Raw genomic sequence first — 72,089 nt, forward strand, 5'->3', positions numbered from 1 at the left:
CCACTCTAATTATCCACATTTATTGTGAGCAGAGATAATGCTGCTTGTTTGGAAGGCCAAGAATGGGGTTTCTCAAATTGCCAGTGGTTGAGGGTAATGTTAGAAAGAGGAATTAAATCTGCCATAGAATTTGGGGTGGGCTGATGGGAAATATTGCAGTGTAAAGAGAAGGGGCCAGCTGGGGGCCAGCTGGGGAAGGAGAGAAGATGGACAAGGGCCAATGAGGAGACCTCTCAGTGGGCCAGAGACCTCAGATCACCCTGCTGAGCTACCCCACTACACTGTAGGGAAAGACAATTTCTATCAAAGCAAACTCTCCAAATCCATAGGCCAAGGAAGTTGGGCTTGTTCAGAAACAAGTTCAACTTTATTCTTCCATGAAAAATTGCACCTTGCTTAGACCAGAGAGCATTCTTGAAAATTGCAAAGAGTTACCAAGTTTTTTTTTTTTATCCTGCATAGTAATTTCTAAAACTTTTGTATTTTTAATTTGAGGACATGATAGATGTATATATTTATGGGGTACATGAAATGTTTTGATATAGGCAAGCAATGCATAATAATCACATTATAGAGAATGGGTTATTCGTTCCCTCAAACATTTATATTTTATGTTACAAACAATCCAATTATACTCTTTTAGTTTTTATTTTTATTTTATTTTATTTTAAACAGGGCCTGGCTCTGTCACCCAGGCTGGAGTGCAGTGGCATGATCTTGGCTCACTCCAACCTCTGCCTCCCAAGTTCAAGCTCACCTCCCACCTCAGCCTCTGGAGTAGCTGGGACTACAGGTGCACCACCACGCCCATTTAAGTTTTGTATTTTTTGTAGAGATGGGGTTTCACCATGTTGCCTATGTTGGTCTCCAACTACTGGGCTCAAGTGATCTGCCTGCCTTGGTCTACCAAAGTGCTGGGATTACAGGTATGAACCACCATGCCTGGCCTCTTTTAATTATTTTAAAATATACAATTAAATTATTATTGACTATAATCACCCTGTTGTACTATCAATTAGTAGGTCTTATTCATTCTTTCTAGTTTTTTTTTGTATCCATAGTCATTTTCTTTGAGATGGAGTTTCGCTCTTGTTGTGTAGGCTAGAGTGCAATGGCATGATCTTGGCCCACTGCAACCTCCGCCTCCTGGGTTCAAGCGATTCTCCTGCCTCAGCCTCCCAAGTAGCTGGGATTATAGGCACCCGCCACCACACCTGGCTAATTTTTGTATTTTTAGTATAGATGAAATTTCACCATGTTAGCCAGGCTGGTCTTGAACTCCTGAACTCAGGTGATCCACCTGCCTCAGCCTCCCAGAATGCTGGGATTTTACAGGCATGAGCCACCACCCCCAGACTCTATAGTAATTCTTGACCTCAGATTCACAGAATTGAATTGATCACAGTCCTCAGTTTACAATACAATATTAACATCAATCCATGCAATAATTCTCTTTTATTTTATTCTGTTATTTTTTGCTGCTGTTTCCTCTCTTCACTCTGTATCCCTCCATCTATCGGCACCACCACTTGACTGTTTCTTGTATATCCTGGATGACCGGATTGGTTTTCTAGGCCTGCCTTAATGAGTTACCAAGAACATAGCAGCTTTAAGCAACGAACATCTATTATCTCACAGGTCTGTGGGACAGAAGCACAGCAGACTCTGCTAAGGGCCTCTCAAGGTTGAAATCAAGGTGTTGGCTAGCCTTGGCTGTTTTCTGGAGGTTGTGGGAAGAGTCTACTTTCCAGTTTATTTGAGTTGTTGGCTGCATACAATTCCTTGCTGGCTGTTAGTAGGAGTCATTCTCAGCATCCAGAAGCTAATGTATCTCTTGACTTGTACCCCCTCTACCTTCAGAGCTTGCAGAGGTGTGCTGGATCCTTCTTGTGCTTAGTCTCCCCAGCTTCTGCTTCTGCCTTCCTCTCTGCTTTTAAGGGGCCATTTACCAATCCCAATAATACAGGATAACCTTCTTATTTTAAGGTCAGTTAGTGACCTTGATTACATCTACAATTAAGTCATATAAATTAATATAGTTACAGTTCTGGGGATTAGGGTGTGGAATCTTCATGGAGGCTATAATTTGGTATAGCATAATGACTCAACTTTCATTTGCCTATTTTATTTGCTTATTTACAAAAATAGCCTTAAAATTTGTGTTGTTTGTACTAAAAAATTACAGAAACAGTTTTGTGCTCTCATTATTTTTTGCTTTCCCTTACTTATATATTTTAAAATTTATCCTGTTCATTATTTTTGACAAGTATGTAGCATCTTGTCATATATGTATATTCAATAGATCATATACATGTATTAAATATATTTCATTCAATTTATCCATTTCCCTATCTGTGAATACCTACAAACAGAGCTGCAGTAAATATATGTATCTATATATCCTTATGGACTTGTGTGCTGTTTCTCTGGGATATACATCTCGGAGGATTGGGATTGCTATAGGTAGTAGGGTGAAGCATATCTACTTCCACTAAGCATTTCCAGATTTCCACCTTGAATGGTTGTACCAGTCTGATCTCCCAATAGCAGAGCACGAATGTCTCATTTCCCCACATCCTTGTGAGTGCTTTGTATTAAACCTTGTTTCTGCCATTTTCCTGCTATGTGATCTTGGGTTAAGATCCTTAACATCTCTTTCCCTCAGTTTTCTCAACTGTAAAAATGGAATGATACTAGCATCTTCTTCATAATGTGAGGAGTAAATGTGTCAATGTATGTTTTACTCAGAACATAGTCTGGCCCATAGATGTTATTATTGCTTTTCTGTTATTTTATTTTCAAATGTTTACCACGTACCATGGACAGAAGGTAGCATTTTTTTTTTGTTTTAATTTACCCATTTTAATTGTTAGGGAGGTAGAGCATAACTTCATATACCTCTTAGCTATCCAGATTTTCCTTTATCTTCTTGTGATGTGTTTGTTCTATTTTTAATGAACAATATTTTCTAGTGTTTCATGTCCTGTACTCATCCCCACAAATATTAAAGCCAAATCCCCAAATCTAACAGATGTTTAAATTTGTTTGTGTGCTGTGAACTGTGCAGGATGATTTTGCCCATGAAAGAGTGTTACTGACAAATATTAGCTCTTGCTTCATGCTGGTATGTCTAACAAGCACCCTCACTAGGAAATCGTACCCAACCTAGCTCTCTTTTTGTTCACTCCTAATGGGTGTTTAACCCCAAGGCTTAGACACTATCACTATCATTAAGATTGTGGATTTGGTTCTGGTCTGGTACATCCCAATTTCCCTCAATCTGTGCTTCAGGGGTACAAGTCTATACCCTCACCATCTATTGGTCCCAAAGGGGAAAGTATTAGAGAGGTGAAAGTCTGACCCCCTGTAACTCCATCTAGGCCACCATAAAAACAACCGAAGGCATAGGTGAGCAACAGAAGTCATTTATGTACAGGGGGCAAGGATCATTATAGATGGGCTAGTCCATCTGCTGAATGACAAATGGAACTTTATTATGGGTAGAGGAAGCATACTTCATGACTTAAAAACAAAATAAATTTAATTTAGTAAAGCATTTTATGGAGTTGGAAATCAGTGATTTCAAACACCAAAATAATAAAAGAGTCTCTATTTAAACTCTACTGAATTGTTATTTTTCATTTCTTATGAAATGAAAATGCCTTGTTAATTATAAACGCAGTTGAAATACTATTTTTGAAAAGTTGCAAAGGGGCTATAGTCTCTGTGTGGTATTTGACATACCCAAGGGACAGTGTATTCTTACTGTTATTCAGCATTCTTTTTTGTACAGTTTCTATAGTTAATGTTTCCTGCTTTGGAAATCTTTAATTAAAAATGACCACATGGCATTAGAGGCAAACTCCCTAGAGACTAAGCCCTGCAGGTGAGATTGGATGATACTGGAGTAGATGGCAAGATGTTTTCTGCTGGGATGGGAAATCAGGTTTGTGGATTGAAAAAGCCAGAGGAAAAAAAACAAAAGAAAGAAAGAAAGATCTTCTGTCTTCAAGAGTAAAGAGAGCCCTGCTAGACCAATTGGTGTTTAGAGCAGGAGTTTTAGCTGATTCTGAGTAATTGATAAAGAGGCTCTCTCCTCATCAGGTATGGGCAGTGCAACACTCTGCTTGGGGTTTGAGTGGTTTTCATGGAACAGCTTCTGACTTGAAGGTGAAAAGCAGAATCATTTTGAATCACATCGTTTTCTAAGCCCATAAGAGGAGTTTTTCTCCCAGGCTTTAGTGTCTGGCAAAAAAGTCTGCATCTATAGATTATGTACATATCATCTATAAAAATAGATATAGGTAATAACCAAACACCATGGAGTGATACATTTTTCTTCCCTTCTCTTCCCAAATGTCACAGTGAATTATGAAAAGGTTAGTCTGTTTGACCTAAACAGAGGGGAAAGGCATCTGTAGCAGGCCCTGTCTCAGGCTTCCCCTGAAGACATCTACCTGTGAACAGCTGGGTGGGTTGGTGAGTTGTCTCAATGCTTAACACATTTACAATACCAATGACAGTGGGTCTTATAATCCATGTGATGGCTTTCCAGTCACTGGGACAACAACCTGAATTCAGGAGCCCTGTCCTGAACAGAAACACTGGATAATTTCTACTCTGGTCAGGCATGTGCCTGACTGCCGTGTCTTGGAGGATTTCCATATATCATAATTTTGCTCAAATTTTCCAGAGACATTCTTCTGGCCAAATGTATCACAATATGGTAACAGGAAATTTCTACTTTTATTTTCCATAAATCCAGCCCTAGGTACAATAATTTCCTGAGTGGAGTCACTGATGTGCCCCAGAATGCTCCATCAAGGTAAAAGGAGCGTGGGTGGCAGGCTGCAAAGCAACAAAGGGAGTGTCCGTAAATTACCATCAAGCACGATAATAACACTTACTGAGTGTTACACATATTTTTGAACATTGTGCTAAGCCCTTCATATGCATTATCTCAGTGACTTCTCAGTGACCCTGTGAAGTACATATTATGATCATTATTTCCACTTTGCAATGAGAAAATTGAAATATGTAGAGGAACACCGACGTACTCAAGCTAGTAATTAAAAGGGTAGTGGTTGAACTGGATTTTGTATGATTTCTGAGCCCAAGCTGTTAACCACCACTACAGTAACTGCTGCCCTAGCTGAGAGAGTTTAGGTTTTGATCACTTACTATGTATAAAGTGCTGTAAGAGGTACAAGAAGCATAACACATGTTTACAATGTGGGCTAAGAGAGTAGTAGTTCAGATCATGAGTACTCAGTGTTTGGAAAAAGGGAAGTATCTGTGGGCTGGAGTTGCCAGGGGAAGTCATTATGGGGTAGGTGGACCTAGAAAACTGGGAGAGGGTTTGGGCCTGACTCTAGGGTAGAGAATACTTTCCAGATAGCAAGGAAAGCTAAATAAAGTCCCTGGACCTTTCTGAAAACATAAAAAGGACAAGAGTCATGTAATAGAAAATCTTCTGACCTGTGACTAGAGTGATGTAATGAAGTCCTGTGACAATCCTTGCTTTCTCCAGAAAGGCTGTTATTACTATCAGTTATTCCGAGAAACAGGTAAAGACCTGTCTCTGAAAGACTTCCCCAAAGACCTCATTCTAAAGTCTAGTGTAATGAAGCTAGTTGTATTCTAAGGTTTGTTTTGCTTCTAATACTTGGGAGGATTCCAAAATGGCAGCTACTTTGACAAACTCATGAAGCATTGATGAAATTATGTCTAGAAGGGAATAATCTGGCATAGGCATAACCAACTTAGCAAGGATCAAGGGGATTTGGGGCCCATGATAGGAACATAGGTCCCCTTCTAAATGAATAGGCAATATCATGGAAAGATGAGATTTCCCTTTGATAATAGGTTGTATCCTCTGGTCCATTACATGATCTTCTCCTTCTTGAATTATTGGGTGACATAACTTGCACTCCAGCAGAACACATGATTATTATTCAGGAGTGAGTGACTTGAAATTGAAATGCTTGCATGATTGTGAACTCCAACAGCGTTAAAAATAAATCTTTTTATCTGCTCTACATTCCTGGGCTGGTACTCTTTGCTGTTAGAGCCCCCTTTAAAAGATGTGTGGACTGCACGTTGAACAAGATCGAATGAGACTTTGCAAAAATAGAATACCTGGTCTCTCCTCTTTTCCTCTCCACTCCACAATGCAAGATAAATTCACTCCACGGGAACCTTTTGTGGGTTGTACTGCTCAGGCAATTTTCAGTTTTCTGGGGGAAAGTCAGCTCACGCTACATTTATCACCCCCTGCCGCCGGCTACAATTCAACCCACTTCGAACCACTGAGCAGAGGTGCTGATGGGGGCTCTGGCATTCGAATTTCACATCATAATGGAAGTGCAGGGAAGCAAAAGACAAATGTATCAGGGTCGCTCCAGGTGTCCGCTAAAAAAAGAGGTCAAAAAGTATGACACTGGGTGATGGGGACTAAATATGAGTATGTTTGCAATAATAAAAATATACAGTTGCTCCCCCAGCAACTTTTATATTTTTTGCCTCTGGTAAGCCTGGCTCAAATAGTGAGTTTCCTATTGTGATGTGAGGATGATCAACTCTTATCAAGACTGGTAGCCTCGATTTCAGTTTGTAATCCATGCACAACTCAACATAGTCAAAACAAATTAATAATAAAAGGACGCAACATGCCTTTCCTTTCTTCCTGTACCCAAAGGCGTATTCTCTAAAGAAACCAACAACATAACCACAAGATTAAGGTATTGGATAATTGAAATTAACATATTAGTCAATGTAAGTTAGGTTATGCTGCTAAAATGAACAGCCCCTAAATCTCCCAAAACAAAAGCATATTCCCCATAGCAGTCAGTGAAGGACTCTGCTTCACAGGCCACTCACGGACCCACGCTGCTGGTGTGCTACTTCCTCGCTGCACCATCTGGAACATGTGGACTTCTGGATAGTTCTGGCGGGAGACAATGCTGCAGGGTCTCCCACTGCACAATGCAGTTCTTTGACTCAGAAGTGAAGCACATCCTTTCCATTCTCAATGTGTTAGCCTGAACCAGTCACATGGGTCCTAACTGCAAGGAGCCAAGGGAGCACAATCTGTGTGTGCCTGGAGGGAGAGGAGGCTGGGTTAGAGGCGAGCCCTGGATATTTTACTTCTGTTGTATGAATTCTCTACTACAGGTTGGCTTCTTGAAGTAGATCTGAATGGAATAGTAGTGACTTTTTGAATTTAAACAAACCCAATGTATTTATCATTTCTTTTTATTTCCATGTTCAGCGATGGTGACAGATGGTCACAAGTCACAGGTTTTCAATACTGAAAGAATTAAATCAATCTTTAATTGAAAGGATAAAAAAACTGAGACCTGGAGAGTTTGTGAGTTGTCCACAATCTCCTCATTGTCAGCAGAGACAGGTTGATTCCCAAGCCAGTGCTCATTTCCCTACATTGAGTTGTCTTTGTTATTTCCCTTGGATGACATCAGAAGTAATGTCTGACCAACAACAAAAGTGAAAGCTATGAGAATCCATGACAAAGTAGACAGCATATGAATTATTTTCAGTATTAACACCCAAGGTATTTATGCTGTGTTTAGAGCTGATATGGTTTTACATTATTCATCCATTTCTCTACCTGATATTATTCTTTTTGACTTGTTAATCATAACATTAATGACAATTTTTTTCCTTCTAATTCAACTCAAGGTTTGTGTTTGGTTCCAGGGCCATATGTTTGTGTTGATCCATGGCACTGTTTCCTAATGTTTTTATGCCATGGCAAACACAGAATATATTAATATTGGATGGTATATTGGAGTAAGACCACCGAGGCTGCTCAGTCCCAGAGACAATAACTCACAAGTTCTGGCTGCCTTAGGTCCCAAGCCTGGCCAACTCAGGAATTGGAGATCAGTGCCTTGGCACACCAGTAACCTTGTGATGCATAGATGGGAAGCCCTGGCTTTCAGAGAAGAGCACTGAGCTGAGCTGGGCATAGATTTCTCTTTCAAGCTGGTAGAATTTGGGGGAAGAATTATGTCCGTATTTACCTCTGCTGATTTGAGTACTTGGAGAGATGTGGGTTGAAAAGAGTATTAAAAGGAAAAAGTCACCTCACTTGGACCCCACTTGATCAGGGAAGCCTTCTTGGAAGAGTCAGATTTTTAGCAGCGTTTAGGGAGTGGGAATGAATACCCATACCAATTTCGATAAGTTTGTAACCCTGGAGTGCTATTTAAAGACACTCTAGAGGCATAATGAAGCCATTTTAAATAAGGGGTATTTTCAGCATAAAATGCTTAACAGATCAAATACCTCTAGGCTTCTGCAGGTTTCAGAGGAGGCAGAATGGAAAGCCACACTGATGAAACACTGCTAACAGGCAAATGTTCTCTTTTGCCACGAGGTGAGCAGCTCACAGGGTTTAACTTAAGGGAAAACTCTTTGGTGGCTGGCTTGGGTAATGAGCATCTGCTGGGAAGACCTTGTGAGCATTATTTGTGCCCATGTCTGTGCAAAAAATGTCTGTTCCCTTTATGGTGTGAGGTTTGAAAGGAAAATGGATTGCATCCCATTGGAAGAAAATAGTTTGATCACTGTCTGGCCCTAGCTTTTAGGTCCTTTATAATTCTTTTCTGTGTCACTGTTTGACATCTATCATCACAATGCTGCCAGACCATTTTCTCCCCTACTTTATACCATGTGGAGATCTCTTTGTGAAAAACGAGGATGCTAATGTTGTTTCCATTGTGTGCATGTACGTGTGCGTGTGTGTGTGTGTGCGCGTGTGCATGTGTGCACATGCGCATACTGAGCATGGACATATTTGTCTATGGAACATGGACAGGAGGCAGAAATTTCGTTCTAACATGTTTACTGACTCTGCCCAGCAATCCAAGTGCTGTGGAATAGACAGAAGTAGGTCAGGATGGGAATTGTCCTATCTCAGCCTATTACAAGGTGAGTATGACAAGTAAGTGAGCTGTCAGTTCTGAGACAAAAGGAGGAAAACGCAGAGATGGGTAGGGTGATCATATAATTTATCATCCACACTGGAACACTTATAAGAATAAAAGGGGGTGCTATTAATAATTACACTGGGACAACATGTGTTAATTGGGACTGTCCCAGGCAATCTGAGATGAATAGTGAACCTGGGGATGGGCTAGGTGTCAAAATGCCGGGAGAAGAACAGCCATATACTAAAAAGGGGTCTTTCCATTGGAATGAAGTCAGGAGCATGGCCAAGGTTACATGCTGGAATAATATAATGAAAAATGTAAAAACTGAATGGGGCAGGTGTGAGAACTAAGGTCTTGCATGATTGATGGAGACTCTTAAGCAAATAAGAGCTAACAAGGATCCTGCCTGGGGAGATGTGGGGCATGCGGACCTGGAGTAATCTAGGGCAGTAGGTTGTTTGCTCCTTTTGAAGGCCAGCAATGGTCTCCCTTCCCCTTGGAAATCTCTTTATCTATCTAAAAGGCAAAGTTCCACCAGGCATGGTGGCTCACACCTGTAATCACAGCACCTTGGAAGCCTAAAGGAGAAGGATCACTGAGCCCAGGAGTTTGAGACTAGCCTGGGCAACACAAAGAGACCATGTCTCTCCAAAAAAATATAAAAATTAGCTGGGTATGGTGGTGCTCACCTGTTGTTCTAGCTACATGGGAGGCCGAGGTAGGAGGATCGCTTGAGCCCAAAAGGTCGAGGCTGTAGTGAGCTGTGATTACACAACTGTACTCTAACCTGGGTAACAGAGCAAGACCCTGTCTCAAGTGAAGTAAAATAAAATGAAATAAAATAAAAGGCAATCTTCCCCACACTTGACAGCTGTCAGAAATGGGCAATTCAGGTTAAACAGAAGCAGTCTAGTACTGCCATGTTTAAAGTTGAAAGGCTAAGGGTACAAAAACATTTCTGGTGGATGACTGTCAGTAATGGAGAGGGGCATTCCATTTGAGGGATACCCCCATATATTTCCTTCTGATTTGTATTCTACACACAAGACTGCAATAAAGGGAAAAGATAAAAGTCCAAGGATGTCTATATGTGAGATGTTTTTCTTTAAGATGATACATTAGGTGAGGGAAGGGTATTGCTAAGAATCCTAGGAGCACTGAGCTTTTAGAGGAAAGCATCTGATACTCAGCAGACCTTCATCCATCCATCTATCCATTCATTCATTCAATTATTTACTTTTATATTAAATGAGTACCTACTAATATCTATGTGCTATATTTGGAACAAGGGCTATAGAAATAATGAGGCACAGTCCTTAACTTGAAGAAGCACTCAGTCTACCAGAAAAATCCTAAGAAATTACACTATAATACTAAAGTACTGAATCAGGAAGAGATAATGTGTTAAGGAGTCAAGGAAGTGACCTTTTGAGTTCAACTTCAAAGGTATGTAGAGTTTGACAAGTATATAAGGTTAAGAAAGAATTTTCAGGCAGAGGAAGCAGGATGAAGAAAGGAACTAAGATATTAAAAAGGGCATGGAATGCTTGGGAAAGCAATAAATGCTTAGCTGGACTGAGGGTACCAGTGCAGGGAGGAAAGGAGTGAGTGGCAAAAATTTCAACCTGGGCCTCTGCTGGGCTGCTGGGTCCAGATGCTGAAGTAAGTGATGGCAAAGGAGGAGAGAGACTAAAGAGCTGAAAGGAGAAAGGAAGGGCATGGGGAATTAACAATCCAACAAGAAAAGAGAAAACGTATACAGGAAATGAACAGATACAGACACTGGCGGGAAGAGGAGCAAAATTCTCAAAAGAACCATTACAAGGTCTAATAGACACGCGCAGCCTGACTTCCCTTAACTGCTTTTCTGGGCCTTGGAGCAGTGGCTGAGCCTCATGGTTATTGGGCCGCCGGGACTCAGCACAGATGTCAGGGTAATGACACCACAAAGCCTTCCATAGAGGGACAAACCCAGCCCACATCTTGCGTCTAGTATGCATCTATGGGTAAACAAAGCAGTGGGTTTTTTTGGTTGGTTTTTTAAACTGTACTCTTCAAAGCAAAGACAGGGACTCAGTGCATGGGGTGGGCAAATTGGGCTCTGCAGTCTGAGGCTTTGCTAGGAGCTCAGAGTCTACCCCCTGGCAAAGTCTGTGGCCAGGACTTGAGGAGGCAACATAGGAAAACACTTTACTAAAATGCCAAGCTACCTGCTGGCTCAGATAAACCTGAAATAAGTCTGTCTTTATGTCAGAAAAACATGAGCCCCTAGATCCTGAGCTGTGTATTCAGTAAGAGGCACTCATTCCTACTGCGGTTCTACTCACTAATTGTCCCTCCAGACTGGCTCCCAGGCGATCCAGATGAAGAGGGGAACTTGGCTCCAAAGCCTAGCTCACCCCTGTCATTATGGCAATGAAATATACAAACCCAAATCATCAAACAAACACACAGACACCGGGGTGTATTTCTTATTTATTCATTTTGCAATCCTGCTTGTTTTGGGAAAGTGAGGGCTGCTGTCTTCAGCTCAGGAGCGCATGACTCTGCCGAATCCCACAGGGAACACACCAATCAGCTCTTTCAAGCCCTGCCCATGCCAGCAGGGGTTGCGTGCAAGCAAGGAGGTGAGGTGGGTTAGCACCAGAACCCTGCAGCCTTGTTTTTTTCCTTACTTCTCCATTGAGACAAAAGAATGAGGTGGTCACAGGTATACGCCTCCTACCAGGAGCCTTGTGCCCAGTCTTCATTAGAGGGGTCAGAACAAATGTCCCATTCATTTGTTCAATAAATATTTAAATATTTGTAAATCTTAAATTTTAATTTACATATAAATATTTAAGTTTGAAATATTTAAATTTTTGTAAATAGTTATTGAACAGTGATTGTGTGCCAGGGACTGTACCAGGTACCCTGCATAGAGTGACAAAGAAGATGGCCAAGATCCATCTAGGGGCTTCCATTCCACTGTGGGGCATAAACAATGAATGAATAAAATAAGTAGGTGGTTCATGCCTATAATCTCAGCACTTTGGGAGGCCAAGGCAAGCAGATCACTTGAGGCTAGGAATTTGTGGATGCAGTGAGTTAATTGCACCACTGTGTTTTAGCCTGGGCCACAGAGTGAGACCCCATCTCTAAAAAAATTTTTTAAATGATTACAGATTGATTTATAATACCTCTATGTACTGCTTACTAGTCCACATCTAAGACCTCACATATATTTCAGGCTGATCCATATGAAATTGTTGACAAATGACCATTTTTGACTTCCCAAAATGGCAGTTTCATAGATTCAACCTAATGTTTAGCTAGTAAGTCTTCACAACAATCCTAGAGATAAGTTCTATAATGACCACTTAATCAATGGAAAGTGGACAAATAAATATTAATAAGTTGCCAAAATTCATAGAGCATATTTGTGACCGAATCTGGACTTAAATCCAGACAATTTGACCTCAGGATTCATGGTCTCATCTGTTAAGTTCTAGACAGGCAATGAGGAGTCACAGAGAAAGTAGAAAATCTACTTGAGAAGAGGTAGTGAGGAAGGGCCTCTCAGAGGAAGATATTAGAGCTGAGACCTGAGGGATGAGAATGATTTAGCTGTGAACTAAAGAAATCTCGCTATAATTTGTGATACACTGCCAAACATACAAGGATACCTGAATTTCTTTTCTTTTTTTTCTTTTCTTTTCTTTTTTTTTTTTTTTTTTTTTTTTTTTTTTAACTGAGATGGAGTCTTGCTCTGTCACCCAGGCTGGAGTGCAGTGGCAGGCACGATCTCGGCTCATTGCAACTTCCGCCTTCCAGGTTCAAGCAATTCTCTTGCCTCAGCCTCCCGAGTAGCTGGGATTATAGGTATGCACCACCATTCTTGGCTAATTTTTGTATTTTTAGTGGAGATGGGGTTTCACCATGCTGGCCAGGCTGGTTTTGAACTCCTGGCCTGATGATCTGCCAGACTTACCCTCCCAAAGTGCTGGGATTCCAGGCAAGAGCCACCGTGCCTGGCCACCTGAATTTCTTATTCGAGAGGGGTAGAGGACATCTCCCACAGTGTTGCTTCCTACTGACCACCCTTGGGGTGGGCCTTTCCTGCAGGCCTCCATACCATTTCCTGGAAAGAGTGTGGCCTGGGAGCTGACTTAACTTATGATCTATCACTGCTGGTCTCTGTGGATGCAGCAGCTCTAAAGGTCCTTTCTCACCCATGACCTTCACGTCCTAGGCTCGAGTCAGAAAAACCCCGTAGCAACATAGACTTTTCAGTCCTCTTTCAGTTGAACCTATCCTCCATACAAAGCAATCGCCTCCTCAAATGCTCATAGCCTTGTGAGCATAAGTTTGAACTTATGATCACCACCCTATGAACTGAGCCATTCTCAATGCCTGATTCTCTCTAACTAATGCAAATGTCCCCACTGAGGTTTGTAAAGTGACTATGACAGGGCATCTGGGGCAAAGAAGTCCTTAAGATCTTCATTTCTACTTTTCCACAGCTGGTCTACTATTTCTGTTCCCGTTATTCCAGGCCTGCCCAGGCTCTGAGATCCTGATCTTAAGCCATCCTAGACTGTCATATTGTGGGCTTAGCACTGAGTCATTGTCCCTGTTATTCTGGCTGGGGATATCTTGCCCAGTACTCACACCTGGACTTCATTTTTCTCTTCCATCCACCACCTCCTTAACAATGGCACACCTGTTCTAGAAACAGGCTCTTACCTTCATCTTATCCCCAAATTACAACTTATATTAAAAAACTATACTTTTATTTGAAACTTATATTAGAAAACCATAAATCTATTTTGATCCCTGTCCAAGTTTTTCTTCTGCCTTTAAATCTTACCACGTTTTTCCCGTAATGGAAAATCTGCCCTTGGATGGCTGTCCTGTGGCTTGAAGCCTGGCTTTCTATTGAAGATCACTAGATAGGACCACCAGGTAGCACTTGCTAGATCCCCATTTCCAACTTTAACTTCCTCACTGGGATCTGGAACTGCATATTCACATCCTCTTCTTTCACCACCCATGTTCACTACTGAATGGACCAGGATTGAAGAAGTAACTGAGTGCCTGAGTGTGTTCAGAAGTGGACCTCAAGTGAGGATGACTTGGGGTTGGTCATGGGCTAGGTAAGCCCACCTGTAAGTGTTAGGAGGGTGTCACAAACCTAGAGAGGCAAGTCTGATGATAACTCCGAGCACGGACTCTGGCCTCACATAGATCTAGGTGTGAATCCTGGACAGCTCACTTAATCTCTCTGTCCTTCAAATTATCTTTCCAGAAAGTAAGCATAATTTTAATATGAATTTAGTGCTTACAGAGTGGTTGTGAAATTTGAAAGATGATGTAGTTAGAGGCTTTTACCTCTGGACAAGATGGAGTAAGAGGGTCTGGGTTCACCATCCTGTATGATGCAAAGAAAGGATAAACAGACAAAATGTATAAAACAATAGTTTCAAGAGACTGGACATCAAGCAACAAAGGGCTGTGATCCCTGAGAGAGAGAAAATAAATGAGGGGAGCCCAGCTTACTCCGTTGAGGGGATTTTAGTCTGTGATGTAAGCAGAGGAAACTCAGGCAGAGCTTGGCAAATTTCACGACTTGAGGAGACAGAGGGGAGGGTGCGAGGAGTCCAGTGTGGCTGGAGTTTGTGAGACCAGAGACCAAATACTATGAAGGAGAGCTACCCAGAGAGAACCTCAGGATCCACAAAGGGTCTGTCTCAAGAATCTGACAGAGTACTGATCAACCACCTGAATGTTAGAAAAATAATCGAGGCCTGAGAAATAGTCATCTAGAAGGACTACAGAGAATAGTGTTGTGGGTTATGACAGTGCTACAGATAGTGCCTGTTCCACCACCAAGACTGGACAAACCAATAATAAGTGAGGCACAGGGTGGCATACTCAGGAAGGTCTGGCCCCAGTAGTGGAGAACACTTGGCCCTAGTCTGAACACTGCTCTAGTCCAATATAACACATCTAAAAGCAAGACTCACAAGGGTCACACTGTTTCCAAGTAACTTAACTATGTCCAAGAACAAAGCTTGAGAATATTTCTGGGAATGCAAAAATATGCAGCACCCAATAAGGTAAAATTCATAATGTCTGGAACGCAATAATGATTATGAGAACACAAAGAAGCAGAAAAATATGAGGAAAAGAATAGAAAATGATCAAGAAATGATGTACATGTTGGAATTAGACAAAGACTAAACAGTTATTATAACTGTATTTGCATGTTCAAAAAATTAAATAGAGCCATGAAGATATAGAAAACACCTGAACAGACTTCTAGAGAGAAAAAGCAATCAAACAAAGTCTGATATAAAAAATGCACTGGATAGGATTAATGGCAGAGTAGACAGACATTGCATAGGAAAAGATTAGTAAATTGTAAGATATAGCAATAGAAACTCCCCAAAATGAAAAACACAGAGGAAGAAAAAAGAACGAAAAAAAATGGGAACAGCCATGTGACAACTTCAAGCAGCCTGGTATACATGTGATTGAAGTTTCTGAAAAAAAGAGTAGGAGGAGTCAGAAAAAATATTTGAAGGTACAATGGAAAAAATTTTTTCTGAAGTTGATGAAAACTATAAATCCATAGACTCCAGACAGACAATCAGCAAGGATATAGACTTGAACAACACTATCAACTAACTTGGCCTGATGACATTTATAGAACAGCCTCACCCAATAACAGTGAAATGTATACCTTTTTAAGTGCACATGGAACATTAAATTTTTGTCAGGGATAGAAGCCTGCCTTTGAATGGCTGTCCTGTGACTGGGAACCTGCTTTTTATTGCAGGTTGCCAGATGGTTCCATGAGCAAGATAGACCATATCCTGGGCCATAAAACAAGTCTTAATAAATTTAAAAGGATTCCAATACTAGAAAATGTGTTCTCTGGCTGCAATGAAATTAAATTAGAAATCAATAACATAAAGATATCTAGAAAATAACCAAGCATTTAGAAACTAAAATACACTTCTGAATAATCCATCAGGTGAAGGAAAAATATCAAAAGTATTTTGAATTGAAAACAAGTGTAACATATTAGACTTTATGAGATGCTGCTATGGCAGTATTTAGGGGGAAAATTATAGCACTAAACATATTTATTAATAAAAAAAATCTCAAATCAGTGATGTCACCTTTTATGTTAATAAACTAGGAAAGTAAGGGCCCCTAAACCTAAAGTAAAAAGAAAGAAAATAATAACTATTAAAGCAAAAATCAACAAAATAGAAAAGAGTCTGGCTAGAGATTTGTCAATTTTATTTATCTCTAAGAACAAACAACACTGATCAGGAATCAAAGAGAGAAGAAACAAGCTACCAATATCAGGAACGAGAAGTGACATCACTACAGATCCACTGATATTAAAAAGACAATGAGGAAATATTGCGAGCAACTTGATAAATTTCAATCTCAGAAGAAGCTGACAAGTTTCTTGAAAGGTATAAACTACTGATGCTTACTTAAGAAGATATAAATAACCTGAATAGTCCTATAGCACATAAAGACCTTGAATTTGTAGTTAAAACATCTACAGAGAAAACTTTGGACGGGCACGGTGGCTCACTCCTGTAATCCCAGCACCTTGGGAGGCTGAGGGGGGCAGATCATGAGGTCAGGAGTTTGAGACCAGCCTGGCCAATATGGTGAAACCCCATCTCTACTAAAAATACAAAAGTTAGCTGGGTGTGGTAGCGCATGCCTGTAGTCCCAGCTACTTGGGAGACTGAGGCAGGAGTATCTCTTGAACACAGGAGGCAGAGGTTGCAGTGAGCCGAGATCGCATCACTGCACTCCAGCCTGGAAGACAGAGAGAGAGAAATTCCGTCTTTAAAAAAAAAAAAAAAAGTTAATATCAATTCCACATAAACTGATCCAGAAAATTGAAGATGAAGAAACAATTTTCATCTCATCCTTTCAGTCTGACATTACCAAAATCAGGTAGCAAAACCAGACAACATTAGAAATAAATAAAACTACAGACCATCTTGTGAACATAGATACAAAAGTTTTCAAAAACTTTGTCAAATCCAATCCAATCTTACATAAAAATCAAAACACATCTTGAACCAGAGGGATTTATCATAAAAAAGCACACGTTTAATATTTAAAATCAATCCATTGAATTTATCGTATTAGTAAAATAAAAAAGAAAAACCATATGATCATCTCAATAGAGACAGAAAAAGCGTGTGACAAAATCTAACATCCGTTCCTGAAAAAACTCTTAGCAAACTAGGAATAGAAAGGACATTTTTCAACCTGATAAAGGGCATCTGCAAAATTATCTACAACTAACATCATACTTCCTAGTGAAAGACTGAATTCTTTCCCTCTAATATCAAGAATAAGGGAAATGCATCTGCTTTCCCCTCTTCTATTAAACATTAGAAATTCTGATTAGTGTAACCAGGCAAGAAAAAGAAGTAAAAAAAATTGGAAAGGCGGAAGTAAAATTGTCTTTATTTGTAGAGTACATGATTGTCTATGTAGAATGGTCTTTTTCAACTTCTGCTGGACATTTTGGTCCTGATAATCCTTTGTTGTGGGGGGGCTGTCCTGTGTATTGTAAGATGTTTAGCAGAATCTCTGGCCTCTGCCCACTGCACTGCCTCTCCTGCCTACAAGAGATGACAAACAAAAATGTATCCAAACATTGTTTTATGTCTCCACAGAGGGGTAAAAACCACTCCCAGTTGATAACTTCCGATAACAGAAAATCTGATGGAATCTACAAAAAAGCTATAATACTAAAACTAACAAGTGAGTTTATTAAGATATGATACAAGATCAATATAAAGAAATCAATTGTATTTTTATACACTAGCAATAACAAATAGATATGGAAATTAAATAGCAGTACCATTTACAATAGCATCAAAAGTATGACAAATGTGACAAAAGATGTTAAAAACTACACACTAAAAACTATAAGATATTGTTGAGAAACATTAAACAAGACTGAAATAGATATACCCTATCATGGGCTGGGAGAGTTAATATTTGTAAGATGTCGACTGTCCCTAAATTAAGTTATAAAATTAATGTAATCACAATCAAAATTTCAGCAGGCTTTCTTGTAGAAATTGACAAGCTAATTCTAAAATTCACTGGAAATGCAAAAACAAAAAAACAAACAAACAAACAAACAAAACCCTAGAATAGCCAAAACAATTTTAAAAAAAGAGGAACAAAGCTGAGACGAAACACTACCTGATTTCAAGACTAATAAAAGGTACAGCAGTCAAGACAGTGTGGTTTTGATATAACGACAGACAGAAGTATCATTGGAAAATAGTAGAGTCCAGAGATCTGCAGATACATGGAAAACAAGTTTTTGACAAAGACGTAAAAGCAATTCAGTGGAGAAAGGATGGTCTTTTCAACGAATGGTTCTAAACAATTGGATATTCTTATGCCAACAAAACAAAGCAAAAGGAAGTTCAATTTGCATAATTTTGCAAAATTAACTCACATTGATTATAGTTCCAAATGTAAAATACTTTTAGAAGAAAATATAGGATAAAATGTTTATAATCTTGGATTAGGTAAAATTTTCTGAGATAATTTTATACCAAAAGCATAATCTAAGAAAAGTATTGTTAAACTTCATGAAAATTAAAAACTTCTGCTTTTCAAAAGTTACTTTGGAGAGAATGAAAGGACAAATTAGACTGGGAGAAAATATTTTCAGAGCACATATTTAATAAAAAACTTGAATCTAGAATATGCACAGAACTCTTAAATCTCACCAGTAAGAAGACATCAACAAAATTAAAACTTTGAGCTTTAAAGGATATCAACAAGAAAATGAAAAGATAACCCACAAAATGAAATGGAATTTTTGCAGATCACATATTTGATAAGAGGCTTGTATCTAGAATATATAAAAAACATTTAACAACTCAATAATAAGACAAGTAAACCAATTTTAAAATGGGCAAAGAATCTGAATAGGCATTTCTCCAAAGAAGGTATAAAAATGGCCAATAAACCCATGAAAAGGTGCTCAACATCATTAGCCATCAGAGGAATCCAAATCAAAACTACAGTGTATTGCCACATCATACTCACTAGGATGGCTATAATAAAAAAGACAGATCATGACAAATATCTAAGGAATGTGGAGGCATCAGAGCCCTTATACAGTGCCGGTGGGAATATGAAATGGTACAACTCAGGAAAATAACACATCCATGTCTTGAAAGATTAAGTCTAGAAGTACCATATGACCTAGCAATTCTACTCCTAGGTATACACTCAAAATAAATGAAAGCATATATCTATACAAACACTTATACACAAATGTTCATAACAGCATTATTCATAAAAGCCAAAAAATGGAAACACAAATGTCCATCAACTGATGAATGAATAAATAAAATGTGTGTGCTAGTCATACAATGGAATGTTATTTGTCAATACAAATAAATGAAGCACTAATATGTACTATAACACGAATGGACCTTGAAATCATTATGCTACATGAAGGAAGACAGCCACAAAGGATTACTTATTGTATTATTACATTTATATGAAATGTCCAGAATAGGCAAATCTCTAGAGACAGAAAGCAGATTAGCGGTTGTGTAGTGCTTGTTAGGTGATGGATGGGAAATGGGGAGTGACTGCTAATGTGTATAAGGAGATGAAATGTTCTAAAATTGATTATGGTGATGATTTGAAATCTGTTAATATGCTAAAAAGCACTGACTTGCATACTTTAAATGGGTAAATTTTGTGATATCTAAATTATATCTCAATAAAGCTCTTATTAAATACACCCCCCCCACACACACACACAAAAGAATGGGCCTTCTAAAAGAAGGCAGGACTTTATGAAGTGATGGAAATCTTCTGTATCTTGACTGTGGTGGTAGTTACCTAGGTGAATACATTTGTCGAAACTCATTGAGATATATGTAAATTAATTCTCAATAAAGTTGATCTTTAAAAGTTTCAATAATAAGGAAAAAATAAATTTGAAATGGGCAAAAGATTTGAACTCACCACAGATGGCAAATAAGCACATGAAATGATATGCAACATCATTAGTCCTTAGAAAAGTGCAAATTAAAACCACAGTGGTATACCACTACCTGTTAGATTAGCTAAAATTGAAATGACTAAGTGTCAGCAAAGATATATTGGATTCGGAATGCTCATGCTCTGGTGGTGTTAATGTAACATGGTATAACCACTTTGCAGAATGGTTGACAGTTTCTTAAACATTCAGCAGACGTCTACCACATGATCTAGGCGTTCCACTCTTAGGTATTTACCCAACAGAATTAAAAACACATGTTCATATAAAGACTTGTATACAAGTGTTCATAGCAGTTTTATTTGTAATTGTGCAAAGCAGAAAATAATCCAAATGCCTATCAACAGGTGAATAAATAAACAAATTGTAGTATATACTACTCTGTAATATAATAGAATGACCTGCTGAGTACAAACTGTATGAATCCATTTATTTTAAGACATTAGAAAATGCAAATAAATCCACAGCAACAGAAAGCAGATCAATAGTTGTCTGGGAAGGAGAGTGAGGAGGTGCAGGAGGGAGAGTACAAGGAAATTTTGGAGGCTGATAAATAAGTTCACTGTATTGATCATGGTGAAAATGTTATTGGTGTATAGATGTCAAACTTTATCAAATTGTGTATTTTAAATATATGTGGTTTATTTTATGTCAATTATACCTCCATAAAGCTGTTAAAACAAAGATAATCCATTTAAAGTGCCTGGCTTGCAGTAAGAGCCTGTTTTCTCTAATTGTTCCCTGGCTTCAGACACTGAAATTCTAGGAAGGAGAAGTTTCCCACTCTGGCCTGGACAGGCCCCTAGGACACGGGACTGACTTGCCCTCAGTTCTGCCCAGTCCCTTCCCAAAAAACTTTTCTCAGGGAAAGGAAGTCATCAATGGCTTCTCTATCCTCTCCAAGAAGAGCTGGCTTACTTAGTCTGTCATATTTCTTTACTCACACTAGGCCTTCTTGGGGTCTTGGCTTTAATAATTATTTCTGTATTATTTATTTTGTTGTAAATTTCCATATAGCCAATCAATGTAGATCAAACCATCGCAATCAAATCAACTGTACCAATATTTTTTCAATATAAGTTTCTGTAAGAAACATGGTAAGTCTACAGGAAGATAAAGAAACAAAGATGAGTGAGAAAGTGGTGATGTCTACAAGGACACCACAGCGGAGCAGGATTTAGGGGCTAAAGTGGGAATACTAGTGACTGCATCCAGCGGGCAGAATGAGATTGGAATATGGGAAGCTGCAGATGCACCAACACGGAGGTGTACCAACACCAGAGCATCGTCTGCGTCTTCCTCTGTGAGCTTTGTGGGCTCATCCTAACACCACAGATGCCCTCTTTTTCTTCCACTGCCTGGGAGACCACGTATCACCCAGTAGAAGGCGGGAACGTCTCTCCCTGCTGATTGCCTGCTCTCTGTGCCTGCACCCAGAGGAATGGAAAGATTCTGAGCTATCAGATAATTGGGGGAGTCTGGCACTTTCTGTCTTTGCCTGTGCTGCTATCTGCCACCTCCCAGAGATGTGCTAGCTGAGCTTGTAGATCTGATTTATGGAAGGCTTCTAAAGACAACTTTCAGCTGTGCATTTGTATGCAGCTCTCTGTATGGGCTACTTGACAGGCATTCAGATTTAGGGGGAGAAGCATATGCATGTCGCAAGGAGGCAGATGCTGTATAATCAAAAGTAATTTCGAAGGAAAGGAGATAGTGAGAAAAGGACAGACCCCACACCCAGTGTCAGGAGGTTTTGTGCCACTGCTGTACTCTTTCTGAGGCTCCTCGGGGCTCTTTGTGTTCCAAGCAGCTGCATCAAAAGCTGTGGGAACCCTTCTGATGGCTTGGTGTACAGCTATAAAAGAAGCAGCCACAAGAGATGGGAGTTATGGGCCCCCAGATGCCTCAGAACCCAGCCAGTGCCATCACAGGGTTCAGATTGTTAGAGGATGAGGCAGCTAGGCCTTCAAAGAGAAGTTACCAAACCCAGAGCCAATAAATGAATGCAGTCAAGTGAAATGTGAAGATCATGGTCTTTGAAGTCTGCGGACTCTAAACGTCACTCGGGCTGAGATTCTACTCCATCCTTTTCTGGTCTTGGGTGATCTTGGAAATGTTATTTGTTCACTCACAGCCTCATTTTATCAGCTGTAAAATGGGGTGATGATAATAATAACGCCTGTCTTTTCAGGGTTGTTTTAAGTACTAAGTGGAATGCTATTTAAGTGCTAAACAGGGGAGTACACTAACATACAAAAAGATAAATTTTTAGGTGGTTTTATGTATTTTAAAATCTTTTTTATTTTAAATAAAGAGGAGGTCTTGCTATGTTGCCCAGGCTGGTCTCAAACTCCTGGGTTTAAGCCATCCTGCCACTTCAGCCTTTCAAAGTGCTGGGATTACCAGCATGAACCACTATGCCTAGACTTGGAGGTTTTAAATATAAGAGGCATTGTATTTGGCTGATAAAAGGAATCTTTAACTGTCAAAGATGTTTCCTTGGACTACAGAAGCCTGAGGGTCAAGTCAGGGTGCTAAATGATTGAAACGAAGATCATGCCCACACTGAACGGGACATCCTTTCAGACTTAAACCACAGCCCACTGTCAGCCCTGGGCTCCCGCGGCCTACAGCCAGGACATCAGTGAATGCTGCCTCTCTTTCCTTCTTGTTTTAGCGAACATGAAATGTTTGCTGGCTCAGAAAGAAGGACTTGACCTCAAGCAAAATAAAAAGGCACAACTTCCAGGTATCAAAATGACTTGTGTTCACAAACTATCCTCAAAAGTGGATATCTCACACACAAAAAAGAAAAGTGGAGATCTCTGGGTACAATGGTTTCTTTAGTCGGGGATAGGGGAAATAAAAAATTGAATATCACTAGAATACCATGTTGCCCTTGTTGGGCAGTAAAACATTTTCCTTCAGTGCCAAAGAATTTTCTTTGTCTCTTTACAGGACCCTGATGGTCCTATCTGTAGGTCATGTATCTTTGTATATAAGGAAACAACAGTTACTTAATCATTCTCTTACCATTCAAAGAATCATGGGAAGATTCAGTCCCCGAAGATCTCTACCTGAGTACAAAAGGGAAATTCCCTATGGTGTCTTGTGAACCTGGTATCTTCTCCAACTTCCTCTGGGGCTGCTAACTCCACATTTGCAGAGAAGTTTCCCCTTGTTCCATAGTTGCTGACTGGCTCTGTCCTTGAAAGCCATAGAATCTGCAGTGTGAACCTCCCAGCCTCAGCCACTATCCCTTGTCCTCTTGTTTACTTAATTAATATGATGTGTTCATTTTCACTGCTTCTGGTAGTGCTCTTCTTAGGTACTATCTGGACTCTTGCCCACTTTGGACATATACTTTTGTTCCCCTTTCATTGAAAATCAAAAAACATAGAGAACCATGGAAATAGTAAAAAAAAAAAAAAAAAAAAAAAAGCCAGGTGATGGTGGGGCTTGGTAGACCCCTCTGTGCAATGCTACTCATATTTATCTTCACTTTCAGTTTCTGTTAATTGGTGAATGAACGTTAAAGTATTTAGAGTAGTCCTGGCACATACCAAGCATTGTACATACATGCCCACTATCATCATCATCATTTTTATAATATAAAAAATAGGACCATGACACATGCTTCACAATTTACAAAAGTGATTTCACAGACTCTGTGTTTCATGCTGTAATACATTTCCGAAGGTTACCACGTTTTCCTTACGGAATATAGAGATCTTACATTGGGACACTGTGAAGCAGAGACAGGTGCTCTAGCATAGATGAGACAGCTTGGGCTGGGAGGGGAGCGTAGACTTTCCCATCCTTTCTGGATGCATTGCTGATGAAAGCATCCTCAGGAATCACCCTAAGCACAGTGACTGGCACATTGTAAGTAAGTACCTAAGGTACATTAACAGACTATCTCCTTGAGGTTCCCTCTGCACGGAAGAGCTATGCTTTTTGCAGTAGTACTTGAAAGCAGACCCAGGCCTCATCAAGCAGCCCTGTGTAGGGGCCCAATAAAGTCCTTTATCACAACCATGCTGGGGTGTCTTGTCTTTAGCTTCCATTCCTGGAGGAAGGCAGTGTACTTGCCCTCAAAACAGCAAAGAGACTGTGCTTTTCTTCTCCAGTTTCTTATCCTGTGCCCAATCTGAGTGATTATTGTTTTGCTCCATCATCTGCCTTTCTGTCCGCTGGATAAGCAGTTTGTGCTAATACTCTTTTCCTTTCCAAATCTTTTGTTCTACAGATAATGATCATGATAATAACAATCTTTCTCTTTTGTACAGTGCTTCATAGTTTTCAAAGCACTTCCTCTGCCATTTTCTTATTTTTCCCTCAAAACAACCAGGATGGGTAGGCAGGGATGTGCCACCATCATTCTCATTTTATAGGTGAGATTATGACACTCAGAGAGGCACACACATTTTTAAGGTCACACAGCTAGTAAGGGATAGAACCTAAAATAGAATTCAAGGCCTTTCTTTCAGGCCCTCAGAGTTTTCACTGGTGCATATAATTTCCTGTGGGTGAGTGGCAGGTGTGGAAGCTCAGAGATGGGAATGAGTGAGCTTTAGGATCATGAACAACAGTAATGGCTGTGGTGGTGGTGATGGTGTGAGAAACAGCTAAGGAGATGTAGGAAAAAGCCAGCATTATCAGGCTTAAAAATGGATAGAGTTAAGGATTCCAAAATGAGAATTTAAATAACCAAGAATTGTAGCCAACATCCAGTAAGAACTCTATTAGTTGAATTAACGAAGGAATGAATAGTATCAAAGAGAAATACATTCTTTAACTCCTCTCTGAGGACATGCATGTGTGCTTACAATCAATTTGCTCACCTTAGGTAGAAGGAATTGGAACCTCGTAAGACAATGGTTCTCAATCTTGATCCCTAGGGCACATTGGGGAATGCCTGGGGAAATGCCATTTGTTGTCACAACTGGGGAGGGGTTCTATGGCATCAGGGAATAAAGGCCAGAGATGCTTCTGTGCATCCTACAAGGCACAGGACAGCCCCCACAACAATTATCCAGCCCAAAATATCAGTAATGCCACTCACCCTCAAGGAATAAACATTCCACACTTGCTCTGTTTTCAGAACACCCTTGGCATTACCCTTTTTTATGGGTCTATACATATGGCTATTGGATGATGGAGTTCTTAAGAGAAAAAGAAGGACTTCAAGAATTAAATTTAATTCTAAAATCAAATAATGGCTCAACTCAAAATTTGTTCCCTCTTTAAAAAATTGACCATACCCTACTGTGTGGAGAATAAGGAAGTGCTTAAATAAGTGCCAAGTGACGCTTTACAGGGCTGTGTTCCCATATGTTGGCAAAGTTAGATCTGAAACACTGATAATGAATCTGTACAGATCTTGAGACTAGGGTTCTCCGTTGGGAGTTCAGCAGGACAGGACTGATTGGGGAAAAAAGAAACTGTGAAAGGATGAGAAGTCCATGGAATGTCAGAGCTGGAAGAAGACTTAGGGATTATGTAATACTGTTCTTTTACACGTGGAAACTGAGGCCCCACAAAGTTTGCGCTGATAATGGTATGATGAGACCCAAACCCAAGATTCCGAGTTGTTGAGGTAAAACAATGCCCCAAAATATACTTTAGTGTCATTCCACATTACACTGGGCCAGCTCTGGTAAGGGTATTTCCTTGAGTTTACTATGGCATTGTTAATTCCAACACGGAAACATCTGTGGAATGTTCCCTTGGAAGATATGGGTTCTTTGGTACAATATTGACCAAATGATACTTACACTCCTACTGAACACTTACACAACATCTGATTCTTTCTGAAAATTTTTTTGCGTGTGCTCTTTCTCACCTTCCAGCCCCTGTACTTGCTGTTTTAAGGATGTGTGTGGGGTGTTCTTCTTTTCTTCTTTCCATTTTCCTAATCATTCTTTCTTTAGCCACTCATCCCCCACTTTTGTAAATCTTCCCCTGACTCTGTGCACACACACACACACACACACCATATAGAATAAATCTGTCCATGCTGCCTACAATTTCTCTGCCTTGCACATACTTCTGCTGTACAGTAACCTGTATCATGTTGGATTTTGCGGAAACCAATAAATAACACCCCCTTTCTTCCCCTATTGAATTCAGAATCAATTGAGAAATAAGACACAGTTGTCAAACAGATGGAAATAAAAATACCAAGTTTATTGGTAAAATTTATTACAGAACATGGCTTAGTTCTGCAGCCAAGTGTGGCTCCCTAATAATTTCCTCCAGAGTGAAACTCACCCATCCAGCCACAGGCAGAATTAGAAACGTGCTGTGGGGAGTGAGTGAGATGATGGAAAGAAAAGAGGCCCTACAGTTTTTCCTTCCTGGAGATTGCTAACATTTTCCTTTCTTTAGGACTAAATATTTCAGAGTTGACATCAAAATACACAGTCTGTCTCCTCTCTTAGATTGTGGGCGACTTGGGGGCAGGGATAGCATATGGTCTATCTTTGTTTTCTCAACTCTAAGTGTCTGGTGCATAGCAGGTCTGTTAAATGGATGATGTTAAACACACTTCATACCTCTTTCTTCTGCCTCATTTCATTCCTTTCAAACAAAAATTTGATGCTTCCTTAGCCAAGCCCCACCCCACTCCATACATGTACCAGCTAATCTCCCAAAGCCCCTGTGAGGTAGTTTTGCTTCCCCTTTTGCAAAAGAGAAAAATGAAACTTGGAGCTGTTTAGTAACCTGCTCAGTTGTCAAAGCCATCCAGCAAGCAATGGGTAAAGCCATGTTCAATATGCCACCTCCATAGCCTTCACATAGGGTGCTGTGGGGCTTCTTGCTCACTAGCTTAGAGCTCTCCTCTTTCTGCATCCTCGCCCAAATTCTTAGCTGGTACTGACCAAGGCAGGACTTTGGATAGACTTGATTCTCAATCTAGTGAGTTTGTAGGCTTAAGACTTAACTATGTTCAGTCACCCAACTACCATTAGAATTGCTCCTGCCAAAACATCATGAGATATCTCTACTCAGGGAAACTACTGGACCCTGTGTAGTCCCCAAGCCATAGCTCATCCTCCTGTCTGCCGAGGTCTCTTTTTCAAGGTTTTCACCCATCTAATGGTCACCTTCAAGTCAGGAGGCCTGCCCTGAGTTCAGCCCTGCTGGACCACTATGTCCCAAGGATATATTTCAGAGTAATGACTGCCTGTTTGGTGTCACTATTATTCTCTAGAAATGTGTTCTGCCTAGCTGGTCAGGCTCTCAGTACCCTCTCCTGGAAGACCCATGTGCTTGTGAAGACCTTAGACACTGTAGCCATCCAAGGTGTCACCCAGAGTTGGCCCCTGGTATAGTGTCCCCAACTTTTATCTACCTGTCCTGGTGGGCAGGGTCCAGGTGAGATTCCAGCCCATTCTTTTCTCTCTCTTCTGTCATCTCCTTGGAGCCAGGGGCAGAGCATCATGCCTTAAAGCTAAGACTCATCATTTGTGAAGTAGGTGGGACAAGTAGATTTCATTAACTATCTCCATTTTTAAAAACGAAAGCACAGAGATCTAAGGAAGCTAAGAAGCCTGTCCAAGGTCATGCAGGTCTGATGCAGGATGAAAATCAGGGCTTAGAAAATGTAGATCATTGTGTTTCTGCATGCCCAATCTGTCTCTTCACTATATAGCCAGACTGTCCCTCCTAGCATCTACAAGCCCACGCCTCCCTATTCAATCAGAAGGACCTACAATGAGGGGAAAGAAAGAATTTTTAAAAAGACAAAAAATTTTTCACAATTCAGTATAGTTCTAATCTGACATGACAAGGCCAAGTCCATCTTTTCACACTGACAATTACTTAAAGGGCATCGATGCCATGGCACCATTAAAGTAATAGCAAAGATGGATTGTATGACATTGTGGATCAATGTGCTAAGTGTTGTTCAACTTGTTCAATGGAATAAAGCATTGAATCATTAACCTTACCAATGTCAATGTATTGTCACTATCAAATTCCGCTAAATGAACATCCACGACCCTCATTAAAAAATGCACTTTGAAGCAACTAATATATTAATACCTTATTGGCTAATAATAAAAGGAGAGGCTCTCCAGGCTAGGGTAAAGAATCTGGACAGAAGCTAAGCATATTTAATGGAGAGGGGAAGAGTGACAAATGCAAATGTGGAGATGTGGACTGGATCCGTGATTGAGAAGGAGGTAGAGGGATGAAGAAAGGATCACAGAGAGCTTTGTGAACACTTGCTTCCTTGATAGGCAGGTCTGGTTAGAGTAGGCAGAAATTGATGATGGACTGAAGAAGAAAATGGTAACTTTCCATTTTGTCTTCTTTCAAGATATCTTTCTGGTTTAGAAAGGGTTAAATCACTGGGTTTGACCTTAATCCAACTCAGAACCTCAACAAAATGAGAATGTACAACGTACGTACAAAGAAAGCAGTGGGTAGGTGCAGGGTGCATTAGATGGCCTGCCTAAGAAACAGCTGCTGCCTCCTCTTGCCACCTTCCTCACTGTCCTGGGGTGATGAGAACCCATGAAGTGGAGAGCCTCTGGCCCTTTGGTGTGGAGACAAAGGCAATGAATGGAATTCCAGGGACTTGAGTTCTGCTTCCAGTTCTGCTGCCATTGCAAGAAGTCACTCAGAGAATTGCAAGCATTCTGTGAGTCTCAATGTCATTGCTTGTAAAACAAGGGGCTTGGAGGGAAAAGTGGTTTTCAATTAGGTTTTTTTTTCTGGGTCTTCAGCATCTGTGGAGGTGATAGGAGCCACTGAAGAAAAAGAAGGGCAAGGAGAAGCAGGAATCTGATCTCTTTCCCTACTCTTTCCAGAGCACCTCTCCTTGCATACATTGTATATTAGGCTTCTGCATAACAGCTCATTGGAAAAATAAACCCCACTGCTACACAAGACAAAACAAACAAGCAAACAAACAAATTTGAAATAAAAACTCTGAACCTTGTAATCGCCCAAATTCAATAATATTTAACATCAAAATGTACTAGCTGAAAAGTGATAAATGCAGTCCATCATTTTTGTCTTTGTATCTACCGACTGTCAATCAGACTGATTTTTCCCTTCTAACAAGGCTTCTGATTATCTTGGCACCATGTAGAAAGAACTTCATTGTGTCTCTACCATCGGAGCATGCATTAATGCCTCATGGTCTGACGATAAGCTCCCCAGAGTAGGGTGAGAACATTTGAAAGGGAGCCAAGCACAGTGGGTGAAGAAGGGAAGGGTTGTCCAGTGGAGGGGTAATGGGGGCTAAAGAGGCAGAGGTGCCGATGCAGAGTGGTGAGGGAGATTGGGCAGCTAGTATGGTGGCAATGCACAATTTACAGCAAAATAGGATTTTGATTGTCCAGTAATTTCTGAGAGCTATTTGCCCAGCTACTCCAAGTTCTGTATTACTTATTGACTGAATCAGGGGGATTTGTTTTTTGTCTCCATAATGTGTACTAAGTGCCTCATTTATCATAAACTTCTGCTGGGGGTGGCTGATTTTTACTGTTATTCATTCTCCAAACTGCCTGCAAATATTCCTTGAAACCCAAAGAAACTCTTTTAAAAGTTTACATTTTTCTTTCCTGAGCCCAGCTCTGCAGAGGGTCCCCTGAAAGGGCTTATGCTCTCAGTAGCACTCTGGAGCTCTCTCTTTGGTGACCTGTCTCCATTTGGGGATTTCCAAGTCAAATTTCACAAGAAATGCTTGTGCAGAAATCACACAAATGAATATCATAAAGCTAAAAATGAAGCTGTAGTTATTTACATTGTTATTTTAGAAAGCAAGTTGAGTATCTTTGAGTCAGGAATGATTATTTTAAAGAATGCTCTTTTACCTGATTGTGTGCTCTTTGAAGACAGGAACCATTATCTTTATTTAATTAGTTTATTTCTATGATAAATATTATTGTTATTGCTATTATGTATTTCTGCCAGTGTTTCCTAGACTTGTCTGAGGGTATGAATTGCTTGGGGTGCTTGGACAAAATACATATTCTTAAGCCTGTTTTCTAGAGTTTAAATTAGTAGATGTAGAATGGTTGCCCAATAACCTGTCATTTTCCAAAATGTGTACTTCCATGTTCTTATGATCATACTGATCTATATAATTGATTGACCAGTTCCATGATAGTCCTCAGCAAACGTTTGCAAAGAGTAAGAATGTCCAAGGTGCAGGATTAATGACCCAGGTGTAGCCTAATGAGAGAGAGAGGTACACATGGAAAACACCCAAGAAGTCATCTGTGTTTTCTGAGAGCCCAATACTGGGTTAGGGGCTGAGCATATTTCATAGACTCACATCACCCCACTCCCATCTGCTTCCCCAAACTAGACACAAAAAGCCTGGGTCTGCCGTAAGCAGATGGTCAATGGATTCAACAGACAGAAATTGAGACCCTTCCCCCCCAAAATACTGCTCCTCTGAGAAACAAGCTGTAGATACCAAGTAGGTAACCAGACTGCTATCCATTTTAGGATGTTTCCAGCTTCTGCTTCCCTGCTGCATCCTGCTTCCTTTCTGCTTCTCTATACAAGTGGAGTCACTTTCTTGTCCTCCTTTCACTTATAGCAGACTTCACTCTGCCTCATGAAAGAGTAAGATGGTCTGAAGTTGTGCTGTGCTTGCCTTTTAGGAACACGTTTTAGTAGTGACTTACCTCCCTTCACTCTTCTGTTTGTGTGCCTGTCTCAGCTTGTAGATAAATCACCTGGCTCGGGCTCTGCTGTACACATGCCCCCTTGCCCTTGTGATGGCTTCCTGGATCCATGAGATTTTGCATAGTTTAATGAGATCTGTCTGAGCACTGTGCAGTGGGCTAGGGGTTGGGGATACAACCGTGAACAATATACATCCTTCTTGGCTTAGCATCTGGGGAGGAATAGAAGACCAAGAGCCAGCACAGGATAAATGACGAAAGTGCAAGTTTAGGATTCAGCACAGAATGCTATGGGAGCTCACAGAAAGGGCCTTAGCTTAACTATGGGTGCATCACATAAGGCCTCCTGGAGGAGGTGCTACTTGATTTGCTTCGTAAGGGGTCTGGCAGTCAAAGAAGGAAGCCGGATTGCTGTCTAGGAGGAGGCAACAACATCTAAAGAAGCAAATATTTAAGAAACTGTACTCCCTAAACTGCTGTCTGGCACCTTTGGTCTTGGGCTTTATTGCATTTAGGGAAAATAGTTCTGGGGTTCAGGAATCAGAAAACTGTATTTTAATTATTTTTCTCTTTTTAATTCATTGTATGGCCCTGGAAAAGTCATTTCTTTTCTTAGTGCCCCCCAGGGTTATCTTCTGTAGGGAGCTTGGAGAAAATAATCTTTAAAGTGTTTTCCAGTTATTCTACCCTGAATCTTCCTGAAATACATGTGTTGTCACTTAGCATGATGAATTTTTCCACTCTCTGGGTTATGTGTGTGTATGTATGTATGTATGTATGGGTGCACGTGTGCCTTCATGCATATATGTGTTGGTAAAGTCTATGTATGGCTGCCTTTGTTGTGGAATTAAGACTATATGTCTGGGCGAAGACACATCAGTTTTTTTAACAAGACAATACCGTTCGTTCACACGCACGCACACACACACACACACATACACACACAGTCTTCTGCAGAGTCCACAGCCCACGAGGAGTAGGGGGAGTGAAGAGTGGGTGAAGGAGAGCAGAGCATGGGGCTGTCACAGCCCATGGCTTAAAAATGGCTTGAGTTGCAATTAAAAAAGACAGAGGCCAAAGGTTACTCCCTGGCATTTCACTCAGGGTAGATAATTTTAGAGGGTGATGTGTCTCATCTTGTAGAGATATTCTGAGAGACTTGCAACAGCTTACGTCTAGCTAGCCTGAAATGAAAATCAAAGAGGCTGACACATAGAAAGACACCAGAGAGAAGTAGTGCGTTGGCAGACATTGAATGGAGGCAAACTCAACTTGATTGGCATTGCTCCTGCATCCTTACTTCTTGATTAATAGTAGAGATTAGATAATTTTTAAATTATTAATTATTTCCAGAGAGCATATATTAGGTAGTCTTCAGCAGTTTAGTCACTGGGAAGTTTAAATGCTCTCTTTACTTGATAATTACCTAATCACCATTACTCTTTTACATTAATTCTGCCCCAGAATTCATTATGATTGGCCTGGGTTATTAAAGCTTTCCTGGCAAGAAATAAAGCATCCTGTTGTTTGCATTGATTTAGTAGCAAATGACATACCCTACTAATACCAAGCTTATCCAGAATAATCTGGAATAGTTTCTCCTGCCAGTTTGTTAAATTTGCTCCTGGATTCACCTTTGTGTGTCCACTAGCAAGAAGTGCAAACGGAAATGCAAATGAGTCCCTACCTAGGGAAGTCTGAGGCCAAGAGGGAAATAACCTGCAAGAGAGGAAGGTGAAAGCAATTAAAGAAGGGCTTGCCTCTCTCCAGAATGTCAGAGACTCTTCTGGAGAAGCTGCTGTTTTCCCTCAAACCCTCTTCATGGTCCACTGCTAACAGGTCTCCCAAGTGAACACATCCGTTATCTTTGTCCTTTTGGCAAAACTGTTTGCTGAATCAATGTCAGTGCAGCCAAGTGAGGGCAGAAACCCCTCAGATGGCCTTGGCCGAGACAAGAATTCATGGGAGCTGCAAACGGGTACAAATAAAAATCACAGTCACAAAGGTAAGCTTGGCTTTTGCAGAAGCTCCCCTTGGCTGAAATGATGATGAATGCTAACCCCTTATGCGGGCAATGGAGTAGGAAAATAGGGAATCTCACAGACAGCTTTGGGCTATATAAATTGTAATAAGCCTTCTGGAGGGCAATTTGGCAAAATGTGTTAATGACCTTAAGAAGGTGCATATCGTTTGACTCAATATTTTTATGTTTGGAAATGCACAAATATGTGTGTCTAAATTATTAAAATATTAGTAACAAACTTGCACACTGAATTATAGAGAGTTGGTTACATTAATTGTGGTTTATCTACATGATATGATACTTCCACTCTTTAAAAATCAAATTATGTTTTATTTTTATTTATTGATTTTGAGAAATGTTTCTCATCTATCTGCAAATTTTCTTTTAAAAACAGGGGCTTCAAAAAATAACTTTCATTTTAAAAGTCTCATAATAACATGCACTACAAAAGTATGTAAAGAAAGACATAAGCTATGATATTAACATTGATCATCACTGGATGGTGGATACTGAATAATTTTAATTTCTTTGTTGTTTTTGTTTGTTTGTTTGCTTGTTTGTTTGTTTGAAGGAGGAGTCTCGCTGTGTCACCCAGGCTGGAGTGCAGTGGCGCGATCTCAGCTCACTGCAAGCTCCACCTCTGGGGTTCAGATTCTCCTGCCTCAGCCTCCTGAGTAGCTGGGACTACAGGCACCTGCCGCCACACCTGGCTAATTTTTTTTGTATCTTTTTAGTAGAGACGGAGTTTCACCATTTTGGCCAGGCTGAAACTCCTGACCTTGTGATCCACCTGCCTCAGCCTCCCAAAGTGCTAGGATTACAGGCATGAGCTACTGTGCCTGGCCTTGTTTGTTTGTTTTTGAGACAGGGTCTCACTTTGCCACCCAGGCTGGGGTACGGTGGCATGATCATGGCTCATTGCAGCCTCAACCTCTATAGCTCAGGCAATCCTCCCAACTCACCTCGTGAGCCGCTGGGACTACAGATGTGTGTCAGCACGCCTGGCTCATTTTTATGTTTTTTTTTTTTTTGTTGTTGTTGTTGTTGTTTTGTAGAGACGAGCTTTCACCATGTTGCTCAGGCTAGTCTGGAATTCCTGGGTTCAAGCCATCTGCCTTCCTTGGCCTCCCAAAGTGCTGGGATTACAGGCATGAGCCATGGAACCCAGCCAATTTTGGTTTCTTTGAGTTTTGCTTTTTCAAGTTTTCCAAATTTTTGATAATTAGGACATATTGCCCTTTTAATTAGAAAATATGCAACAAACTTTATATTTGTCTTTTCAGATTTTAACTTAGCCTAATAAATGCTGAGATAAACTCATAAAATGTCTGTAAGAGTTAAACATAATCTAAATCATTTAGGAAATATCCAGATCATCTGAACAACAGCAATATTGGAGTTCTGAACAGTTGGTTAGCACATATCCATTTTAGAAGTGGATTAAAAATGTAATCCCAGCACTTTGGGAGGCCAAGGCAGGCAGATCACCCGAGATCAGGAGTTCCAGACCAGCCCGGCCAACATAGCAAAACCCTGTCTCTACGAAAAATACAAAAATTAGCTGGGCATGGTGGCACGTGCCTGTAATCCCAGCTACTTGGGAGGCTGAGGCAGGAGAATCGCTTGAACCCGGGAGGCGGAGGCTGCAGTGAGCCAAGATCTTACTGCTGCACTCCAGCCTGGGCAACAGAGTGAGACTACGTAAAAAACAAACAAACAAACAAACAAACAAACAAACAAACAAAAAGATTCCAGGGCTTTTGGACACAGCAAAAAAGTAATAAATTGTTACAGCTCATTATTTGCCTTTTGAAGAAACCACACAGGGAAAGAGGAAGGGGCAGGGTCGTTAGGGAAGCAAGATTCTCTTCCTCGCTCTGACTCTAACTGGGCTTGGACTTCCTTATTTGTGATGTGAAGATTCTGGGCCACATGATTTTTCAGGTTTCCCCAGATCTAAAGTTTTAGAACGCTATGGTTTAAATCTACATTGGCAACTGCTGCTCAGAGGGTTGAAATTCATTCAGCTTCTCTAAGCATGAAGAAGATGTTGTGGCAAAATTGAATTTTCCCAAGAAAGAGATGGCTACAGTGAGTCTTTGAACTCAGACAAGAATTCCTTTTGCCCATGGAAGAATCAAGATCTTAAATGGAACTGCTTTCATTCCCTGAACCAACCCTTACTTCGGTGTCAACTAAGAGATTATATTTAAATAGAAATCAAACTTGAATATTTTTAGCTCTATTGAATATTAAATCTACATAGTCTCTGAATTGAATCACAATTTTCTTTGTCATTATAGCAGACACTATCAGGTGACTACCCCCAAATCCACATCTTCCAGTCATGGCTGTGTGAGGAGATGATGCTGAAAGTACTTTAGTCATCTTGGACCATGGACCAAAAAACCTTAGGGCAAATACTAACATTCTGGAAATTGTAAAAGAAAATGAATATGAAAGCTTAAGTTTCTGAGCAGCCATATTAACAAATTCTAGAAATGCCTGGCTGTGGCCTTATTATTTGGGATAACAAACACCTTTGATTAGCTGACTTTTCTGTGACTTAAATCTTGAAGGATCTGAACTGGCCTCTACCTTTCTTAATTACTTCTTATTTAGATAGGGAAATAGTTAGTGGTCAAAATATTTTAAAATGTCACATGATAAAGTGCTAAAAATGTACTAGGTATCAAAACATACTTTAGAGCTATAGTATTTAAACAGTGTGGTACTGATGGATAGGTAAATACAAAATCCAGGTATGGATCCATGTATATATAGGAATTTAGTGACAGAGTGACCTCATGACAAGATTATTAAAAATGCATCCTCTAAAATTGTACCATCTAGTTTTAAATCCTGGCCTTAGCTGATTATTAGCTGTACAATCATAAAAAAGTCATTTAAATTTTCTAAGTTTTAGTTTCCTCATCTATAAAACATGAATAATAATATCTACCATAGAGGCTTGTTGTGGGGGTAAAGTAAAATATGTAAGGATTTTAGCAAATCAAATATTGCTGAATTTTTGGGTACTTAGTACATCATAGAAGGTGTATTGGCACCTTCTATGGAGGTGTCACTTCAAAATCCTCTTTAACTATCTCTTATTATGGACTCATGCTCTCTCATAGGTAGCCACTAGTCACATATGGCTATGTGTGTTTAAATTTAAATTAATTAAAATTAACCAAAAATAAAAAATTCAGTTTCTCAGTTTTGCTAGCTGCATTTTGATAGCTTAACAGCTATATGTGGCTAGCAGCTACCACACAGGACAACTCAGATCTAGACCATTTCTGTCTTCATACAAAGTGTTGACAGTGCTATTCAAGAGCTTTCTGCAACAGCCATTTCAATGTGTTGTAAATTTTGGCCAGCTTCATGCAGATACAATCAGACAGCACTTGCCTCTGGCCCCCATTACTCATGCTTTCTGCAGGACATTGTATGGAATGCAGGTGAGAATATATTCTGTACTCATACGTGCCCAACCTGGAATTGTAGGGAGTTAGTGTCTATATGGCCACCCTTGAGCAATGAGGGATGGGAGTCAAGGGGTAAATGCCTTGCCCCTATTATTCCAGTGTGTTTGGTAATATTCCCAGAATATTTAGTAAGGCTTCCCAGAAGATCCAGGGTAATTCTGCAACAGTTGCCCATAGGAGTGGTTGACTTGAAAGCATTCACGTATTGACTTTCTCTCCTCCCAGGTGTCACTTAACCACTTAAGAATGCCTGTTTCTTGGGCTCACATTTCCAAATACACTCAAGCTTTTATCTCAGGTTCTGCTTTTGAGAGAATGCAGGCTATAACAGAAAGTATATAATAAAATGTTAGCTCATATCTTTACTGCCAATTAGTAGGAAAAATGACAGATCAATTGGTAAGTGGTATTTAAGTATCAGCAGATCATTCTGGGAAAAAATTACATTTATATCAAGCTCACAGATATTCTCTGTGGATTAAAGAAAAAAATTACAATGTTACAAAAGTATTAGAAGAAAATATCAGAATACTCTTTATAATCTTGGAGTATGAAAAGCCATCTAAACAGAGATTCAGAATAAATAAAATATATATAGGACTAATTAAATTAAATTTTAATAATTTGTATAGGGCAAAATATAACACAAACAAATGGAAATCTAAGGAAAGAATTTAGGTATACTATAGACAATGGACTAATTGCTTTAATATAAAGATACCTTCTAAAAATTTACAAATCAATTTTAAGAATACCATATAAGCAGCCTACACTCTGACTGGCACATCGTGGATGTTTTAGAAATGTTTGTTCAATTAATGAACAACCCCACAGAATAATGGGCAAAGCATTTAAAAATTCACTGAATCAAATGGGTTATAAACATATCATCTTCAATTCCACTAGGGATCAAAGGAATAGCTATGAAGCAAGATACAATTTTCTTCCCTCCTTGAGATTGGTAGAAATATAAAGGATTGATAATTTCTGGTTAATGAAGGTGTAGGGGGAAACAACGCTGCTGTACACTGTTGGTGGGTGTAAAAACTGATAGGACTTAATGCAAGACAATTTTACAATATTCATCAAAATTTAAGATGTACACATCCTTTGACCCATACATTCTACTTCAAGGAACCCATCTGTCTTAGTCTGTTTGGGCTGCCATAATAAAATATCTTAAACTGGGTCATTTATAAAAAATAGAAATGTATTGCTCACAATTCTGGATGCTGAGAAATCCAAGATCCAGGCACCCAACAGATATGGTGTCTGGTGAGGGCTTACTCTTTGCTTCGTAAATGGTGCCTTGTTGCTGTGTCCTCACATAGAGGAAGGGATGAACACTCTTGTTGCTGTGTCCTCACGTGGTAGAAGGGACAAACTCTGTGTCCTCACATGGCGAAAGGGGTGGAAGGGACTAGGGGAGTCCCTTCAGCCTCTCGTATAAGGACACTAATCTCATTCATGAGGGAAGAGTCCTCATGACTTAATCACTTCCCATAAGACCCCACTTCTCAATAACATAACATTGGATATTTGTTCCAAAATATCAATTTGAGGGAACACCATCTTCCACGCTATAGCACTATCCTTAAAAAAAATTGCAAAAGTAAGTGTACAATAATATGTTTAAGAATTCTTATTACAGTCCTCGTTAGCATATCAGAAAATTGAAGAAGACTCAATGTTCAAGTTTTAGGGAATGACAAATTATAGCATAATAAAACTATAGAATATTAGGTAGCTATCAAGAAACTGAAGTAGGTTCAGTAGGATGTCCATTGTTATGGGTTGAATTGGATTCCTCTAAAAAGATAATGTTGAAGTCTTAATCCCTAGTACTGCAGAATGTGGTCTTATTTGGAAATAGGATCCTCACAGAGGCAATTAAATGAAAATGAGGTCATTAGTGTGGGCCTAATCCAATGCAACAACTGTTCCTATAAAAAGGGGAAATTGGCTGGGTGCGGTGGCTCACGCCTGTAATCCTAGCACTTTGGGAGGCTGAGGCGGGTAGATCATGAGTTCAGGAGTTCACGACCAACCTGGCCAAGATGGTGAAACCCCGTCTCTACTAAAAATACAAAAATTAGCCCAGCTTGGTGGCAGGCACCTGTAATCCCAGCTACTTGGGAGTCTGAGGCAGAGGATTGCTTGAACCCAGGAGGCGGAGTTTGCAGAGAGTCAAGATTGCACCACCGTACTCCAGCTTGGGCGATAGAGCAAGATATCGTTTCAAAAAAAAGAAAAGGAAAATTTAAACAAAGAGATATACAGGCATAGAAGGAAGATTATGGGAAGATGCCCAGAGAGAAGCTGGTCATGTAACTGGAGTGATGTGTCTACAAGCCAGGGAACAAAAGAAGCTAGAAGAGGCAAGGAAGCAGTCTTCCCTAGAGCTGTCAGAGAGAGCATGGCCCTGCTGCCATCTTGATTTCTGACTCCTAGCCTTCAGTACTGTGAGAGAATAAATTCGCGTTGTTTAAGCCACCCAGATTTTGGCACTTTTTTATGGTGAGCCTAGCACACTAATACACCCATGATCTATTATGAAGCAAAATATCAAGTTGTAGACCAATAAATATAATGCAAATTTATTTTGTTGAAATGTTGCTATGTGTAGCTAGAAAACTACACTGTGTTTATGTGTAGCTAGAAAAGCTCCTAGAAGGATATCTAAAGGCTGTTTAATAAGACTGCCCCTGAGGAGGGGACTTGTTGGGTCATTATGGGAATGGCTTTGCTTTTTGCTTCACAAATTATCTATTTATTTTTTTCCCCAATGGGCACATACCACTTTATAAATATATTCTTCTGGAAATCCAAGTTCTTGTACAACTAGGGGCCTTTTTCTTAAGAGGGAGAAGAGAAACAAGAGGTAGAGGAAGAGGAGAAGGAATTCTATCCAGAGGATGCACTATGGGGGTTCCAGTGTCTGCCAAACTGGGCCTCTGAATCTTTTCAGAGAAAGTGTCAATTCCTAGTCAGTAAAATAAGCAATTGACGTAACTCTCAATGCCTTTGAACTACAAAGAAGAAATCAGATTTTGGCATGGGAAAAGGGGACACCCTCTTTTCCAGTGGAGGTGGGGGCCCCTCCCTTAGCTTCTGGCGGTGGATTTTCTCCACTGTGCCTCTGCACTAAGGCCTGATGTCAGGACACAGCAGCTTCAGGGTCCATATAAGCACTATTTGAATGTGTCCCTAGGCTTATTCCTGAATATTTAGGAATCACCAGCAGGGCTTGGTGCTATTAATGGCAGCCAGGACGTCACATGAAATCTCGTCTCATCCCACTTCCTTCTTTTTCTCAACCCTGAGTTGCCTCTAAGGAACAGGCTAGGGTGAGGCAGGCCATAGGAGGAGAGGGCATAAGGCAAGAGTGGATATGGGAGTTTCTGATGACAGATGGGAGAAGTGCACAATCAGTGGGACCAGAGAAGCAAATGTGTAAAACCAATGAGGTTTTTTGCCACTCTCAAAGCAAGGCTATTTTGGCTCCCTTCTCTTCTTCCTTCTATTTCCTCATCCTGTGTTTCAGAGCACTTAGCACCTTCTTATTTTCTTTCCTCTTCCTACCAAACCCAGCCAAGATTTGATCTCGCCGAGATAGTGAGATCACTATAACCTTTCTCCTCTGTGGCCACAAAGACAGGAATTAAATCCCTCAGGTGAGTTTCAGTTGGCCATGTCTCCTCAGTAGCCCCTGATACAATATGCCCTCGCTTGGTGAGGATGAAGAACAAAGTAGGAGGTGTTCTATTTTATTAAATATTAATATTTAATATTAATTAATTAATATTAATTAATCTATTTTATTCTATCTTTTAAACTCATATTATCCTTCCCACAACCTCCTAACTATACTATATTTGATTTCTCATTTTTAAAATGGGGAGACTGGGGTAAAAAAAAATGAAGTAATGTGTGCAGGTGACACAATTGGCATGACAGATTTGAGGCTTGAAATCACCAGTCTGGCTGTAGATCTCAGTACTTAGCTACCTGTGACACTGCTTCTCAGGGCTGTGGTCACAGGTACCCAGAGCACAACCTCCCCAGATTACACATGAACCTTGCTGGTGTTTTTAGAGCCAAGACATGTGATACAAATTAGAAAGAAATCTGGACCAGATGAAATCAAGTGATTCCCCAACCAGCAGGCAGAAGGACCCATTGCAAAGGTCTCATTAGACTGTTGAATATGCCACTGCAAGACTGTAGAGACACAACTTGCTCAAGGGTAGGTGGAATCCCAACAGCAGGCAGAATTGAATTCGGTCTTAAGGGACTAGGAGAAAACTCTCTCTCCTTTAGCCCAGTTCCATGCTGAATGTGTCATTCAGGGAACTGTTACTTTGCCCTGTATAGGCTCCCACTTATTCTCCAATATGCACTTTATAGGCGGGACAGGACTAAGCCTGTGACCTGCATCTCTGTTTCTAGGGTCTCTTGCCCTTGATTTCAGCCCTTGAACTCTGGTTATTTTACTGTTGCAGTATAATTAATGCTTGCTGAAAGCTGGTGGATCGAAAAATCCACATACACAGCGAATTTTTGCAAGTGAAATATTTTTACAATTTTCAACCCAGTGGCAAAGGGATCAAATAGCACAGTTGCAGAGTAAAGCTGAACAAGGCTATAGGGCTTCGAAAGCTATTTGCCTGCATTAAAATATTCCATTGTCCTGTGTCCTCTCCCCTACTGTGTTCACTTCTTAAATAAGAGACTTTGACTCTCCAGGCAGCCTGAATGAGGTTTATGGATGAGATTGATATTTAAGACTCTGGCAAAGCATGACCTTCGGCTCCCCAATAAGCAGCAAGGACAAATTGCAGTGCTTAGGACTTGAGACTTTAATTCCCACCAATTGCTTCTCTCCAGCCCATTATGCATGAGAAATGCAACTGGCTCAACTTCTGGTGCCCTGGTAATCCAGGGGTGCCTCTGAATCACAGACCCATAGAATGTTAGTGCTGGAGAGGGCCTGAGAGATCATCAGGTAAGTCCAACCTCCTCATTTTACAGATGAGGAACCTCTCATTAGGTGTATGTGCCTTGCAGGCTGTGCTGCTTTGCTCTGGCTTGCTTTCTCCAGGTAGATGCAGAGCAGGAACGTTATGGAGTTGATATGGTTTGGCTGTGTGTCCACCCAAATCCCCTCTTGAATTGTAATCCCCACGTGTCGAGGGAGAGACCCTGTGGGAAGTGATTGGATCATGGGTGTGGTTTCCCCCATGCTGTTCTCATGATAATGAGTTGAGTTCTCATAAGAGCTGATGGTTTTTTAAGCACCTGACATTTCCCCTGCTTGCACTTCTGTCTCCTGCTGCCATGTGAAGAAGTTTCTTGCTTCCCTTCCGCCTTCAGCCATAATTGTAAGTTTCCTGAGGCCTCCCCAGCCATGTGGAACTGTAAGTCAATTAAACCTCTTTCTTTTATAAATTACCCAGTCTTGGATGGTACCTTCATAGCAATGTGAGAATGGACTAATACAGGAGTCAGCATGCCTGCTAATGTGGGCAACGTGGAAGTAGGGGAATGTCAGTAAGCACAGGCAGAAATTGCAGACTTGGGTTTCAATGATGTTGGATATGGACAAATTGTTTGCTACTATGTAAATGAAGATGAGGACGCTGCTTTTGAGCTTTGTCCTTGAGAAGGTTCTTCATGAGTGCAGGAAAGGAAAATCTTTTGTCTGCCCTCATTTTTCTTATGTGGCAGAGAAATCTTGAAGTTTCCCCACATTTCCACTACCCAGTGATGAATTACTATCTCTCCAGTTCTTTGACTTCCTCCTGCCAACTTGGAGCAAGACATTGACATCTAATAGTTATTGAAACCTTATCATGTGCTGGGCACCCTTCTGAGGGCTTCACATGTATTAGTTCATCAAATGCTTACAAACTCCCATGACATAGGTGTGAATATACATTCTATTTTATAGATGAGGAAACTGAAGCAAGAAAAGGCTAATTAGCCTACGTCACACAGCTAAGTCACTGAAGTCCCAAGGAGGGGAAGAATACTTTAGCAGGAAGAACTTCCAGGTTAGGGCTAAATGTCTCTAGAAAGTATGTGCTGGTGGTAAGTTGAGATAAGTTGAACTGGAGAGGTCTCACTGAAGCAGAATACCCCTCTCCTACTGTACACTCACATACACCAGTTGTGATACTTTGCATATTAGAAATGACATGGACTTTAGAGTCATAGGTAGCTTCTAATTATTGCTAGCTGCATGGCCTTGCAAAAGATACTGTCTCAGAGCTTCCATTTCCACATCTGTGAATCAGATATATCAATGGTGATGATGATTATGAGGGTGATGAGAATGTGTACTTTGAAGAGTTGTTGTTAAGGTTAAAGTTGTCATGTAGGGCCTGACGTGAGTGAGGGTTTAATAAATGGTCACCTTCACTAGGAGGCCACCTTCTTTTTTTCTTGCCTCTTGTTTTTAGGTGGATGAATTTCCATTGATATAACCCTCCCAGCTTCTCTCTTCTCCACTCACTCAGTTACTGAAGCACAAAAAAGTAGCTTGCTAGCATGTTAGTCACCCAGTTAGTAAGTGGGGAGCTAGAATATAAACCCAGACAGTCTGGCTTCGGAGCCCACACACTTTGATGCCTCACCATGCTAACTCTCCAGAAGACAAAGTATACATAATATCAAATATCTTCTTTCTCATTGGCAGCAAGAAGGCTCAAACCTCAGACTCTTTGGAAAAGGCAGCCTGGAGAAATGGACTCAGAGCTGATGACTCAAACCACACTTTCTTCAAACTTGTTTTATATGCCCATCTTGTTCTCCATTCTGGAAGTGGGCGGCTTAGGATAAAGATGGTGTCCATTCATCCCCAATTTGTCCAGAAGGATCTTCCTTTATACATGTTTTCTGTGTGTGACTATTAGGAGCTCCCCCTTTCACTCTCAAAATGCCTGAGTTTGAAGATAAATTGCATAGTTGTTCTATGCATAGGCATGGGAAATGGTTGGGCAAGGGAGGGACGCACGTCATGGCCAGGGTTACTGGCAGTCTTTAAGGCAGAAAAAAAAAAGTCTGGGGCCAAATTCTTTTTTTTTTGAGGGCTGAGTTAGTTGGCGCCACAAGAAACTAAGACCACATGACTTCTTGTAATCCAGGCTTCTTGAGCTTTGTCTTGGCTGTGTTATCTTTGTTCTGGCTCTTGAATGAGTCTTGCTAATATATTCTAAGGGACGTCAGAGCCCTAAATGACAGCTTAACAGCAGGCAGTTACCCCGTGCTTCCTTCAACATGGTCAGGAGCAGCCCACAGGCAACCTGTTGCTGGTGACAGGGATAGGAAACCTGAAGCAAGGAATGACCTATTTTGCCTGGGTCCTGGAGTTAAATTTACTGGCATAATTGCCAGATGTAATTTCTCTGCACCTCTTTCTGTTAAGTGCTCTTTAAGAGCAAAGCACTTAGTAAATTATAAGGAGGTACCAGCACAAAAGTGCTTACAAATAAGAATTATGGAAAATCAGAAGCCAAACGCTCACAACAGCAATTTTCTTTCCTTTAATCAGAAAACGAATCAGAACCATACGGGAGGGGTGAAGTCTCTCAAGCAAGTGATAACACAAGCTGTTCATATATTTTAAGATCTAATACATCATTTAAAAATTATTTTGTTACAGGGAAGTTTTATAAAAAATAGAGTCTGTGTTCCAGTATTCCACTGTGTGTCCCAAGGGAAGACAGATAAAGGGCAATAATAGAACTAATGGGAATTAACTTTATGGCATTAATCATCCAGGCTGAGAGAGCAAGAGGCACAAATTGGTAGATGGGGAAATTCAGCTACCAATCAGCCCATGCCACATGTGTTTGGTAGCTGTTTCTACGGGTTTTCATTTCAGGAAAGTGAGTTAGTCACACAGAAGATGGCATGTAACCTCAGCCACAATGAAGGCAGAAAGAAACAAAACCCAGGCTTTCTGGAATCTTGGGCAATCCCACAGGAAGATGTTGAGTTTCTTAGAAACAGAGCCTGGAGGAGGAGCCAGTTATCTATCAAAGGGACTGTGAGTTTGCTGGCTCCACATCAGTCACCTCCTGGGGGCAAGACATCAAGCACAGTTGGCACATACTTTTCCATGTTTCACCATCACAGCTGGAATTTGTAGCATTGTGTTCATAAGAGGCTATGTTGGGAAAACCAGCAGACCAGGCATTTTTGAAAACCACAGCTTACATATATAAACATGCCTAGCACAGTGTATGGAATACGAGAGCACAACAAACGTCAGCCCCTGTTTTCCTCTCCCTGTCCCACTGTGTCTCTAGAATAGCAAGATGATAGAAGATGTGACTTCCATTATTAGATGGAGACAAGACTTTGTTGGGCTCTCTGGGAACTCAGTCCGTCTCCCTAACTCCATAGAGGTTTACAATTAATGCACATGGCTTGGGAAACTCATCTCTTTTAAGAATAAAATGTTTTCAAGCTCCTTTCTGTTTCTAGCACCATCCACACGTGTCTCTAAGGCCCTTGTGACTAAGGCCATGGCCACCAGCAAGCTGTAGGCTGATTCAAGATGGAACGAACTTGAAAGCCTCTTGATTCTCAGATGACAAGAGCTCCCTTCTTTAAAAAAAAAAAAAAAAGAAAAGAAAAGAAAAGAAAAGAAAAAAAAGAGAAGAAAAGACTTTCTACCTTGGATAGCGCTTATGCTGGTAAATCCAACAGACAGCCCTAAGGAAGAAATGAGTCGCAGAGAATAAGCTCCATCTTCATACCTAACAGGATTTCCTTATCGCAAATGGGAGATTCATAAATGCAAAACGTAAAAGCCAAGAAATCTCTTTTTCTTGCCAACCAGGGATTCCTTTCCCACATTCATTCCCAAAGTCTCAGCTGGTGCTGATTGTGTCCAGCAGCCTAAATTACAAGAGGGCTCTTAACAATATACAGGCTGCAGTTTGGACAGGGCCGCTATCTTTAGAGGAAAGTGTGCTGCCTCCCCCAGCTACAAGTCAGCTGTCCCTTCCTCATCTCCTTCAACCGCCAGCCCCAGGGAGAACTGCATTAGCAAAAGTCAGAGCAGGCAGGGTTGATTTGAAAGAGAATGCTATTTGCCTAATATTTCTTCTCTCCACATCATCAAAATTGGTCAGTTTCATAATGCTCTATGTCCTTTACACATTGTCAGGTAAGATACATTGCAAATGTATGTGGCTTAACAAATATATGGTAAATAGGCATTTTTCCTCTTCTTTCTATCGATGAAAGATTCTACAGAAAGTTGAAGGAGGACAGAAAGCCACTTTGTAAAAATGATAGATACCGTATAAAAATCCATAGCTTAAACATCTAACTTGCTGAGTTTTAATGGGGTTGTCATCACCGGACTGTTAGCTTAACTATGAAAATCAAGAAAATACCTTTTTGTTGCTTCATAAATCCTGATGAACAATAGTCCGACAACAGAAAACAAGCTCTGATTTTGGAATGATTGCTCTCTGTGTATCGCTCGTAATGAAGTATGAAGGAAATCGAAGACTTATTGCTTACAGATATTAGCACAGACCCAGATGGCTCAATTTTTTTTTACCATAATAGATAATTCTTGAATTATGTGCCTAACAAAGACAAATTCTAGAACTAACGGAAGGCATTTATTATATTAACAAGTGTGTTTTCGATTCCTTCAAAACAGAATGTAATTTAATCTCGGCTTCAGAGACAGATTGGAAATGTTAAATGTCTGCTTTTCAGAAGTGATTTCTGCAGGGAGGAAAGTATTCACCATCAGCTTGAGCTGTGTAACTGGGGGAAAGGATGTTTATCTTAACAGCACAGAAAGGGAGAAGTTGTGGAATTTTTTTTTCCAATTTCTTTTTCATTTTTTAAATATAGAGCAGATTGTATATATCCTAGTCCTTCCCCAGGGCAACTTCTGCCTTGCTGAATGTAACATATTCCACTGTGAGAAAGAATAATTATCTGATAGTGACGGAGATCCTTCTTAGTGTTCTGTGCATATAAATGAAAACCTGAAACCTGCCCAGTGGTGTTCATTGTCTTATTTGTTACTCCAGGGACTTGGGTGGCTGTGGCTAGGGTCTAGACTGGAGATTTGTGATTTCCTGGGACTATCCAAAGGCTCCAGTAAATAATCAACCTGCAGAGGATGGTCAAAGCTGCAGAGGACTTGGATACAATGCCACATGAGAAGAAGAACAGAAGGATCTGAGGCTGTTTGACTTGGAGAAGAAAGATAACCTTAGGGAAGGGAGAAGGGGTAGAAGAAGGTCGTCGTAGGAGTTAGCAGTGAGTCTCACATAGAGGGGGGCAAATGGCTCCAGAGGGCACACTGGGATCAATGTCTATTTTCATAAGGAAGAATATTTTTATTCCATTTGAATATTGTCCTAATTCACCTTGCAGAGAGGCGGGTATCCAGAGTGCTGGATTCCATAAGAAGTTCAGGACTCGTGCCTGGGTATAGAATGAGGAGGATGGAGTCAAATGAGATGTGAAAAACAGGCACTGTGTTGTGGCATGGACAGCAGGTAGTGGGATCCAGCAGGTGACTTCAGAAGGGAATCAAGAGACGCCACATGCGAAGATTCTCATCTGATGGTTACATTTGCAAGGCATGTTACAGAATACCTATAGCTTCACCTGTAGGTAGGAAGGAAGCAGTCAGTGTGCTTCCCCAGTTTGGGTGAGGGACTTGCTCATAGTGAGAGCTGTCAAAGAAGAGAACTGATGGTCTTGTAAAGAAGTAATTTCTGCTCCTGTTCACATGGAAGCCAGTTGACTGTCTCTGCCAGGGATACTGTGTAGGGGATGCCAGGCTTCAGTGGGACACTTCTGGGGATGACCTCTGAGGTCCTGCCAGTTCTAATTGGCATAAAAATATCTTCCTCATCACCATGATTCATTCATTCAGCACTTATTTATTAAGCCTCTACTATGTCCCAGCCAAAGTGCTAGGCATTGAGGACATGAGGGTGAATACACAGACATAAACCCGGCTCTCATGGCGCCTACTGCCTAGTGCTGATTGTTATTAAGTGTGGGTGCTATGGAATGTATTACAGGTATTTGGATATATTGTCTGATAGGATGGAGATGGACTTCCTGGAGGAGGAAATGTTGAGGGACAAAGAGAGAGAAAAGGATACCTTTATGCAAGGAGAACAGAGTGAATGAAAACACGGAGGAAACAAAGGGCAAGTCCAAACCGTGGAATGACCCTTTAGCTTTAATGTCTGAACAAAGCAAAATATGGCAGTCAGGGAGAACATTACGGACTTATTTTCACAGCTTAATTGGTTATATTAAATTAAAAGTTGTAGGGGAGGACAGAGAAAGAATACATGCCTTTTGATCTAGATTAAAGTGATCTGGTAGGGATTAAAAATGGGGATTATCTTTTACAGGCAGAGTTTGGTTGAATAAAGCAGTGGAGTTTTGGGGGATAGTTTAGAGGGGAATAGCATGAGCCTTCTGGGGTGTGGTAGGGGGTATTTAGATATATCAAGGCAAAAAAAAAAATGCACAAAGAGAGATGAGAAGCCTTCTTTCATGCTCTCAGCTGGTGAGAAGATAAACTTTCTTCACTTGAAATCTTGTCCAGACCATAACTCAGTCCTGAATGTCTCTCAGGTACAAAAACCCTTAGTTTGGCCAGCCTGCCTTCATGCTTTTGTGCAGGAGAGCCTGTGGTACAAGTCAATTTGGGATTTTAGAAGGGGGAAAAAAAACCCTCCATTCATTTTGCTTTCTTCTAATACTGCGTAGCTTGCAGAGTATTCCACATATATTTGAAGAGGGTTTGGTCATCTTTGTTCAATAGAGAGGAGTTGAGATTCAGAAATGGGAAATGACTTACCTAAGGTTGCAGCTCCACTTGGAAACAGTGCCACTACACTCCTGATCAGATGGTTCTTATTTTGGCATTTGGTTTCCATTGCTGGGGCCTGAGAAACAATGTTGTTGTTGTTGTTTTCCCAAGAAACACCTGTCCCCTCTAAAATGGAAATATGAAGGGTTAATGAAGGGACAGCCCCCAGGAGGCGGATATCCAGTATAGCTGCGTGTCCTTGGAGAAGCACAAGGACTTTCCTGAGTGAAAGAATAGAGAGGGCCTACCCCTAACAATACCTCAGAATGGTTGATAAGCATTTGGTTTTCTATTCTGGGTCTTTTTTTTTTTTTCTCTATTTTTTTATTGCATTGCTGTGGAGTTGAAACTGGCTGAATCAGCACTGAATCATTTAGCAGGAAATGATGAAAACTGTCACTTTCCTCTGTCTGCACAGTAAGACACAGCAGAGAGAGCCCAAGATGACGGAGGGGCCGTCTGACAATGCCTCAGGCCTCAGATTGGATTGCGAATGGGAAGAGCCCACAGTCTAATCAGTAGTCATTCCCCCAGATGGGTCACAGAGTGTGAATGTGAGGTTGTCCCTGCAGCAAGGACACCTAGTTGACAGACCCACAGAAACCGTGAGGTGAGGAGGCGAAAAGACAATCTGCAGGTCCACTGGGAAATCTTGCACCAGAAATTGAACATCTTGAATAATAGGGTAACCTGGACCCCATTTGGTGCTTATAGTAGCTGTGGGAAAGAGTGCCAGCCAAGGGGCTTATTGACAGGGAAGAGCTTTCCTTGGCTTCCCATAAGGAACATGTAACCTTGCTGGAATGCCTTGCTATCTGCTCATTCAGCAGGGAGATATGAGATGTTTTCACCATCCACTCGTTTTAAAGTGCTCTCAGGATTTGTCATAAAATAACATGGCTTTGTAATGTTTGGCATATTACTTTACCCTGTGAGCCTCAGTTTCCTCTTTTATAAAATAGAAATGTTAAAACCTATAGCCATAGCATTATGGGGCTGAATAATGACATAATGAATGTGATGATACTTTGTAAAGTGCACATCATTATATTATTCAGAATCCAGTGTCCTTGGGGGCACTTCAGAGCCCTTATTCTAGCACTTATCATAAGCAAGCAAACACACAACTCTCCATCTCGCCCCTCCTCGTCCTCAGCTTAATGGCTTTAATGCAACTATGGACATGACCACTGACCTCTGTGCTCCAGTTGAGAAGTGGTATTAATGGGAATGAGACAGGCCCCCAAATCCTGAATTGCTTATGCTTTCTATTAAGCTAAGTGACTTTGTAGCTATGACTATGCATTATTCAGTATTCAAAAGAAAAGTATGCAACATTCCTAACCATCCGCATATTTCTGATGGTCCAGATTTTTGGTAAGATTTATATCACAATTTAGAAACAATGTTTCTGGAGTGAGGGAGGAAAGAACAATGGAAAGGGTGTTTGTTTGTTTGTTTGTTTGTTTTTGTAATTGGGCAAGGAGAGGTATAGTCCAGGAGCTCCTAAGAAGGGATGGTGTGGTGTTAGGAAACATGGCAGGGCTGCTGGAAATACTGGGTGCTCAGTGGGCAATTATGTGATTGGAAGATTTAGCTGGAGTGAAGTTACGTTTACTCACAATTCCAGAAAAGTTCTGCCCGCCTACTTTTTGTGTCTCATTCATTATTTAACTAATATTTATCCAAATTCTACTATGAAAGAAATGTCTTTGAAAGATCTAGATGAACTCAAATGATGACTTCAGTTAGGGTGGTGGCAGTGGAAATAGAATAGAGACATATATTTGCCACTAATAAATACATTGGCATGGCTTGCCAATAGATGAAATGCAGTTTGTAAGAGGAAAAAATAATCCGAAGAGGGTTTGTGTACTTTTGGCTTAGAAGATGGATAAATGGAGGTAATCTTTACTTAGATGTGAGGGTTGGGGGAGGGACCAGGGAGCAATAGATTTGGGTGGAAAAAGCAGAATCAAGAACTCTGTCCTGGGCATACTATATCTGAGATGGCTTTAAGCCATTCAAATGATATAACAAGTATATGCTTGGGTATACAAGTTTGGAGCTCAGTTGGGAGCACAGTCAAGGCCTTGGAACACAAATATGGCAGTGATTGGCATTTTAATATCTAAATCCAAGGGACTGGATAGGATCACTTAGGGAATGGATGTTGATAGGAAAGAGGACCCAAGGCTGTGATTGTGATATTTAGAAAGAGAAACCAGAAAAGGGGTTGGGAAGGAGTGGCTAGTGAGGTGGGTGGAAAGCCAGTGGACCGTGGTGTTATGGAAAGGGAAGTTATACTAAATAATTCCTAAGGTCCCTTGCAGTGCAAGCTCTCTGTGATTCTTTTTTTTCCCTCTTTTATTTCTCTTATTTTTCCTACAGTTTATTTAAAAGGTAAATACAAACTTTGATTAAAAAATTACATGAAAATCTTGTTCAAGAGAAAAAGCAGAATTTCACCTTTACATTAGTGTATTATTGTTTCTTAGCAAATCTTTTTAAAATTTTTATTATTTTATTTCATTTTTCCCTAAGGGTACAGGTGGTATTTCCACTTAGTTACATGAGTTAGTTCTTTAGTGGTCATTTGTGAGATTTTGGTGCACCCATCACTCGAGCAGTACACACTGCACCATACTGTAGTCTTTTACCCCTCACCTCTGTCCCATTTTTCCCCCAAGTCCCCAAAGTCCATTATATCATTCTTATGCCTTTGTATCCTCATAGCTTAGCTCCCACAGATCAGTGAGAACATGTGATGTTTGGTTTTCCATTCCTGAGTTACTTCACTGAAAATAATAGTCTCCAATCTCATCCAGGTCACTACAATGGTGTTAATTCATTCCTTTTTATGGCTGAATAGTATTCTGTCATATATATATGTATATATATTTGATATATGATATATATCACAGTTTATATATATATACACACACATATATATCATAGTTTCTTTATCCATTCATTGATTGATGGGCATTTTGGTTGGTTCCACAATTTTGCAATTGTGAACTGTGCTGTTATAAACATGCATGTGCAAGTATCATTTTCGAATAACAACTTCTTTTCCTCTTGATAGATACCCATTAGTGGGATTGCTGGATCAAATGGTAGTTCTACTTTCAGTTCTTTAAGGAATCTCCACACTGTTTCCCATAGTGGTTGTACTAGTTTACATTCCCACCAGAAGTGTAGAAATGTTCCCTGATCATCGCATCCACACCAACATCTACTGTTTTTTTATTTTTTTTTATTATGGCCATTCTTGCAGGAGTGAGGTGGTATTGCATTGTGGTTTTGATTTGCATTTCCCTCATCATTAGTGATGTTGAGTATTTTTCATATGTTTGTGGGCCATCTGTATATCTTCTTTTGGAAATTGTCTATTCATGTCCTTAGCCCACTTTTGATGGGATTTTTTTTTTCTTATTGATTTGTTTGAGTTTGTTGTAGATTTTGGATATTAGTCTTTTCTCAGGTGTACAGATTGTGAAGATTTTCTCCCACTCTGTGGGTTGTCTCTTTATTCTGCTGACTGTCCCTTTTGCTTTGCAAAAGCTCTTTAGTTTAATTAGGTCCCAGCTATTTATCTTTGTTTTTATTGCGTTTGCTTTTGGGTTCTTGGTCGTGAAATCCTTGCCAAAGCCAATGTCTAAAAGGGTTTTTCCAATGTTATCTTCTAGAATTTTTATAGTTTCAGGTCTTAGGTTTAAGTCCTTAATCCATCTCGAGTTGATTTTTGTATAAGATGAGAGATGAGGATCCAGTTTCATTGTCCTACATGGGCTAGCCAATTATCTCATTACAATTTGTTGAAAAGGGTGACCTTTTCCTGCTTTATGTTTTTGTTTGCTTTGTTGAAGATCAGTTGGCTTTAAGTATTTGGGTTTACTTCTGGGCTCTCTATTCCATTCCATTGGTCTATGTGCCTATTTTAATACCAGTACCACACTGTTGTGGTGACTATGGCCTTATAGTATAGTTTGAAATTAGGTAGTGTTATGCCTCCAGATTTGTTCTTTTTGCTTAGTCTTGCTTTGGCTATGCAGGCTCTTTGTTGGTTCCATATGAATTTCAGAATTGTTTTTTCTAACTCTGTGAAGAATGATGATGGTATTGTGATGGGGACTGGATTGAATTTGTAGATTGCTTTTGGCAGTATGGTCATTTTCAGAATATTGATTCTACTCATCCATGAGCATGGGATATGTTTCCATTTGTTTGTGTCATTTATAATTTCTTTCAGCAGTGTTTTGTAGTTTTCCTTATAGAGGTCTTTTGACTTCTTTGTCAGGTATATTATTAAGTCCCTTTTTTTTTTTTTTTTTGCAGCTATTGTAAAAGGGGTTGAGTTCTTGATTTGATTCTCCACTTGATTGCTGTTGGTGTGTAGAAGAGCTACTGATTTGTGTATATTAATCTTTTATCTGGAAACTTTGCTGAATTCTTTTATCAGTTCTAGGAGCTTTCTGGGGGAGTCCTTAGGGTTTTCAAGGTAAACAATCATATTGTCAGCAAACAGGGACAGTTTGACTTCCTCTTTGACTATCTTGTCTGATTGCTCTGGCTAGGACTTCCAGTACTACGTTGAAGAGGAGTGGTTAGAGTGGGCATCCTTATCTTGTTCCCGTTCTCAGAGGGAATGCTTTCAACTTTTCCCCATTCAGTATTATGTTTGTCATAGATGGTTTTTATTACATTAAGGTATATTCTTTGTATGCTGATTTTGCTGAGGGCTTAATCATAAAGAAATGCTGGATTTTGTTGAATGCTTTTTCTGCATCTATTGAGAGGATGTGATTTAAAAATTCTGTTTATGTGGTGTATCACCTGTATTGACTTGTGTATGTTAAACCATCCCTGCATCCCTGGTATGAAAACCACTTGTTCATGGTGGATTATCTTTTTGATATGTTGTTGGATTCAGTTAGCTAGTATTTTGTTAAGGATTTTAGCATCTGTGTTCATCAAGCATATCAGTCTGTAGTTTTCTTTTTTGGTTGTGTCCTTTCCTGATTTGGGTATTAGGGTGATGCTGGCTTCATAAAATGAATTAGAGAGGATTCCTTATTTTTCTCTCTTGTGGAATAGTGTCAAAATGATTGGTACCAATTCTTCCTTGAATAGTAGAATTCCGCTGTGAATCCATCTGGTCCTGGACTTTTTTTGTTGGCACTTTCAAAATTACCATTTCAATTTTGCTGCTTATTATTGTTCTGTTCAGGGTATCTAATTCTTCCTGATTTAAGCTAGGAGGGTTGTATCTTTACAGGAATTTATTCTTCTCTTCCAGGTTTTCTAGTTTATGTGTGTAAAGGTGTTCATAGTAGCCTTAAATGATCTTTTGTATTTCAGTGGTGTCAGTTGTAATATCTCCTGTTTCGTTTCTTAGTGAGGTTATTTGGATTTTCTCTCTTCTTTTCTTGGTTAATTTTGCTATTGGCCTATCAATTTTATTTATCTTTTCAAAGAAGCAGCTTTTTGTTTCATTTATCTTTTGTATTTTTTCTGTTTCAATTTCACTTAGTCGGCTTTGATTTTGGTTATTTCCTTTCTTCTGATGGCTTTGGGTTTAGTTTATTCTTGTTTCTCTAGTTCCTTGAGGTGTGACCATAGATTGTCTGTTTTTGCTCTTTCAGACTTTTTGATGTAGGCATTTAGGGATATGAACTTTCATCTTAGCACCACCTTTGCTGCATCCCAGAGGTTTTGATAGGTTGTATCATTATTGTCATTTATTTCAAAGAATTTTTAAATTTCCATCTTGATTTCATTTTTGACCTATTTCTCATTCAGGAGCAGATTATTTAATTTCCATGTATTTGCATGGTTTTCAAAGTTCCTTTTGGAGTTGATTTCCAGTTTTATTCCACTGTGTTCTGAGAGAGTTCTTGATACAATTTCAATTTTCTTAAATTTATTGAGGCTCATTTTATGCCCTATCATATAGTTTATCTTGGAGAAAGTTTCATGTGCTGTTGAATACAATGTGTATTCTGCATCTGATGGATGAAATGTTCTGTATATAACTGTTAAGTCCATTTGTTCCAAGGTATAGTTTAAATCCATTTTTTCTTTGTTGACTTTCTGCCTTGATTACCTTTCTAGTGCTGTCAGTGGAGTATTGAAGTCTCCCACTATTATTGTGTTGCTGTCTATGTCATTTCTTAGGTCTATTAGTAAATATTTTATAAATTTGGGAGCTCCAGTGTTAGGTGCATATATGTTTAGGATTGTGATGTTTTCCTGTTGGACAAGGCCTTTTACCATTACATAATGTCCCTCTTTGTCTCTTTTAACCGCTGTTGCTTTAAAGTTTGTTTTGTCTGATATAAGAATAGCTACTCCTGCTTACTTTTGGTGTCCATTTGCATGAAATGCCTTTTTCCACCCCTTTACTTTAAGTTTATGTGAGTCATTATGTGTTAGGTGAGTCTCCTGAAGGCAGCAGATAGTTGGCTGGTGAGTTCTTATCCATTCTGTAGTTCTGTATCTTTTAAGTGGAGCATTTAGGCCATTTACATTCAATGTTAGTATTGAAATGTGAGGTACTGTTGCATTCATTATGCTCTTTGTTGCCTACCTACTTAGTTTTTTGTTTTTGCTTTTTAACTTGTATTTTTATTTTATAGGTCCTGTGTGATTTATGCTTTAAAGAGTTCTGTTTTGATGTGTTTCCAGGATTTGTTTCAAGATTTGGAGCTTCTTTTAGCAGTTCTTGTAGTAGTGGCTTGGTAATGGTGAGTTCTCTCAGCATCTGTTTGTCTGAAAACGACTGTATCTTTCCTTCGCATATGATGCTTAGTTTCACTGGACACAAAATTATTGGCTACTAATTGTTTTGTTCGAGGAGGTTGAAGATAGGGCCCCAACCCCTTCCAGCTTGTAGGGTTTCTGCTGAGAAATCTACTGTTAATCTGATAGGTTTTCCTTTATAGGTTACCTGGTGCTTCTGTCTCACAGCTCTTAAGATCCTTTCCTTTGACTCAATGTGTCCAGAATTGGTGGGTTCTTGGCCTTACTGACTTCAAGAATGAAGCCACGGACCCTCGCAGTGAGTGTTACAGTTCTTAAAGATGGTGTGTCTGGAGTTTGTTCCTTCAGACGTTCAGATGTGTCTGGAGCTTTTTCCTTCTGGTGGGTTCGTCGTCTTGCTGTCAGGAGTGAAGCTGCAGACCTTCGTGGTGAGTGTTACAGCTCTTATAGGCAGCACATCTGGAGTTGTTTGTTCTTCCTGATGGGTTCGTGATCTCTTTGGCTTCAGAAGTGAAGCTGCAGACCTTCACAGTGAGTGTTACAGCTCGTAAAGGTAGCATGAACCCAAAGAGTGAGCAGCAGCAAGATTTATTGCAAAGAATGAAAGAACAAAGCTTCCACAGTATGGAACGGACCCCAGAGGGGTGCCACTGCCGGCTCTGGCAGCCTGCTTTTATTCCCTTATCTAACCCCACCCACATCCTGCTGATTGGTCCATTTTACAGAGAGCTCATTGGTCCATTTTGACAGAGTGCTGATTGGTGCATTTACAATCCTTGAGCTAGACAGAGTCACAGAGTGCTAGTTAGCTAGGTACAGAGTACCAATTGGTGTATTCACAAATGCTGAGCTAGACACAAAGTGCTGATTGGTGTATTTACAAACCCTGAGCTAGACACAGAGTGCTGATTGGTGTATTTACAATCCTTGAGTTAGACACAGAGTGCTAGACGGAAAAGTTCTCCAAGTCCCCACTAGGTTAGCTAGATACAGAGTGCTGATTGGTGCACATACAATCCTTGAGCTAGACAGAGTCACAGAGTGCTAGTTAGCTAGATACACAGTTAGCTAGATACGGAGTGCTGATTGGTGCATTTACAATCCTTGAGCTAGACACAGAGCGCTAGACAGAAAAGTTCTCCAAGTCCCCATCTGGTTCAGCAGCTCAGCTGGCTTCACCCAGTGGATCCTGCACCACGGCTGCAGGCGGAGCTGCCCACCAGTCCCCAGCCGCCCCTGCACTCCTCAGCCCTTGTGCTGTGGATGGGACCGTGCACCATGGAGTAGGGGGCGGTGTCCCTAGGGGAGGCTCAGGCTAGGCGGAAGCCTGCCGCAGGTGGGGGAGCTCAGACGTGGCATGCTGCAGGTCCGGAACCCTGTCCCGTTGGGAGGCAGCTAAGGCCCGGGGAGAATTTGAGTGGGGTGCAGGCGGGCGGCACTGCTGGGGGACCTGGCACAACTTCCGCAGCTGCGGGCCCGGGTTCTAAGCCACTCACTGCCCTGGGCCTGCGGCGCCAGCTGGCCACTCCGTGTGCGGGCCTACGGAGCCTCACACTGGCCCGCCAACGCAGTCCCAGTTCCCGCCCCCCACCCGCACCTGTCCCTCCACACCTCCAGGCAAGCAGAGGGAGGAGGGCTCCGGCCTCAAAGAGGGGCTCCCACGGTGCAGTGGCAGGCTAAAGGGCTCCTCAAGTGCCGTCAGAGTGGACACCAAGGCAGAGGAAGCACTGAGAGTGAGGGCTGCTAGCACATTGTCACCTCTCATTAACTTTGGATAACTTGATGACAATGTGCCTAGGCCAAGGTCTTTTTGTGATGAATTTCCCAGGTGTTGTCTGTGCTTCTTGTATTTGCATGTCTAGGTCTCTAGCAAGGCTAGGGAAGTTTCCTTGATTATTCCCCCAAATATGTTTTCCAAGCTTTTAGAATTTTCTTCTTCCTCAGGAACACTGATTATTCTCATGTTGTTTAACATAATCCCAGACTTCTTGGAGGCTTTGTTAATATTTTCTTGTTTCCTGAATTTTTAATGGTTTTTTTTTTTTTTTTCTTTAAGCTATCTATTTCCTTGACTATTTCTCCCTTCCCTTCTTAGATCATTTTTTGGATTTCCTTGCATTGGGCTTCACCTTTCTCTGATCCCTCCCTGATTAGCTTAATAACTAACCTCTTGATTTATTTTTCAGGTAAATCAGGGACTTCTTATTGGTTTGGATCCATTAATGGCGAACTAGTGTAATTTTGGGGGGGTGTTGAAGAGCCTTGTTTTGTCATATTACCAGGGTTGGTTTTCTGGTCCCTTCTCATTTGGGTAGGCTCTGTCAGGGGGAAGGTCTATGGCTGAAGGCTGTTGTTCACATTCTTTTGTCTCACAGCATAGTAGGATAAGCCACAGGCAAAACCCCTCAGACGTGGAGTTAAAGAAGGAAGGGCTTTATTCTGCCGGGAGCTTTGGCAAGACTCAGGTCTCCAAAAACCGAGCTCCCTGAGTGAGCAATTCCTGTCCCTTTTAAGGACTTACAGCTCTAAGGGGGTCTACATGAGAGGGTCATGATTGATTGAGCAAGCAGCGGGTATGTGACTGGGGGCTGCATGCACCAGTAATGAGAACAAAACAGAACAGGATGGGGATTTTTTATAATGCTTTTCCATACAATGTCTGGTATCTAGATAAGGTAATTGGTTAGGTCAGGGGTCACTCTTTAACTACCAGGCTCAGGGTGTGGTGCTGTGTTGTCTGCCTGTGGATTTCATTTCTGCCTTTTAGTTTTTACTTCTTCTTTCTTTGGAGGCAGAAATTGGGCATAACACAATATGAGGGGTGGTCTCCTCCCTTAACAGGGTATTGATGTAGTATTCCCTTGATGTAGTATTCTCCCCCTTTTCCTGTGGATGTGGTTTCCTGTGAGTTGAACTGCAGTGATTGTTGTCTCTCTTGTAGGTCTAGCCACCCAGCAAGTCTACCCAGTTCCAGGCTGGTACCAGGGGTTGTCTGCACAGAGTCCTGTGATGTGATCCATCTGTGGGTCTCTCAGCCTTAGATACCAGCTTCTGTTCTGGTGGAGGTGGCAGAGGGTGCATTGGACTCCATGTAAAAAATAATGCTCTATTTTTGTTCTGGTTGGCCTCCTGACAGGAGGTGTCACTTTCCAGAAAGCATTAGCTGTAGCGGTGTGGAGAGGGACCGATGATGGGTGGGGCCCTAGAACTCCCAAGATTATATGCCCTTTGTCTTCCACTCCCAGGGTGAGTAGAGAAGGACCATCAGGTAGGGGCGGGGCTTGATGTGTCTGAGTTCAGACTCTCCTTGGGCTGGTCTTGCTGTCACTGCTGTAGGAGATGGGGGTGAGATTCTGTAGGAGATGGGGGTGAGATTCCCAGGTCACTGGAGTTGTGTACCTAGGAGGATTATGGCTGCCTCTGCTGAGTCATGCAGGTTGTCAAGGAAGGGCAGTCAGGGAAGTGGCAGTCACAGGCCTCACCCAGCTCCCACACAAACCAAAGGGCTGGTCTCACCTCCCACCGTGCCCTGCCGCAACAGCCCTGAGTCTATTTCCAGGCAGAGGGCCAGACGGGCTTGAAAACTTGCCGATGCTTTCTGCCTCCCTGAGTATATTTGGGGTTTCTCCCAGGTCCTGCAGTAGCAGTATGCTTTCTTCAGAGGGTCTCTGGGTCCTCTCAGCATTGCTGGTTTGTTCTTGCAGTCGATTTGGAGCTAAAATTCACAGTGCAAACCTCTGCATGCTGCTCTGTTCCGAGCTGCAATCTAGTCCTTCCTCCCATCTGCCATGATCCCGAAATCCCCCTCTCTGTGATTCTTGCTGCCCTTTGCATTACTTCTTTCCTTCTTGATTGCACAGGCTGATAGTCTAGGAACTTGGACTTCTGCCTGTCTCTGGAAAGGGGCCCTAGGCTGTCCAGAGTAACAAATTATCTGCTTATCACAGTTGACACTGCTACCATTCTACTTTATTATTTCCGGCTATTATTTTCCCTGACTTTTGGGAAGCTGACTGCAGCCTTTTATGTAGATGCTCACACTCCATCGCTGCTCCACCACCTCCTCTGTATACTTGTCTCCCACCTTTCTGCGTGGGCTGCCCTGCCTTCTCCACACAGCGAGTCTTTATCCACTTCATCTGGTTTATCTGCTGAGAGTCCTCAAGGTTCAGTTGTTTCTCCATTGCTATTTGCAATTTATCTGATTCTAAACCTGACGTTATATTTCACTGTGATATACAGTTGTCTGGCTATTGTTTATCCAATGCAAGTATATTATTCTGCATCCAGTTTTTTTCTTGCTTTTCCAAGTTGGGAACCATGTCTGTAACATCACAAAATCTGATGTCTGCAAATCATCCCCATAACTGCAGAGATAAGACAGGACTCATTACCATTCATGTTACCCTCACTTGGGGAGAACTCAGATCAGATTTCTTTACCCTTGGATAACACTTTTCTTTAATTTTAAACTTGTCCTCTCTCTCTCTCTCTCTCTCTCTCTCATATCTTCTTTGAATTCAAGACATTTCATTCACCTCCCACAGCTTGCTTCTCTGATTGGAAGACCATTTCTACTGGTGGCAGGCATAGTGTAAATATTTTGTTTTTGAGGTTTGTTCAGTAAGGACTATTCGGACTGAAGATGAAATGCCAGCTAAAGTCCCTGTATGTGAAGAACATCATGTTCAGCCTTTTACTCCCAAGGCAAATTATTTGCTTAAGTAAGGGTTTCTTCCTTGATTACAGCCCTTATTATTGAGATCTTGTCTGAATTTCCCAGGTGTGTTTTGAATTTCACAATCTCGCTCTGTACTCCACAGAGCTAGTCTCAGAAAATAGATTTGCATATGCCCCCAGCTCTGACAGAGACAGAGTCCTTCCCTAGACAAATAGCCCTGGGAATAAAGGGCTAAACAGAAACACAGTATCTGGGCATGCTAATTATTATTATTATTTTTGACTGAGGACATTGGCTGGCTGTTAATAGATACATCTATTAGGTGTCATACTGTTTGTCTTGGGACATTGCTTCTCTTGATTTGTAAGATTTTAGAGGAGAATGAAAAACTAGGTGAAAATACAATAAGTAATGTTTGGTTTAGGCATTTAAGGAAAACACATTAAGCACCTATGATGTGCCAATCAATGTGCCAGGCACAGGAACACAAGGGTGAATAAGAAAGTAGTCAGTCTTTAAGCATCTTCGTGTATAGTGGGAGAAAGAGACATGCAGACAAGCAATTATAACATGTTGATACATTCTCTGACAGAGACCTCTGCAAAATGCCATGAGAGTCCAGAAGATGAAGTTATAAATTTCCCAGGGGTACCAGGGACAGTGTGTCAAAAAGTGAGCCTTGCGAATGACGGAGTGTTTCAGATAGGGAAGGTGAGGACTGCATTCAGGCATAAGTAGCTCTGAGTGTGGAGGAATGGCCAGCTGGGTTGTGGAACCGGACAAAAGGCGAGAGTGAGGGCAGAGGAGAGAGGGCAGAGGCCTGGCTGGATAGGGAAATTAGAGGCTGGCAGTATCAGAGCTCCCCCTATGTGAATATCAGATATCAGGTTCAGAGTGCTCCCCAAAAGACAAGGGAAGGGGGAGATGGTGGACCTCCCAAAGGGACATCTGCAGAAGATTCTGACTTTCTCTTCTTTTGGAATTACAGTCCATTCCAGGCTCAGATGTCTGTCCTCATGCTGCCTTTCCTACTCAGTGGCCACAGGTCTGGGGGCTAACCAATGGGCTTGTTCTTGACCTTGCTTCATGACATCTGTTTCTGTTTAGACAACCCCATCTTCTTTCGTTCATTTTATTTTTTTAAGTTCTACTGATCTAACCATGGCCTCTTTTATATCCTATTTCAGTTAAGGCCCTGCTTTCATCTTCTCCACTGGCATTTCAGGCCTTTGCCCAGCTAACCAGTGACCATATATGCCAATGCTAGGTACCGTCCTGGAAAGAGAGGATCAGACAGGATGGGCAAAGATGTATCTTAATAAGGGCTATTGATATCTACTTATAAGAGAAAAACGGATCTGGTTTCTATAACTTCATCAAGAGACATGTTATTCGGGATGGGATTAGGTAGGGGAAGGTGAGGAGATAATAGGAACTACATCTGAAAGGAGAGGTGTGTGACATTACTATGACAAATGGTAGAGGAGAGGTGGAAATGCTAGGGTATGGGAGCTTTTAACAATTGCTACATATGAATAATATTGGGAGATTATGTGAAATTATTGGGAGTAGTGTGAAAGAGAAGCGTAAAATTGGAAAATAATAGGTTTGGTGAATTATGGCACTTAGTATTTTTCTCTGTCATTACCTTCCCTCCTTCCACCCCCTCAGTCATATCAAAAGTATCAAAAGCAGGTATGCAGAATGCAAGAAGGTGGGAAGAATGACAATCTACTTTCTCGATCCCTGGATCCCAAAGCATGTTAAAAATGTTAAACCAGCACATTGCTCACAGAGACAGAAGCCAACTGTGGGGTGAAATTGCATCAGTAGGGACATGAGGCTAGACTTGAGAAAAATAGGGTTGCAAGGCACTAAAATAACAGAGGGAGGGCATTAGAGTTCCCTCTGTGGAAATCTGTTAGAAGAGGAGAGAAAACCATCTGTCTGGAACAGTGTAAATATAGTCATGCTTATGCCCAGGGGATGGACTTATTTTTTCCTTTTAAACAATTTTAACTACAAGTTTTATGTGAAAACACTATCAAAGTACAAGAGAGTACTTAGTATTCTGTTTTAGTTTGTTATTATTTTATTATCTAACATTGTACAATTAGCATTTTCCACATTTCTACATGGTCTTCACAGTTATTTTAATGGCTGCATAATATCCCAGTATATTGTAGAATTGCTAATTTAATAATATATCTGGTATTAGCGCTGTATATCCATTGCTGGCCCAATATTTGAGTATTTTATGGACTTATTTAATTCCTCTGCACTGTTCAAATTAGTCTGCCTTTCCTTTCCCAAATGTTCCTAAACTTCTCCCTGCAACCACCCCCACAACCACCAACAGAATGCCCTTTCGACTTCATCTCTACTGGCCTATAGGGAGGAAACATGGGTGGTGGTAAAGGCTTTGCTGTCAGGTCAGAATCAGGTTTCCCATTTTTATTATTTACTAGTTTGGGGATCCTGTGACACTGGGCACATTATTTCATCTTGTGAGCTTCAATTTCTTCATCTGGAGAATGTCTATAATTATATGTATTTTGAGCGGTTGTGTAAGGATTAACAACAATATTTATAAAGTGCTGGCTACACAACAGATGCCTGGACAGTCTGATTACTGGGGACCCCATGGCAAAGAAAGTCGTCTTCTTACATCCAATTAAAAGCACATCGAGGACAGGAATCTTATTTTATTCACCCCCAAATCTCCCAATGGTGCAGAGGGCTTTATACGATTCATGCTTGTTAGTTGATTATGTAGATCTTTGCTGAATATTTGACTTCAAGGACAATGTTGTCAACTTGTATATGATTAGTGTGTAGTGGATGGTGTTAGGGGCAGATGGAGTGGAGGAGGTAGGGCTGTTGAGCAGGTGCTTTCTGAGCTTCTGAACTCTTGCGCCTCCTGCTGGCAGCCAACAGGTTCTAAAATGGCGGCAGCTCATGGCCCAGTATGGGTCTGCAGCTTCACCTGTTGCTAAGGCAATCACCCGGCGGGGGCAACTGGCAGCTCTATGCAATAACTACCTGTTATCAGAGGCTGCCTGAAGGCCCAGCATGAATATTCAGTGTGTCTTTCACACCACGACAATTTTAGAGACCAGGTGCACCAAAGATGCACAGGCAGATGAGAAATGGAGAGGGGAGGAGGGAACCAACCCACGAACAAACCCGATTTCTCTGCTTCTCACAAAACATTTGCTTTTTACAAGCACACGGATAAATCCCCAGCAGCATAGGGAGTGCCGAGAGGGAAGCTGGCATTTGAAAGGCTTGCAGTATCAGCTAATTGGTCTCAAACCTAAATCATAAAAAGACCATGTAATTATGCTGTTCAGAATTAACACAGAAGACTGTTGGGTTGGTGGTGGTGGAGAGAGGGAGGGGCGACGATGGGAGAAAGAGTCCGTTTTTTAAGTGAATTTATACTATTATAAGACCTGTCGCGGGTGAGTAATAAAAATGGCGAAGCTAAGTTAAGCCTTGTGTTATCCTGTTTGCTCAGATGCTGCTTACGCCAGCTGTAGCCAGCAGAAAGCACTTTTCAATTTATTTTTATGACTCTTCTCTAAAAGCATTCCATTAAAGGAATATTACTCTGTATGAAGTTTTGAGGCACCAGTGGCAGTTTATTTGCTTGTTGTGCTGGAAAGGAATAAACAGTTATCTGTGGTACCCATTATTTCGGTTTTGTCTTCCTCACACTCCAGTTAAGGGTCGAATGTGGATTCTGCCGTCTACCCTTCTGTTGAGTGCCCCTCCTCCATTGGGTTTGGCTGAATCTGGGTCACATTTCAGCGCAGTCCGGTGATCAGAACCGCTGAGTCTTGAGTTTGCGACTTGCTTGGGTAATTTCCGCCATCCCATTGGTGAGATGAAACTCCTGCGGCCACGCCGCTTGTTTGCAGGGGCCGAGCGGAGCCAGGCAGGAGACATCTCCTAACGTGGAGCCTATTCTCTCTCTCTCTAGCTTGTCAGACTCGATTATTTGGTTCCTTTGGCAACGTGTTCTACGGAAGCTGTGATGTGCAAATAGGAGAATGGTCTCTTTCTCTCTCACACATAAAATGGGTCTAGAGGGACAACATGGCACAGTGGTTGAGAGTACAGTTTTTCGAGTTATATTCCTAAGGTTTGAAATTTAATCCTGTCGACATAACATCTGCTCCCTTAGGCAAGTTACCTAAGCTCTCCGCATCTTAAGTTTCCTAACCTACAAAATAGGGATATAAATAGTTCCCACTTCACAGGGTTTTTGTGATAATTAAATGAGATCATAGATGTAAAGTGTTTAAAACCATGGATGTCACATAGTAGGTGCTATTTGTGTAAGTATTAGTCATTCTGTTGTTAATATTACTGCTGAGATCTCAACAAATGTTAAGAGGATACTGGGGTTTTTTTGTTTGTTTGTTTGTTTTGGCTCTGATTTTACGACTAGCTTGTCATATCACCTTAAAATCATCACTTATCTTCTCTGAGAAAATAATTCAGTCCTGTTCTCATTCATGGAGGGATATGAAGACCAGCAAAATGCAAAAGTCATGATACATGTTTGGCCTTATGATTATTTATGATGTCTTTATAACCCAGATGAATACAACGCTAACTGATGGTGTCAGCATAGTTATTAGTGTCTAAGCATATTTTCAAGATCTATTATTGGGACATGAATTTACTCATGTTGTGGGTTGTTACTTAAGTAATAGAATCTTAGAGTTGGAAGAGATCTTAGGAGCCATGGACTTTTTATTTTTAGCCAGACATGCCTCCTATAACAGCTGCAATTTGTGGCAGGCTACAACCTATGCTATCATGGGTCCTTTAATGGTGGATTCACTCTTGCAAGCTCATCTCTCCTAGTTCTAGATGACAGAATGCTCTCCTTAAACTTAACTGAAATCTTCTTCCCCCTAGCTTTCATATAGCTGTGTTGGTTCTGCTCCATGAACCTTCCCAGAACAAGCGTAATTCCTTTCCTCATGACAGCTCCTTACGTATTTGCAGACAGCAGTTCTTCTAAGGTCATTTCTGTTCCTGGCCAAGTTCCTCCAAACATTCCTTATTTGCCACAATGTCCAGACCCTTTGTCCTCATGAATGAATTGTACCCACATTGGCAATATCTTTCATATAATGGTATTCTCGAAGCTGAATACAGAATTCTGGTCATTGCTGGGCCTTCTTAGATTGTGATGTTCTTCTATCAGTGTCACCAAAGATGGTTCTCACCTCTTTGATTGCTACACAACCTTGGTCAAATCACTCATGCTTTGAGACCAAATCCCCCTTCTATTGAATGGGAGCAATAAAACTTACACAGTGCAGCCATCAAAGGATTTGGGTGAGCTTCAAAGGTGAATGATATATGAAGAGTTTTGATATAGCACAAAAATGAGAGTTTGAGTTCAGTTGTACTGATACTGAGCTTATGTAGTCTGCTACAAACCTTGTTATTTTTCCTCTATAAGTACTACAAGTAGCCCACTTATTTTGCCACACTTATAACTGTAAAGTTTCATTCGTTAGCTTTTCTTGACATTTCTTTTCCAGTTTGCAGAGAATCTTGATTTTGCCAACCAGTGTACTGGCCATCACTTTCTGCTTTGTGTGATCCACCAATTCAAGAAGCGTGGATTCTGTGGTTTTACCTAAATGATAAATACAAATGTTGAACATTTTCCTCCACAAGAACTCTTCAGTTAGCTTCTCCCTATTTACAACATATACAGCTAAAAATAACAATGACCTCTTCCTTTTATCTCTCTTCATCCCAAATATGTTTCTCTCACAAAAGCAGTTTCTATGTTGCTGTAAAGGTATTTAGGTAAATACCTTAGCATTTTCTGTAGATTATAAGCTCCTTAAGGACTGGGAATGTGCTGAATTATTCTTGTGGCTCCCAAAGACAATGACACTGTCTTGCACATATCAGGCAACCACTTGAAGGCAAGAATATAGGGCTAAGGACAGAGTTTTTTACATTCCCCAAAGAGGACTCTCCACTAATTATGCCATCATCAAGCACTTATTTTTTTGATTAATGTAAAGAGTGTTATAATGATTATCTTCTGTTAAGTCCAAAGTTATGATGGGGCTGAGATGTTACTTGACTTGCAAGCCAACCTTCCTGTGTAGGTACGTGTATGTGTATACACACACACACACACACACTAACAGGAACACCAGACCTCTGCATTAGAGAACAGACCAGTTCCTCCTAGAACATCTTAGTGCTGCTTCCCTGTGCCCCAATCAAGCACAGACTGGTGTGACAAGGGCCTGATAATACCTGTGCACATACTGGGGTCACACCACAGAGGAGGAGCCCCAAATTCATGAGGCTTGAAACTTCTACAGTATGTCTGGCACATCTGCACTCATCTAATTCCAGAAAGAGAGAGAGAGAGAGAAAGAGAAAGAGAGAGAGATTCTCTCTGGGGCAGAGAGAAGGAACTCTACTTACCACTCTTAGAATATAAGAAAATAACAAAATAGCTCTGGAGGAAATGAGTCTTTTTAAATATCTCTGGAGGTGTGCACTGTCTCTAATCGAATGTTTACCAATGTTTGCCATTGAATCCTCTCTTTAACCTGGGTTTGCGAGAAAGCCCAAACCATGCAGAAAGGTGAATATATTCCTGGAGAGCTATTTCCCAATATCTTCTGCAAGTAAGCCACCTTAAGTAGCTATGCACCTACTCTAGGATATTATCCGTGCTGAAAATATTTTATGTTCCTATTTGAGGATGGCTTATAGATCCAGTGTTACATTGTTTTTACTTGAGTGTGTATATATATATATATATATTTTGCTTTAAGAGAATCACCAGTAGTAAATTTTAAGTCCCTAGAATAATAATTTTGACCTAGTGGGGTAAGTAAAGTAGCAGACAAGTTAGGTAATATAAAAATATCAGTAAACGTAAAGTCACAACAATGTGTCAAAAATTAAGATTTACTGCCAGCTAAGACAACTTCTCTTTTGGGCCTTGCAAACTGGCTGAAAAAGTTACAAAAAAGTAAAACAGCAGCATTGCTGGAAAAAATGATGCAGCTCTAAATGATATCTTTAAAGTTTTAGTAGTACTTTGGTTGTACAATTTCTGCTTGCCTTTTTTTAAAAAAATAAAATAAGTAATATTGCCACTATAGTACTATCTCACATTTCCAAAGTCTTACCCAACACTGTTTTTGCTAGGTGCTATGAAAGATGCAAAATAAATAGTATTACTGGGTCTGCAGGAGTATTTCAGTCTAACTGGGAATATTACAGTCTAGTTGGGAGGATAAAAATAAATCCATGAACCAAATAGAAATATGTAAAATAGCATAGGATATATAGGTTTGGAGAGGTTCAGTGTAAAGAAATTTTCAGGGCTGGTAGTATATTTAACAGGAACAAGCACAAGATTGGGGAGCTGGAAAGTAGCGATGTTCAGAGGAGACAGTGTTGGGCACCTTTTCTGTTTGCCAAAAGAGTGGAGGAGGGCTTCCTTTTACCATGGGCATTAATTTTCCAGAGTCCCCAGATAAAACAGAATTCCTCATTTTCTCTAGAAACTGTCCATACTTCGAAACAGGCTATTATAGGGGCAGACAAGACATGGGGAATTTGGTGTGAGATTAAAATAAGCAGGGGTGGGATGAGGAGATGTTCACAGGAGCAGAGTGAACTGTGAGACACAGCAAACAGAAAGGAAAATATAATCAGAGAATTGAGAGGATGACTTTTGTAGCAAATACGTGAGACTTCCTTGTTCAGATCCAAATGAAAATTCACTTAAAGTAACCTTTGCCCAATAAAAGTTAGAAAAGCATGGAGCAAATTGCTTCTCCTCAGACCTTTCAATTTCTTTATGCACTGATTAGTGTTTTGTTTTTTATTTTTTGCCTGCATCGTAGTCCATGTATTTTCTGCTTTATGCTTTTACTTGATGTTTTCCCCTAAGCCCTGGCTCCCTTCCTTCGATTACCAACTTTAGATACAAGCTTATACAATTGGAAGAGGAGGCTGCAGATTCATCTCCTCTGGACTGTAAAGATGACAAATCTCTCTCAACTCTTTGGTTAGAAAATACAATTAAGTATATGCCCGGGTGTGGTGGCTCATGCCTGTAATCCCCGCACTTTGTGAGGCTGAGGCGGGTGGATCATCTCAGGTCAGGAGTTGGAGACCAGCCTGGCCAACATGGTGAAACCCCATCTCTCTTAAAAATATAAAAGTTAGCTGGGTGTGGGTGTGGTGGCGGGTGCCTGTAGTCCAAGCTACTCCAGAGGCTGAGGCAGGAGAATCACTTGAACCCAGCAGGCAGAGGTTGCAGTGAGCCGAGATCACAAGATTACACTTCAGCCTGGGCAACAAGACCGAAATTCCATCTCAAAAAGAAAGAAAGAAAGAAAGAAAATACAATTAAGTGGACTGGAGTGTGCTCTCTCCAAAGAAAATTGTCTGAATTAAGATGTGAGTATCCTAGAAGCTGAACCAATAAAAATCAATCATTCCCATCCCTGGGGAAATGGCACTAGGGGAAAAGTTTGCTTTGCTATCTCTGTGCTGTGGACAAAATATGTGTGATTCTTACCCAATCAATAGAAATCTCTAAAATGAAAGATTGAAGCCATCAAGAGTTGTAACATCTTTGAGATGAGAAATGTTTGTGCGAATTGTCTCCACTAAATGTCAACTCCTCTCCCTCAGCCCCATCTAAGTGTTTGCATAGCCTTGGAGTTGTGTTGTCTGTTTGATCAAGCTAAGAAGTCTTGAGGAATCTTCAAGTCTGTATGAGACACTTAGCAGAAAACAACTAGCTGAATGAATCACCAGCTCACCAGGCTGTGGAGTCATGGTGTCCATTTCTTGTGTTTATTTTAACCTAGAAGATTTGATGCTAGTCTGTGCCTAAGTACCTCCAGAAAACAATATTGCATTCTCCCTGAGCTACCCAATGCCAGAGTCAAAGGATTCTCACTGTGAAGAAAGTTGTCCGTATATTTAGTCTTGCTATTCAATTTCTTAATCCCAATTATACAGTGCTCTTTACTCTGAGGTCATGCTGGGACCACAGCTGGTTATGTGCCATATGGAAGGTGACATTTCTTGGGGGGATAAATTAATGAATCTGCTACTAAATTCTTAAAATCATTTTGTTAGTCCTAGCCTCTGTTTTAATATAGTGGGTCCTTGCATGAAAATCTGCAACCACATACCTGTAGCTTGTTTTCCTAATGCTGATATTTTTAAAATGACTAGTTGGATTATCCTTTGAGTGAAAAAAGGTGGATCTCTCCCACTTCCTCACAACACTCAGAGAACCTGTATTCAACTTCCAGTATTATGCTTGGCCAACTACTCTTTCTTTTTAGTTGTGTTAAAATACACATAACATAAAATTTATCATTTTAACCATTTTTAAGCATACAGTTCATTGATCCTAAATACATTTACATTATTGTACAATCATTACCACTCCAGGATTTTTTCATCATCCCAAATTGAAATGCTGTACTCAGTAAATGATAACGTCTCAATTGCCCCCTTCCTCTAGGCCCTGGCAGCCACCATACTATTTTCTGTCTCAGTGGATGTGATTACTCTAGGTACCTCATATAAGTGTACTCATGCAATATTTGTCCTTTTTAAAATGTTAAGTTCCAGGGTACATGTGCAGGATGTGTAGGTTTGTTACATAGAAAGGTGTTCCATAGTGGTTTGCTGCAGTTATCAACCCATCACCGAGGTATTAAGCCCAGCATGCATTAGCTATTTTTCTTCATGCTCTCCCTCCCCATACCCCTACTCCCAAAAGGTCCCAGTGTTTGCTGGTTTTTCCCCTCCCTGTGTCCATGCTTTCTCATCTTTCAACTCCCACTTATAAGTGAGAACATGTGGTGTTTGGTTTTCTGTTCCTGTGTTAGTTTGCTGAGGATAATGGCTTCAGACTCCATCCATGTCCCTGCAAAGCACATGATCTTGTTCCTTTTTATGGCTGCATAGTATTCCATATTGTATATGCACCACATTTTCTTTATCCAGTCTATCATTGATGAGCATTTGGGTTGATTCCATATCTTTTCTATCGTGAATAGTGCTGCAATGAACATATGTGTGCATGTATCTTTATAATAGAATGATTTATATTACTTTGGTATGTACCTAGTAATAAGATTGCTGGGTCAAATGGTCAATTGTCACACTGTCTCCCACAATGGTTGAAATAATTTACATTCCCACCAATAGTGTAGAAGTGTTCCTATTTCTTCACAACCTCACCAGAATCTGTTGTTTCTTGAATATTTGTCCTTTTATGTCTGGCTTATTTAACGTAATGTCTTTAAGGTTCATCCATGTTGTAGCATGTGTCAGAATTTCATTCCTTTTCAATGTTGAATAATACTCCATTGTATGTATCTACTACATTTTGTTTATCCACTCCTCTGTTGATGGACATTTGGGTTGTTTCCACATTTTGGCTTTTGGGAATAATGCTGCTATGAGTGATGGTATACAAGTATCTCTTAGAGACCCTGCTTTCAATTGTTTTGGGTATATATCTGGAACTGGGATTGCTGTATCATTTGGTAATTCTGTTTAATGTTTTGAAGAACTGCCATACTGTTTGTCACAGTGGCTATACCAGGGTTTTAATTTTTCTACACTCTCTCCAACACTTATCTTCTCTCTGTGTGTGTGTGTGTGTGTGTGTGTGTGTGTGTGTGTGTGTAATATATAATAGTCATCCTAAAGGCCAACTACTCTTTAATTTGTGGGAATTCACAAAATCCTTTCACATGGGCTTCTTCTCCATCATTTTTAACACTTACCTTCTTAGATAAATAATAGTTTTTGGTTTAGGTCCATGAAAAATTCTCCCTATTTTTCCTCCTTACTCTGGTAACCTCACCTTAGTGTCCTGTTAGGGAAAAATACTTGGTCATATCTTTGTTAGCTGTGTGGCTTCCAGGCTCCAAGGTCACTGTGGTGACACCTCCAGCTGAGTTTCTTTTTACCTCATTTTCCAAATTGTCTTCCATGTTTCTTTTGTGATGTTCCATCTCAACATGTTTAAAACTGAATTCATTATTCTGGCACCATAACATACGATCTATGTGATTTTGGCAAACAATTTAACCTAAGCTAGTTTCCTTGATTGAAAAGGGAATAAAAAATATTGCCTAGGGCACAGCATTTTGTGCTAAAGCAGATAGGGTTTATAGAGTGATTGACACAGTGATTGGCACATAGCGATTTTTCAATAATTGGTAGCTATTATTGTTGTTAATTTTTCTCCTAACTGGATACATATCTTTATTTTTCCATTTTTTATTAGCCATGCCAGTCTCCTGTAAGTAATGTAGGCTATACAGGTCATAGTAAGCCTGCTTTTCATACCACTCTCCTATCTACTTCAAAAATTTCAATGATCACTCCAAATAATCAATTATCAACATTTATTGCATTATAATAACCTTTTAATGAATTGTTACTTTAGCAAAAGTTTGCTGAGTCCCTGAGACATTGACTCCAGCCTCATCCTCCCTTAGTTTATCCTGCTCTCCACTAATAGATTCATTTTCCTAAAATAGTCTTTTCAACTGATCATTCATATTTTCACAACACTTCATTGAGTTCCAACCTTTATTATCTGGAGGTCATGCACACATTCTGTCTCTCCAATCACAGTTGAAGATTCTTTGTGAAATCCCTGGAACTAGGAAAGGACTCATGATTCTCTAGTTATCCCCATAGCATAGACTTATGGAACTCTCTGAATCCTTTTACTTTCCTTTGAGGTGGCCAATCATTCTCTTAGCCTTGTTGAATCATCTTCTTAAGTGAGAAAGTGAGAGTCCTTTTTTGCTCTCTCTCTCTTCGGCCCTTCCATTGCTATATCAAGGATTCCAGGGCTTAAAGTTTAATTCACTGTTCATTGAGTCTCTAGTGAACTTCTGACATCCAGTTCACCTATGATTGCCATGTGGATCACAGGCTCCCAGATCACAGGAGAGAGTCCCTTGGCCATGAAAAAGAAGAGGAAATGACTTATATCCCCCCATCCTCTCCTACCTCCTGACTGCATTCTGTTTCTAGGTAGGTCTTAAAACAGCAGTGCCTTGTCCTCTGTTTTTTACAAAAATTCTGATTTAGTAATAGTAGCAGGCGGAAATGGTGTAGTGTCCTGGTTAACAACATTGTCTCTGGAGTCAAACAGAGCTGGTTCCAATTCTGGTTTTGCTGCTTACTAAGTGACACTGGGGAAGTTACTTAAGCTTTGTATTCCTCAGATTCTCTATCAGTAAAATAAGAGCAGAATGTCTGTCTCTTAGAGTTGTTGTCAGAATATAAGAAATAAACATAAATCACTCATTGATTTTGGGGAATAAAAGGTGCTCAAATAAATGACAGTGTTGTTGTTGGCATTATTATTATTTGAAAGATTTTTTATTAAGACATTAATATTATTAAAAGATTCACAGGTCTTTGATAATGGTATGGTTGGGAAGGACAGCAATGGCCAAAGAATGTAAATGACATGGAACCTGTGATGCCTGAA

The sequence above is a fragment of the Macaca fascicularis genome, chromosome 1, assembly GCF_037993035.2.
Source record: "Macaca fascicularis isolate 582-1 chromosome 1, T2T-MFA8v1.1".
In the NCBI taxonomy this organism is placed as follows: domain Eukaryota; kingdom Metazoa; phylum Chordata; class Mammalia; order Primates; family Cercopithecidae; genus Macaca; species Macaca fascicularis.